Source organism: Taudactylus pleione, unplaced genomic scaffold (assembly GCF_031769625.1).
Source record: "Taudactylus pleione unplaced genomic scaffold, aTauple2 ptg000617l, whole genome shotgun sequence".
In the NCBI taxonomy this organism is placed as follows: domain Eukaryota; kingdom Metazoa; phylum Chordata; class Amphibia; order Anura; family Myobatrachidae; genus Taudactylus; species Taudactylus pleione.
The window spans coordinates 614684-686772 of record NW_028285019.1 but is presented as its reverse complement, the minus strand read 5'-3'; the positions used below and the strand labels follow the sequence as shown (position 1 = coordinate 686772).

The following is a 72089-nucleotide window of genomic DNA, read 5'->3' as shown; positions in this document are numbered from 1 at the left end:
TATTAGCCCTGTGCTCTGTCAGTAAGGGCATGGCCAGCTATTAGCTCTGTGCTCTGTCAGTAAGGGCATGGCCAGCTATTAGCTCTGTGCTCTGTCAGTAAGGGCATGGCCAACTATTAGCCCTGTGCTCTGTCAGTAAGGGCATGGCCAGCTATTAGCCCTGTGCTCTGTCAGTATGCGCATGGCCAGCTATTAGCCCTGTGCTCTGTCAGTAAGGGCATGGCCAGCTATTAGCCCTGTGCTAAGGGCATGGCCAGCTATTAGCCCTGTGCTCGGTCAGTAAGGGCATGGCCAGCTATTAGCCCTGTGCTCTGTCAGAAAGGGCATCGCCAGCTATTAGCCCTGTGTTCTGTCAGTAAGGGCATGGCCAGCTATTAGCTCTGTGTTCTGTCAGTAAGGGCATGGCCAGCTATTAGCCCTGTGCTCTGTCAGTAAGGGCATGGCCAGCTATTAGCCCTGTGCTCTGTCAGTAAGGGCATGGCCAGCTATTAGCCCTGTGCTCTGTCAGTAAGGGCATGGCCAGCTATTAGCACTGTGCTCTGTCAGTAAGGGCATGGCCAGCTATTAGCACTGTGCTCTGTCAGTAAGGGCATGGCCAGCTATTAGCACTGTGCTCTGTCAGTAAGGGCATGGCCAGCTATTAGCCCTGTGCTCTGTCAGTAAGGGCATGGCCAGCTATTAGGTCTGTGGTCTGTCAGTAAGGGCATGGCCAGCTATTAGGTCTGTGGTCTGTCAGTAAGGGTATGGCCAGCTATTAGCCCTGTGCTCTGTCAGTAAGGGCATGGCCAGCTATTAGCCCTGTGCTCTGTCAGTAAGGGCATGGCCAGCTATTAGCCCTGTGCTCTGTCAGTAAGGGCATGGCCAGCTATTAGCCCTGTGCTCTGTCAGTAAGGGCATGGCCAGCTATTAGCCCTGTGCTCTGTCACTAAGGGCATGTCCAGCTATTAGCCCTGTGCTCTGTCAGTAAGGGCATGTCCAGCTATTAGCCCTGTGCTCTGTCAGTAAGGGCATGGCCAGCTATTAGCTCTGTGCTCTGTCAGTAAGGGCATGGCCAGCTATTAGCTCTGTGCTCTGTCAGTAAGGGCATGGCCAACTATTAGCCCTGTGCTCTGTCAGTAAGGGCAAAGCCAGCTGTTAGCTCTGTGATCTGTCAGTAAGGGCATGCAATGTGCTCTGTCAGTAAGGGCATGCACTGTGCTCTGTCAGTAAGGCTGTGATCTGTCAGTAAGGGCATGTGCTGTGCTGTCAGTAAGTGCATGTGCTGTGCTGTCAGTAAGGGCATGTGCTGTGCTTTGTCAGTAAGGGCTTGTGCTGTGCTCTGTCAGTAAGGGCATGGGCTGTGATCTGTCAGTAAGGCTGTGATCTCTCAGTAAGGACATGTGCTATGCTTTTTCAGTAAGGCTGTGCTCTGTCAGTAAGGGCATGGGCTGTGATCTGTCAGTAAGGCTGTGATCTGTCAGTAAGGACATGTGCTATGCTTTGTCAGTAAGGCTGTGCTCTGTCAGTAAGGCTGTGCTCTGTCAGTAAGGGCATGTGCTGTGCTCTGTCAGTAAGGCTGTGATCTGTCAGTAAGGGGATGTGCTGTCCTCTGTCAGTAAGGCTGTGCTCTGTCAGTAAGGCTATGCACTGTGCTCTGTCAGTAAGGGCATGCGCTATGCGCTGTCAGTAAGGGCATGGCCAGCTATTAGCCCTATGCTCTGTCAGTAAGGGCATGGCCAGCTATTAGCCCTGTGCTCTGTCAGTAAGGGCATGGCCAGCTATTAGCACTGTGCTCTGTCAGTAAGGGCTTGGCCAGCTATTAGCACTGTGCTCTGTCAGTAAGGGCATGGCCAGCTATTAGCCCTGTGCTCTGTCAGTAAGGGCATGGCCAGCTATTAGCCCTGTGCTCTGTCAGTAAGGGCATGGCCAGCTATTAGCTCTGTGGTCTGTCAGTAAGGGCATGGCCAGCTATTAGCCCTGTGCTCTGTCAGTAAGGGCATGGCCAGCTATTAGCCCTGTGCTCTGTCAGTAAGGGCATGGCCAGCTATTAGCCCTGTGCTCTGTCAGTAAGGGCATGGCCAGCTATTAGCCCTGTGCTCTGTCAGTAAGGGCATGGCCAGCTATTAGCCCTGTGCTCTGTCAGTAAGGGCATGGCCAGCTATTAGCCCTTTGCTCTGTCAGTAAGGGCATGGCCAGCTATTAGCCCTGTGCTCTGTCAGTATGGGCATGGCCAGCTATTAGCCCTGTGCTCTGTCAGTAAGGGCATGTCCAGCTATTAGCCCGGTGCTCTGTCAGTAAGGGCATGTCCAGCTATTAGCCCTGTGCTCTGTCAGTAAGGACATGGCCAGCTATTAGCTCTGTGCTCTGTCAGTAAGGGTATGGCCAGCTATTAGCTCTGTGCTCTGTCAGTAAGGGCATGGCCAACTATTAGCCATGTGCTCTGTCAGTAAGGGCAAAGCCAGCTATTAGCTCTGTGATCTGTCAGTAAGGGCATGCAATGTGCTCTGTCAGTAAGGGCATGCACTGTGCTCTGTCAGTAAGGCTGTGATCTGTCAGTAAGGGCATGTGCTGTGCTGTCAGTAAGGGCATGTGCTGTGCTCTGTCAGTAAGGCTGTGCTTTGTCAGTAAGGGCTTGTGCTGTGCTCTGTCAGTAAGGGCATGGGCTGTGATCTGTCAGTAAGGCTGTGATCTGTCAGTAAGGACATGTGCTATGCTTTGTCAGTAAGGCTGTGCTCTGTCAGTAAGGGGATGTGCTGTCCTCTGTCAGTAGAGAAACCGAAAGATTGTATAAGAAAAGAGGTGTTTTAAACCTCTAGGATGGGGGCAGGCATGTATGCAAATTACTTGTGGGAGTTAGCCTATGGCAAGCAGGGGCGGGTGTGTAACAGGAACATTATATAAAGGGCTAGCAGTGTGGCCAAAGCCTCTTTGTTCCAGATTCCTCCAGGACAGGGAAGTGCATTTTGTCAGTTGTCATTTTCCTTAATAAAACTCTCTTAGTGCTTCTCCTCCTTCTTCTCCTCTTCTCTCCTCCTTTTCCTTATTGTATTTAGTCTCATTTCATTTACTTCATATCATTGCTTTTACTTTTCCTTTCTGTCCTCAATCAGTGTCTTTTCTGATTTCTTGTTCTGCTGGGGGTGGGTGTAGCTATGTCCTGCCTAGTAATGAGCCTCCCCAGACCCTGGTCCCTGGCTCCACAGTGCCCCATGTTATTAGGAGCTGCAGGTGTGGTTCCCCTATTGATAGTTCTATCCCCCCTCAGGCTGCAGCAGCTTTGTGGAAGGTGTGCCAGTGTGGGGGAGGGGTGCTTCCCTTTAGTCCTTAATGCCCCTGGTCAATATTATCTTTGTGGCTGCAATGGCCAGCACCATAGGCAAATGCAGGAGGGGTTTATGAGTGCCTTACCTGAACCCCCCCCTCAGCCCACACCATGATGACTACAATAGAAATAGCATATAATACTAAAGTTGCATGTTTTTTAGGATCCCCTCAGTGTCACAAATGAAATAACTAGCACTACAGTCCCTGTTGATCTTTTAAATGTGTCAGCCAGTAGAAAAAGTTAAAAAGCCAGTAATGAATATTGTTGTGCACCAACTAGATCTGGAAAACATGCACTGTACGGGGTGCACTGATATGGATCACCTATTGGATCAATTATTAATACTGGATAATACACCATCCGGTACATAAGGGGACCAATCTGTGCATCTGTGTCCAGGACAGAGCATGGTTTCTTTTTCTGCCCTCTCCCAGATTCCCCAACTTGCTCATATGATCTGTAAAGGAGCCGGCACATGAAATAAAAAGATTCAGCTCAGACAGGATGGCTCTACTTCTACATATAATTACTTACTGTGTCTGCTGGTCCTGTATATGCCAGAATTATATCATTCAGTACATTCGTATGATGTATTTTATAGCTGGTCTGTGCTGATTATGCCTCTTAATGGTAGAAAACAGTTGCAGCAAACAGTGTCAGTATTATGCTGGGCATTGAGGTATCATTGGGGGAATAGAATGCTTTAGTGATGCGTTATATGACAGTAAGGGGTAATGGCTTTGACACTGCTTTATTTATCTATAGCACCTTAGATCTAGCTTTTATCTCCTTTGAATCATATTATCAGTCAATAGAGGAGATTGTATTATATACTGTATTCTGAGCATTTAACTTACAAAATAGACAGAATACATGTGCTACAGTGAATTTCCACAGGGTGCACAGCTTATTATTGCAATCACTGCCCCAAGCAGCTATCACCGGGAAGCTCCATTCTCAGCTATGCTCCTACTTCCACAAATATACATTGCTGGAGGTCACGCAGCCTTCGCGTCCTGCCTATGAGGGGTACAACGCGAGCAAAGCAGCTAGTTCAGTTCGTCAGGACTAACAGCAGGCGTCTGGGGAAAATGCTTCGCCTTTAATAATTCCACCTGTACGCAGGGACGAAAATGTCGTTTTCGTCACCTCTGCTTGCGATGTGGTGGCAACCACCCAGTTGCCAAGTGTTTCAAGGGGGGTGCCCAGCAGCAGCCTGCACAGCCAGCAAAAGGCACAAGTGCTAAGTAAAGCTCCATCCCCTGTCCGTGTCACAGCGATAGCAAAATGGTTGAGTTGGTACCCGGTTCTGCAGGACACAGAATTTTCGTTAAAAGGCTTCAGTTTTTGGTTTTCGTTTACCTATTTGCAGGGATGTCGACACATATTCGCCTAGAAATTTGAAGTCTGCCTTTGAATTGCCTCACATTCTTAGGGAAAAAGTGGCTGGCGAGGTTAGCGTCAGGCGCATTGCAGGGCCTTTTGCAGAACCCCCATTAGGGATCTTGTGAATTCCCCGGTGGGAGTGGTTCCCAAGAAAATTCCAGGAAAATACAGGCTCATGCAACATCTGTCTTATCCGCCAGGCTCGTCAGTAAATTATGCCATACCAGTTGAGGTTTCCTCGGTGGTGTACCAGTCTTTTGACGATGCTTTGGACGTCATTAGGTGTTATGGTCCGGGCGCACTGATGGCTAAGATAGATGTTGAGTCAGCTTTTCGTCTACTTCCTTTGCACCCAGAGTCATTCCAGTTTATGGGTTTTTAGCTTGGACAACGGATATTGCATAGACAAATGCTTGCCTATGGGGTGTTCTGTGTCCTGTGCGTTTTTCGAGCATTTTAGCACCTTCCTACACTGGTGCGCGGAATTTATTTATTTAATTTTTGCGGTAGTCATGGAATAGCCCACTATCTCGATGACTTTCTGTGTGTCGGCCCTTCTGGTTCAGGCAGATGCAGTTATCTTTTGTTTTCTTTACGAGCGCTGTTTTTTCATTTGGAGTTCCCGTTGCTGCGGACAAAATGGAGGGCCCTTCCCCTTGTCATTCCTGGGTATCGAGATCTGTACCTCGGCGGGTTCTTGTCGTATTCCTCTCGATAAGCCTGTCAAGTTGCGTAATGCCATAGCGGAATGCGCGGCTTCCAGTAGAATTACCCTGCGGCAGGCGCAATCCCTCCTGGGCCTGTAAAGTAATTCCAATGGGCAGAGCTTTTTCACGTAAATTGGAAAGGGCCACGGCTGGTGTCACTAACCGAGACATTTGCTACGTTTATCCTCAGAGATTAAGCAGGACCTCTCTGTCTGGGTCTCGTTTCTTCGGGATTTTAATGGCGTTCGGTTGTGGATGTCTCCAGCCGCTGACAATTTGCAGCTGCAGCTGTTCACCGACGCAGCAGGCACCACAGGGTTCGGATGTTACCTTGATGGCTCCTGGTGCGTTGGCCGTTGGCTGGAAGAATGGGTGGGAAAGGGTTTGACTAAGGACTTACTCCTTCTCAAACTCTTTCCCATAATGGTTTCCTTGGAAATCTGGGGGGAATGGTTACGCAATCGCAGCATCATTATCAGGTGTGACAACCTGGGCGTGGTCCATGCGATACAATCAGCAACATGCGGCTTCCCTGCTGGTTTTGCGCTTGCTAGCGCAGCTGTGCTCACATGTTTGCGCTGTAACATCATGTTTAAGGCAAGACACGTTCCTGGGGTGGAGAATGAGATAGACGATGCGTTATCACGTTTCCAGTGGGCTAGGTCCCGATCTGTGGCGCCTGGTGCTGATGTTGTGCTTTGCCCCTCTTATGTTTGGCAGGTGATCGAGCCGGCATGGAGGGCTTAGCAGAACAGTCTTTAGCCCCCTCCACGTTGCGAGCATATCGGCAGGCATGGAATGAATGGGAAGATTATTCCCGTAGCAGCAAACAGGCAGGTAAGAGTCTGCATCGTTCGATGCTTTCTTTTATTTGGAGTCTCCATTTGGCTGGCAGATCCAGGGCTTCTGTTGCGCGCTCTTTGGGGGGCATTGCATTTTATTGTAAATTGAAAGGCCAACCTGACTTTACTAAAAGTTTTCTGATTGTGAAGGCTTTAAAGGGTTGGGCACGGGTCTCCCGGCCAGTAGCTGACCGTAGGAGACCTGTGGACGCTCATCTTCTTCCGGCAGTATTAGGGGCGGTTCTCGGAGTGGCTCTTACTGCGTATGAGGCGGTCCTGATTCAAGTGGTGTTTTCAGAGGCTTTTCACGGCACCTTGAGGGTAACGGAGCTGGTGGCATCATCCAAATGGGTTGATGCCGCCATGCTCCTCTCGGATATCCTGGTCGGTGAGAGGTCTGTTCTCTGTAGGATTCGGCGGTCAAAGACCGACCAGACTGGTAGGGGTAGGTGGATCTCGTTGGGTCCATCTAGGTACGAACAGATCTGCCCCGTGGCACTAGCTATGCGGTATGAGTTATTGCAGCTGGATGTTCCTGGTTCATGACTCATGCATATGGACAGGACTCCGCTTACCAAATACCAGTTTGGTTGGTTTTTGAAGAGGTGTGTATCAGTTTTAGGCCTCCCGCCTCAAGATTTTGGTACACACTCGTTTCTGATCGGAGCCGCAACTTCGGCGGCAGCTGCGGGTTTCTCGGCATCAGAAATTAAGGCCCTAGGACGTTGGAAATCGGATAGTTATAAAGGTTACATTCGACCTAGGCGTGAAGGCCCTTTGTTTTAAAGTCATTTCACAGTCTGTTCCGGTTACGTTTATATTTTATGCTTGCCTGGTTTTGGTCTTGTCTCATGTACTGTCCTGTCTTGTCTGTTACCCCTGTCCGTCCTACTCGGGATTAGCTACTCGCCATTGCTGGCAATGGGAGTCTTGAGGGATTTTACAATTTTTACCTGAACTGACGGATTCAATTCGGCTATTCTCAATCATTTAATTAGGCCATAGTCCATCCCTCAGCAGGTTTTTATTTTACCTCTTGCCGAGTTCACCTGTTTTTTCCCAATTCCCCCCCTCCCATTCTTCCCCTTTGTGTCTTCTGTTTGTTTCAGCCACTTCAAATAGTAAAGTCGGCGACCAATAGAAAATTTTTATTTTTGGCAGATACTCACTTATGTTCTATCAGATCCCACTAATACACCATAAAATTTTATTGTTTTATGACAATTACAAATTTTTTATTTACTGCTTTCCTCCACCTTTAGGATTGCTCTTTGACACGCAGGACATTTGGGTTATAGGCCACTCATAAATTTTCTGGGCTGCTAGGTTTGAGTTCAGATCAAGCTCCAATTTTTGAATATTCAGCTAGGGTCCGTTGCATAGGTTCCAGAGGTATGAGATGGCATTCCTTTTGTCCTAAACTGTTAGAGTATGCAAGGCTTTTTGGTAGGCCACGTATTTTGGTGGCTTATTTAGGAGGCAACGACTTAGGGCAGAGGTCCACTGTAGAATTACGAGTTGATATTGTCAACGATTTGGCGAGGGTGCTATCGGCCTGGCCCTTGTGTAAATTAATTTGGTCTTGCATTGTACCTCGACAGGACTGGCGTGGGGTTAGGAGTTTTCCTGCTAATGACGAAGCTAGGAAGAAACTTAATTTCGCAGTTGCCAAATTTGTGATGGCCAATTATGGCCGTTTCATTTACCATAAGAACATTCAATTTCGATTTAGTTATATGTATAGACCTGATGGAGTTCATTTAACAGAGGAGGGTTTGTCATTGTTTATTGGGGATCTTTTTGAGGAGTTGGCGTTATTGGGGTAGTACTTGGTATGGTGGCGGTGCGGCGGTTCTATAAGCAGAACCTTGCTGTGGCGGGAAAGAACGGCAGGTCGCCAGTCCGGGTGCAATTATGATTTAAGGGCGCTCCCTTCGTTGACTGGTAGTTGGCTGTACCAACCTAACGGGGGGCAGTATCACCACCTAAACAGGTGGGAAGTCAAGATGGGGGTGAGCGTTACCTTTTGTTGATGATATGAGTTACATGGTTATGTGTATGCACTCTGGGCGATCTACGCCTGCTATGCCTTTTGTTGTTTGTGTGTGGGCATAGCAGATCTGGCTGATTTCTGGCCGTCCTTTGTTTGCCACCATACATCCTTAAATAAATAATAATTATTATTGCTCCAATAAATCGCCATCAAGTTATCTGCCAAATCCACGTCTCAGTGTCTTTATTTTATGTTAGTATGATAAGTGGTTTGCACACATGACAACACCTCATCCGATAGAAGGTTTAGAGAAACCGAAAGATTGCATAAGAAAAGAGGTGTTTTAAACCTCTAGGATGGGGGCCGGCATGTATGCAAATTACTTGTGGGAGTTAGCCTATGGCAAGCAGGGGCGGGTTTGTAACAGGAACATTATATAGTGGGATAAAAGTGTGGGCCAAAGCCTCTTTGTTCCAGATTCCCCACCCTCCCTCCCCTATAAATTTTGGTATGTTGTGGGTTTGGTTTTGGGTGGCGGGAAAGAACGGCAGGTCGCCAGTCCGGGTGCAATTATGATTTAAGGGCGCTCCCTTCGTTGACTGGTAGTTGGCTGTACCAACCTAACGGGGGGCAGTATCACCACCTAAACGGGTGGGAAGTCAAGATGGGGGTGAGCGTTACCTTTTGTTGATGATATGAGTTACATGGTTATCTGTATGCACTCTGGGCGATCTACGCCTGCTATGCCTTTTGTTGTTTGTGTGTGGGCATAGCAGATCTGGCTGATTTCTGGCCGTCCTTTCTTTGCCACCATACATCCTTAAATAAATAATAATTATTATTGCTCCAATAAATCGCCATCAAGTTATCTGCCAAATCCACGTCTCAGTGTCTTTATTTTATGTTAGTATGATAAGTGGTTTGCACACATGACAACACCTCATCCGATAGAAGGTTTAAGGCTGTGCTCTGTCAGTAAGGCTATGCACTGTGCTCTGTCAGTAAGGGCATGCGCTATGAGCTGTCAGTAAGGGCTTGGCCAGCTATTAGCCCTATGCTCTGTCAGTAAGGGCATGGCCAGCTATTAGCCCTGTGCTCTGTCAGTAAGGCCATGGCCAGCTATTAGCTCTGTGCTCTGTCAGCAGGGCCGAAACTAGGATTTTTGTCACCAGGGGCAAGACAGTAATTTGGCGCCCCCCATGTAATTCCCCCTGCAGTAGTGCCCATATTGTAATGCCCCCATAGTAATGCCCATATGTTAATGCACCCATAGTAATGCCCCTGTAGTGCCCACCATACAGTAATGCCCCTGTAGTGCCCATGCTCCCATATTAATGCCCCTGTAGTGCCCATGCTTTCATAGTAATGCCCCTGTAGTGCAGATGCTCTCATAGTAATGCCCCTGTATTGCCCATGCCCCCATAGTCATATCCCTGTAGTGCCCTTACAGTAATGCCCCTGTAGTGCTCATGCCCCCACAGTAATGCCCCTGTGGTAATGCCCGTGTAGTGCCCATGCCCCAATAGTAATACCCCTGTAGTGCTCATGCCCCATTACTAATGCCCCTTATTGCCTATGCCCCCATAGTAATGCCCCTGTGGTAATGCCCCTGCCCCCATAATAATGCCCCTGTAGTGCAGCTTATTAAAAAAAAATACTTACCTTGAACCCCGCTCCTGCATCCAGCGTCGCGTCCGGTCCGCCGGCTGCTCCTTGGAACTATGGGGGAGATGTCATGACGTCTCCCCCATAGTGCCCGTGGGGAGAGCCGGAAGCTGGAGTTCGGGAGAGAACTCCAGCCTCCGGCTCCGGCTACACCGCGTCGCTGCAGAGAAGGAGCCGGGCGCCCGCTGGTAATAAATATTACCAGCGGACGTCCGGCTTGGAGCCTCTCTGCAGCGCCGGGCTGGAGGTCACTGGCACCAGGTACAGCGGCTCACCCGGTGCACGTGCACATCCAGCCCCCCCCTAGTTGCGGCCCTGCTGTCAGTAAGGGCATGGCCAGCTATTAGCTCTGTGCTCTGTCAGTAAGGGCATGGCCAGCTATTAGCTCTGTGTTCTGTCAGTAAGGACATGGCCAGCTATTAGCCCTGTGCTCTGTCAGTAAGGGCCTGGCCAGTTATTAGCCCTGTGCTCTGTCAGTAAGGGCATGGCCAGCTATTAGCTCTGTGTTCTGTCAGTAAGGGCATGGCCAGCTATTAGCCCTGTGCTCTGTCAGTAAGGCTGTGCTCTGTCATTAAGGCTGTGCTCTGTCAGTAAGGGCATGCGCTGTGCTCTGTCAGTAAGGGCATGCGCTGTGCTCTGTCAGTAAGGTTGTTCTCTGTCAGTAAGGGCATGCGCTGTGCTCTGTCAGTAATACTGTGATCTGTCAGTAAGGCTGTGATCTGTCAGTAAGGACATGTGCTGTGCTCTGTCAGTAAGGCTATGATCTGTCAGTAAGAGCATGTGCTGTGCTCTGTCAGTAAGGGCATGCGCTGTGCTCTGTCAGTAAGGGCATGGGCTGTGATCTGTCAGTAAGGGCAAGTGCTGTGCTCTGTCAGTAAGGCTGTGCTCTGTCAGTAAGGTTGTTCTCTGTCAGTAAGGGCATGTGCTGTGCTCTGTCAGTAAGGGCATGTGCTGTGATCTGTCAGTAAGGCTGTGATCTGTCAGAAAGGACATGTGCTATGCTTTGTCAGTAAGGTTGTGCTCTGTCAGTAAGGGCATGCGCTGTGCTCTGTCAGTAAGGCTGTGCTCTGTCAGTAAGGCTATGCACTGCTCTGTCAGTAAGGGCATGCGCTATGCGCTGTCAGTAAGGGCATGCGCTATGCGCTGTGATCTGTAAGTAAGGGCATGGCCAGCTATTAGCTCTGTGTTCTTTCAGTAATTGCATGTTCTGTGCTCTGTCAGTAAGGCTGTGATCTGTCAGTAAGGGCATGTGCTGTGCTCTGTCAGTAAGGGCATTGGCTGTGCTCTGTCAGTAAGGCTGTGCTCTGTCAGTAATTGCATGTTCTGTGCTCTGTCAGTAAGGCTGTGATCTGTCAGTAAGGGCATGGCCAGCTATTAGCGCTGTGCTCTGTCAGTAAGGCTGTGCTCTGTCAGTAATTGCATGTTCTGTGCTCTGTCAGTAAGGCTGTGATCTGTCAGTAAGGGCATGTGCTGTGCTCTGTCAGTAAGGGCATGGGCTGTGCTCTGTCAGTAAGGCTGTGATCTGTCAGTAAGGGCATGTGCTGTCCTCTATTATTAAGGATGTGATCTGTCAGTAAGGCTGTGCTTTGTCAGTAAGGGCATGTGCTGTGCTCTGTCAGTAAGGCTGTGCTCTGTCAGTAAGGGCATGCGCTGTGCTCTGTTAGTAAGGACATTCGCTATGCTCTGTCAGTAAGGCTATGCGCTGTGCTCTGTCAGTAAGGCTATGCGCTGTGCTCTGTCAGTAAGGCTATGCACTGTGCTATGTCAGTAAGGGTGTGCGCTGTGCTCTGTCAGTAAGGTTATGCGTTGTGCTCTGTCAGTAAGGGTATGCGCTATGCTCTGTCAGTAAGGCTATGCGCTGTGATCTGTCAGTAAGGCTGTGCTCTGTGATCTGTCAGTAAGGGCATGGCCAGCTATTAGCCCTGTGCTCTGTCAGTAATTGCATGTGCTGTGCTCTGTCAGTAAGGCTGTGCTCTGTCAGTAAGGGCATGTGCTGTGCTCTGTCAGTAAGGCTGTGCTCTGTCAGTAAGGGCATGTGCTGTGCTCTGTCAGTAAGGGCATGGGCTGTGCTCTGTCAGTAAGGCTGTGCTCTGTCAGTAAGGGCATGTGCTGTCCTCTATTATTAAGAATGTGATCTGTCAGTAAGGCTGTGCTCTGTCAGTAAGGGCATGCGCTGTGCTCTGTAAGTAAGGCTGTGCTCTGTCAGTAAGGGCATGTGCTGTGCTCTGTCAGTAAGGGCATGGGCTGTGCTCTGTCAGTAAGGCTGTGCTCTGTCAGTAAGGGCGTGTGCTGTGCTCTGTCAGTAAGGCTGTGCTCTGTCAGTAAGGGCATGTGCTGTGCTCTGTCAGTAAGGGCATGGGCTGTGCTCTGTCAGTAAGGCTGTGCTCTGTCAGTAAGGGCATGTGCTGTCCTCTATTATTAAGAATGTGATCTGTCAGTAAGGCTGTGCTCTGTCAGTAAGGGCATGTGCTGTGCTCTGTCAGTAAGGCTGTGCTCTGTCAGTAAGGGCATGTGCTGTGCTCTGTCAGTAAGGCTGTGCTCTGTCAGTAAGGGCATGTGCTGTCCTCTATTATTAAGAATGTGATCTGTCAGTAAGGCTGTGCTCTGTCAGTAAGGCTGTGATCTGTCAGTAAGGCTGTGCTCTGTCAGTAAGGACATGGGCTGTGATCTGTCAGTAAGGCTGTGCTCTGTCAGCAAGGGCATGCGCTGTGATCTGTCAGTAAGGCTGTGATCTGTCAGTAAGGGCATGTGCTGTGCTGTCAGTAAGGCTGTGATCTGTCAGTAAGGACATGGGCTGTGATCTGTCAGTAAGGCTGTGTTCTGTCAGTAAGGGCATGCGCTGTGCACTTTCAGTAAGGTTGTGATCTGTCAGTAAGGCTGTGATCTGTCAGTAAGGGCATGTGCTGTCCTCTGTCAGTAAGGCTGTGGTCTGTCAGTAAGGGCATGTGCTGTCCTCTGTCAGTAAGGCTGTGCTCTGTCAGTAAGGCTATGCACTATGCTCTGTCAGTAAGGCTATGCGCTGTGCTCTGTCAGTAAGGCTATGCGCTGTGCTCTGTCAGTAATTGCATGTTCTGTGCTCTGTCAGTAAGGCTGTGATCTGTCAGTAAGGGCATGTGCTGTGCTCTGTCAGTAAGGCTGTGATCTGTCAGTAAGGGCATGTGCTGTGCTCTGTCAGTAAGGCTGTGCTCTGTCAGTAAGGCTGTGCTCTGTCAGTAAGGCTGTGATCTGTCAGTAAGGCTGTGCTCTGTCAGTAAGGCTGTTATCTGTCAGTAAGACTGTGCTCTGTCAGTAAGGCTGTGATCTGTCAGTAAGGGCATGCGCTGTGCTCTGTCAGTAAGGGCATGTGCTGTGCTCTGTCTGTAAGGTTGTGATCTGTCAGTAAGGGCATGCGCTGTGCTCTGTCAGTAAGGGCATGTGCTGTGATCTGTCTGTAAGGCTGTGATCTGTCAGTAAGGACATGTGCTGTGATCTGTCAGTAAGGCTGTGATTTGTCAGTAAGGACATGTTCTATGCTTTGTCAGTAAGGCTGTGCTCTGTCAGTAAGGCTATGCTCTGTCAGTAAGGGCATGGGCTGTGATCTGTCAGTAAGGCTATGCTCTGTCAGTAAGGGCATGGGCTGTGATCTGTCAGTAAGGCTGTGATCTGTCAGTAAGGGCATGGTCTGTGCTCTATCAGTAAGGCTGTGCTCTGTCAGTAAGGGCATGCGCTGTGCTCTGTCAGTAAGGGCTTGCGCTGTGTCTGTCAGTAAGGGCATGTGCTGTGCTCTGTCAGTAAGGCTGTGCTCTGTCAGTAAGGGCATGGGCTGTGCTCTGTCAGTAAGGCTATGCGCTGTCAGTAAGGGCATGGGCTGTGATCTGTCAGTAAGGCTGTGCTCTGTCAGTAAGGCTGTGCTCTGTCAGTAAGGCTGTGCTCTGTCAGTAAGGGCATGTGCTGTGCTCTGTCAGTAAGGGCATGCACTGTGCTCTGTCAGTAAGGGCATGTGCTGTGCTCTGTCAGTAAGGCTGTGCTCTGTCAGTAAGGGCATGTGCTGTGCTCTGTCAGTAAGGGCATGTGCTGTGATCTGTCAGTGAGGGCATGCGCTGTGCTCTGTCAGTAAGGGCAGGGTGTGAGAGGGTTAATGTATGTAGCACGCTGAATGTGATCTGTGTCATGTTGCAGGTGGGCGGATGCCAGTTGTCATTGTGTTTGCTGTAGATGTGATGATAAGTGACAGGCCCTGAGAGTATTCGTGCTGCGGTTACAGAACCCTGAATGAATGGAAGCGCCATCTACTTTCCTTACTTTGATTTTCTACACATATCAGTGTATTCTGTATGTAACATAGCAGCAGATTGCTTCTGTTAGTTTGTTACTTGTAAGACTCTCATATTTATATATCAAAACACAAAACAATCTTACTAACCAGTGTAACATGGGGTATAGAAATGAGGACCCCAGACAGGCATTTGGTAAAGCAGTGTCTTGTTAGTGGTAGCAGACACTGCACCTTAGCATATGTGAGGTGAGACCTGGTCACACACAGGCACATAACAGAAAATAAGTAAATAACATAAAAGTAAATGTCTCAGCACTCCTTGTGCTAATGTCTGTGGACCCTCCAGGTCCTGGCACCCTAATGCTAACCACCACCCCGAGCCTGTCGCCTGGCCAGCTTATCCAGCAGCAGGAGCAATGAGCAGCAGGTGTGTGAGAGTATTAAACCCTTTCTGTGCTGCTGATTTCCTGCTGGCTCTGGGCGACCTGAAAACAAGGAATTCCATATCTCCACTTTGATCTGTGCAGCCCAGAAAACCTGGAATTCCAAACTTCTATTGTAACTGCAGAATGTACCGGTCTTGTTTTCCTCTCTCTTGGAGGGAGCTTATCACACCAGAATGTGTGCAATTCAGGTGAGAGACAATCCCTCTCACCACACATCCCCCCCTTTCTCTTTTCCAAGCTTGGGGAAGCGCACTTTTCCTTTTGTGACAGCCGAGACCATTCAGCCTTCCGATCTACCTTTCCAGGCATGTCTTCTCCATACCCCCTGAACGTGGTGCGTTCTGCCAGAGGACCAACCATCCTTCTTTTCTTGTGGACACCAGGTTTTCCACTGCCCCGCAATTTATCTCTCAAAGAGCCAGTGCGACATCCGAGCGGTCCAGCGAGAAGGGGCACCGGACTTTCTTCTTGATGGAAAGTTTGTTGCTGTGCCTCAGGAATGCTTTACTCCCACTCCTTCAGGTGTATTTATCCTGTGCTCTATTAAGGTAGTGCGCCCTGGCAGGGAAGAAAACACATCGTGAATTTTGCGAACTAAGGCTTTTGCTTCTTTTCACTGTTTAGCTACTGGGGTAAACACTGTTATACCACTTTTATACCAAAGTTCCGGGTCTGACCCGGGGGTTGGAACAGGGTTCCAATCCAGATCAGTCCCAGAAGTTATCCCTTTCATAATGCAGCGCCGACCCGATATTCCCAAGTGGGTACCGTTCACACCAGGGGCCAGGTCTGCAGTGACGCGGCTCTTCCAGCGTTGCAGTGGACACTTGTAGATGATGTCATCTACAAGCACCACTGAAGCCGGCCAATCGGGCGGCATGTGGCACGATCCGGGTCATGCGCATCAACCTGAGATTTTTAGGTCGGTGTAAAAGTGGTATTAGACATGTGTTAAGGGTTCTACTTACGTCTAATACCCCTATTACTCCGACCTGCTCATCCCTCAGCCAATAAGTAGATAACTAACCACATCAAAGTGCAGCATCCATTAACACATATGCTAATTACCCCAACCAATGAGAGTCTCAATAGCTCCCTGGGATTAACCTGGGTGTATGTATAACTGCATTGTGGCCCTCATTCAGAGCCGCTCGTAAGCGGCCGTTCGCTCATTCCGAGCGATGTTCGCACATCTGCGCATGCGTACGGATTGTAATACGCATGCGCGAACCAGTCAGTGCGGCCGAAAATCGTTTGTTCGCTAAATAGCGAATGCCTGCTATTTTGAGTGACAGGAGGAGGCGTATGTGGGTGGTAACAGGGGAAGGTGCTTGAAAACGGGGAGTGGAGATCCGAACGCAGGCGTGCTTAAAGGTCAAAACGGGCGTTTTAAGGGTGTGCATAATTAATACAGCAGCGTCATTGACCACGTCACTTGGTTATTTTATAGTCAGAACTGCTCGCAAAATAGCGGTAGGAAAAACCAACCACAAGAATAGCGAGCAGTTCATACGCTGTTCGATGTACTCGATTAATCTAATAAATAGCGGACATGACGTATGATGCTAGCGGCCAAGGGGCGTTTTTCTTCAAATTACGACCGCAAGGTTTGTTCTCTCGTTCAGACTTAGAGGCCTGAACAGACCGCAAAGAGCGAATGGTTCATTTGAATAGCCACCCCTTTTTCGCAAATAGCGTCCGGCTCTGAATCAAGGCCAGTGTCAGGCTAAACATTCAGGACAAGGATCGGGGAGAATAAGGGCCAATAGAGAAAAACACAAAAGTTAGAAGTCAGCTTTACTACTAATCCTCCCATCTTTTACTTATCATTTCAAGGAAACAAAGGAATGAATCACACTGCTGCCGAAGAGAAAATAACTCCTTAGTAATCTGTTCTGAGTTTTCCCAGCTCTCAGTGTTCCAGCATCTACAATTGAGGTTGTACACGGACAGTAAAAGTGAATATAACAATGTAACCCATGCACCGTTTGCAAACACTGATTAGAAATCAGACAGTCTTTTACATGTCGAGATAACTGAAAACGATATATTTTTGTCTTTTTATTGTGCACAAACAAAACGGGGAGAGATTGTTTATTTTCCATTGCTGATTTATTTGGTTGTATCGCTGTTGGCATATATGTATTAATCCCTTTTTCAATAGCCTGATGGAGGGTCAAGTCTGATCCGAGAATCCTGAGTTCCAGTTTAATAAAATTTGAAAGATCTGAGGGCTCAATTCAGACCCGCTCGCTAAATGTGTTCGCACGCTCCCAGTGTATGCAAATCTGGAAAAGACAGGCGATCGCCCATCAAGGCATTAGCACGCCTGCTATGTCTTGGTGTGTGATCGCTCTATGTATGCAGATGCCCACCAGCCTGTCTTAAAACGCCCACTTCTGCACGTCATCTCCAGGAAGTGTATGCAACCATCGGAACATCGGGTACCATCGGATGTGATTGCAGCACTTGAGGCTGACCATACCCTGCTGCAAGCACTGTGAGCACTTCAGTATAAATACCAGCCATGTGATGCACACCTCTGAAACGGCGTTAAGACGCTCAGGCACGCCTGCATTCGCACCTCCAATCCCCCATTTCTAGTGGCCAGCCCCTGTCACCACCCACAAACGGCTTCTCCTGTCACTCACTCTGCTGGGCTGTCTATGCGCAATGAGTGAATGCTTCCCGATCTCTCGCAGTGGTTCGCGCATGCGCACAATACAAAAATCGAGTGAACGCAGCCTAGCGAGCCCTGAGTGTCATTTGCTTGTTGAAATTGTATCTTTAATTGCAGAATTGTATAAATTGCTGTGACAACTTGATATTTTGTCAGATCTGCAAATAAATTGCTGCATTGTGTTTAAATTCCATTGGTAAAACACTTTTGTTGCCTATATTAACGCCCAACTTACTGGGACTACTGACAAGAACCGAGAGATATATCAGACCGGTAAGGAAACTTCTGCATTACACCACCCTTGAGGTCTTAAAAAAAAGAGTGGTACATAATACATACTGTATGTACTATTTTTTCTTATCCCTGAGAGCTGTTTTTATTATAATGCTTACTAAGATTCTAGTTATGATATACTATAGTGTAAGTCAGTATAGCTCATACAGAAGTCTCCACAGCAGCATGTTCTGAAATTGCGCAAATAGTGCTGCTTGGCGTGCCACAGATTATGAGACTAAGGACCTGATTCAGAGCCAGACGCTCTGACCAGAGCGCTCGCTCTGAATCAGGGCCCTCCTACCTAACATTGGAGCAGCCTCTTGGATGCTCGCATAGCTGTGGGTTACCACCCACAGCTTATGCGAGCGTCCATGATGATGGTCGCGATGGTCAAGACCATCGCGACCATCGGGCTTGCGACGAGACCCTGCGGTAGGGTCTCGGTGACCGCAAGCCCTGGAGTGATTTTGGCTCTATCAGAGCCAAAAGCACTCCCACTGACATCACTAGTGATGTCAGTGGGGCCGGACCCAGACGGTAGGCGTTCCCATGGAAACGCCTCCGTCTGGCAGCCACGCCCCCGGCACGCCTACCAAAGGGGGCGTGCTGTCACTCACCATCGACAGCACACCTCCTTTGGTGCGAGACCCATAACGACGGCTACCCCGTCGTTATTTGGGTCTCGCGCATGCGCACGACGGAGTTCCCTCCGTCATGTGCATGCGCACTAGGGCACCATCGACCCGCTTGCGAGCGCTCAGCGCTCACGAGCGGGTCAGAATCAGGCCCTAAGGACCTTATTCAGACCCGCTCGCAAGTGCTATGTGCTCGCAAGCGGGTCGATGGTGAGGGCCTGCGCACGCGCAAGCCCCGGAGCGAGTGACAAATGCACTCACTCTGGGGATCGCAACAAAAGGGGCGGCTGTCGATGTTGATCGACAGCTCGCCCCGTTTTGTGGGCGGGGTGGGGGGGTGACTGACCAAACGGAGGCGTTCCTCAGGAACGCCTGCCGTTTGTAGGCGGCCCTACTGACATCACCAGTGATGTCAGTAGGATGCTTCCTGCTCTGTTAGAGCAGGAAGCTGCCTGGGGCTTGTGGTCGACCATCGCGACCATCACCTAGTCACTCGCTAAAGCTGTGGGTGGTAACCCACAGCTTAGTGAGCGGACAGGAGGCCGCCTTTCAAAAGAAAAGTGGCCGCCCTCATTCAGAGAGAGCGCTCGCATTTTGCGAGCGGCTCTGAATGAGGTCCTAAGCCATGACATATGTCTCACCGCACAGTTTTACCTCTTAGTCGCATCACTAATGGGACACAAGTAGAATGCACGAGCACCCTGGACACTGAAGCTGAAATTGCATGTAGCCAGGCACGGCCACAGGGGGGGTCTAAGGGTGCACCCGTACTGGGCCCTGAGGTCCAGAGGGGCCCCGAGGCCTAGACGGGCACAAAGCGGGACCGCGGAGGGGAGCAGCAGCAGAGTGCTCTACACACAGGACGGGCTGGGAGGCAGCAGGTGGCATGTGGTGTACGATGAGACACTGAGCCGCTGCTCCTCCGTCACTGTCCCACTAACCAGCTCTTCTCTCCGCTCACTGTCCCACTAACCAGTTTTTCTCTCCGCTCACTGTCCCACTAACCAGCTCTTCTCTCCGCTCACTGTCCCACTAACCAGCTCTTCTCTCTGCTCACTGTCCCACTAACCAGCTCTTCTCTCCCCTCACTGTCCCACTAACCAGCTCTTCTCTCCGCTCACTGTCCCACTAACCAGCTCTTCTCTCCGCTCACTGTCCCACTAACCAGCTTTTCTCTCCCCTCACTGTCCCACTAACCAGCTCTTCTCTCCCCTCACTGTCCCACTAACCAGCTCTTCTCTCCGCTCACTGTCCCACTAACCAGCTCTTCTCTCCGCTCACTGTCCACTAACCAGCTCTTCTCTCCTCTCACTGTCCCAGTAACCAGCTGTTCTCTCCTCTCACTGTCCCACTAACCAGCTCTTCTCTCCGCTCACTGTCCCAGTAACCAGCTGTTCTCTCCTCTCACTGTCCCACTAATCAGCTCTTCTCTCCCCTCACTGTCCCACTAACCAGCTCTTCTAACCGCTCACTGTCCCACTAACCAGCTCTTCTCTCCGCTCACTGTCCCACTAACCAGCTCTTCTCTCCGTCATTGTCCCACTAACCAGCTCTTCTCTCCGCTCACTCTCCCACTAACCAGCTCTTCTCTCCGCTCACTGTCCCACTAACCAACTCTTCTCTCCGCTCACTGTCCCACTAACCAGCTCTTCTCTCCGCTCACTGTCCCACTAACCAGCTCTTCTCTCCGCTCACTCTCCCGCTGACCAGCTCTTCTCTCCGCTCACTGTCCCACTAACCAGCTCTTCTCTCCTTTCACTGTCCCACTAACCAGCTCTTCTCTCCGCTGACTGTCTCACTAACCAGCTCTTCTCTCCTTTCACTGTCCCACTAACCAGCTCTTTTCTCCGCTCACTGTCCCACTAACCAGCTCTTCTCTCCACTCACTGTCCCACTAACCAGCTCATCTCTCCGCTCACTGTCCCACTAACCGGCTCTTCTCTCCGCTCACTGTCCCACTAACCGGCTCTTCTCTCCGCTCACTCTCCCACTGACCGGCTCTTCTCTCCGCTCACTGTCCCACTAACCAGCTCTTCTCTACGCTCACTGTCCCACTAACCAGCTCTTCTCTCCGCTCACTGTCCCACTAACCAGCTCTTCTCTCCGCTCACTTTCCCACTAACCAGCTCTTCTCTCCGATCACTGTCCCACTAACCAGCTCTTCTCTCCACTCACTGTCCCACTAACCAGCTCTTCTCTCAGCTCACTGTCCCACTAACCAGCTCTTCTCTCCGCTCACTGTCCCACTAACCAGCTCTTCTCTCCGCTCACTGTCCCACTAACCAGCTCTTCTCTCCGCTCACTGTCCCACTAACCAGCTCTTCTCTCCGCTCACTGTCCCACTATCCAGCTCTTCTCTCCGCTCACTGTCCCACTAACCAGCTCTTCTCTCCGCTCACTGTCCCACTAACCAGCTCTTCTCTCCGCTCACTGTCCCACTAACCAGCTCTTCTCTCCGCTCACTGTCCCACTAACCAGCTCTTCTCTCCGCTCACTGTCCCAATAACCAGCTCTTCTCTCCGCTCACTGTCCCACTAACCAGCTCTTCTCTCAGCTCACTGTCCCACTAACCAGCTCTTCTCTCCGCTCACTGTCCCACTAACCAGCTCTTCTCTCCGCTCACTGTCCCACTAACCAGCTCTTCTCTCCACTCACTGTCCACTAACCAGCTCTTCTCTCCGCTCACTGTCCCACTAACCAGCTCTTCTCTCCGCTCACTGTCCCACTAACTAGCTCTTCTCTCCGCTCACTGTCCCACTAACCAGTTCTTCTCTCTGTTCACAAGGTGATGGTGGTCTGAGCAAGGTGATGAGGGGCTTTTGGGCTGAAGATAGTGATGAGAGGATGAATTTGAGGAAGGTGATGAGGGGCTGGGGACTGAGGATGGCTGGCTACAGACACCATCACTCCTACCCCTGAAGCATCCACTAAGGCCTTGGAAGAGATGGCAGACAAGAAATACAGCCTGTATCATCAGTGACAGTGTGTTAAGTCAGTGTATTTTTACTGTGTTTAAAGTCTGACATAACTTTCATTTAAAATATCATGCTTTACATGCAGGGGAGGTATATGTGGGTGCGGGGTTGGGGCTGCTGGTGAGTAGGTGGGGCCCCCAGAAATATCAGTGTACCGGGCCCTGATAATTCTGTTGCTGGCCCTGCATGTAGCTGCAGTATTTGGACGCTCACCTGGGAAAAAAGTAAAATATTAAAGGACCTATACGATTAAGCCACGCCATGCATTCCACCGCGCAGCATTGGGCTTAATCTGTGAATTCACTCCAACTTCATTATGACAAAATGACTCATTATAAGCACCCAGGACACTATAAGCGACTTTGGACGCAGCTGTGGTGCGACACAGACATTAAGAGATAGGTACTAAAGTCTGGAAATATTTACCTGTGGTGGAGCATAAATGGCACGCCATGTATCTCGCACCATATGGCACAAACAGGACTGGATCGGCACGAAATATCGTTGCGATCCGCAGAACAGGGCTGGATTAAAGTCCACATGGTTCTGCGGCTGAAACTGTTCAAGAGCCTATACTGAGAAGTGAAGGAGGTGTGGCCAGTATTGTGTGGGTGTGGCCAGTGCTATGTGGGTGTGGCCAGAGCCCTACACATCAGCTCCAATGTCTCTCTAAATACATAAAAAGTGCAGAATTTTGTGAGAAAACTAGAAATACAATTTTAATACTTAGGATTTATTGCTGAGTATTTGTCCAGTCATGGTCATGCTGCTATGACAATGGGCCTATTTATATGTGGAGGCCTGGAGCTGTAGCTTCATCTGCCCCATGGGTAATCTGCTGCTGAAGAATACAAGTGATTTTGGCCCTCATTCAGAGCCGTACGCTATTTGTGGTCGCTCGTTTAAAAACAAGGGGTGGCTATTCAAATGATCCGTACGCACATTGCAGTCTGTTCACACCTCTAAGTCTGAACGAGCGAGCAAAACATACGCTCGTTTATTTGTTAAAAACGCCCCCTGGCCGCTCGCATCCTACGTCATGTCCGCTATTTATTAGATTAATCGAGTACATCGACCAGCGTATGAACTGCTCGCTATTCTTGTGGTTGGTGTTTGCTACCACAAATTTGCGAGCAGTTCTGGCTATAAAATAACCCAGTGACGTGGTCACTGACGCTGCTGTTTTAAATATGCACACCCATAAAACGCCCGTTTTGACCTTTAAGCACGCCTGCGTTCGGATCTCCACTCCCCATTTTCAAGCACCTTCCCCTGTTACCACCCACATACGCCTCATTCTGTCACTCAAAATAGCAGGCACTCGCTATATTGCGTACCAACGATTTTCGGCCGCACTGACTGGTTCGCGCATGCGTACTAAAAACCGTACGCATGCGCAGATGTGCAAACATCGCTCGGAACGAGCGTACTGCCGCTAACGAGCGGCTCTGAATGAGGGCCTTTGTTTTTTCCTGTATAGAAAACTCTATTTGTTGTGGATAGAAAGATAGAAAAAGCAATGAAAATACTGATGCGATGTCTCACAAAGTGCTGGTTTTCTTAATGCTGAGTTGAAAACATGAACTCATCAGTCTGGCTTCCTGCCTCGGACGGGGAAGAGCACAACGAACACCTATAGCAACAGCTTTGGTGAAGAGAGAGGCGGAGGCAGGTATAGGAAAGAATGAGGGTGCCATGTATTAAAGTCACATTGGGGTCTGAAAGTGAGGGTGAGACATGCTTCCTGCCTCAGCCTGTTGTGTCTCCTGCATAGATGACGAGTAAATGAAGACTTGAGTCAATTTGAACCAAGTAGATTTGGACCCTTTTCCATAATTTTCACAATAGTTTTGAGGCGTTACCTTCTGTTTAATGCAGCCATGGTTCCGTGGATGATCTTGTCTGTAGGTCTCATCATGCTCTTTCCATGCATAGGTAAGTCCAGTAGTACTTGAAGTTTCTTTTATAATTACAACTGTAAAGCAAAAATATAAAAAATGTGATTACAAGACAAAGGTACACATTGTATACAGAGTTATTTTATACTTCAGTGGATAGATTCATAGATATCAAACATGAGCTGGATTATTTTATTCTGTAATGTATCTGTAGCTTCATCTAGTAATGTAATGACTCTGAGTTCTGGTATTTGCTACCTAGTTGGTGCCTTTGTGGTGTCTCCCTATGAAATGTTGGCACATAAAAGCTGGTGCCTTTGAGGTGCCACCCTACCTAGCTGATGGCTTTGGGTGCCTTCCTACCTAGACGGTGACTTTGTGGTGCCTAACTGATGGCTTTGTTGTGCCACCCTATCTAGCTTGTGCCTTTGTGGTGCCTCTCTACCTAGCTGACAGGTTTATGGTGCCACCTTACCTAGCTAGGGGCTTTGTAGTGCCTCCCTTCCTAGCTGGTGCCTTTCTGGTGCCACTCTAGCTAGCTGGTGGCTTTGTGGTGCCTCCCTACCTAGAGGGTGGCTTTGATGTGCCTCCCTACCTAGCTGATGACTTTGTAGTGCCATCGTATCTAGCATGTACCTTTATGGTGCTTTCCTACCTAGCTGACAGCTTTGTGGTGCCTCCCTAACTAGCTGCTGCATTTGTGGTGTCTTCCTACATAACTGTGGTGCCACTCTACCAAGTTTGTAACTTGATGGTGCCTCTTAAATCTAGCTGGTGCTTTTGTGGTGCCACACTACCCAGCTTGTAGCTTTGTGGTGCCTCCCTACCTAGGTAGTGGCTTTGTGGTGCCTCCCTACCTAGCTGGTGGCTTTGTGGTGCTTCTCTACCTAGCTGGTACCTTTGTGGTGCCACACCACCTAGCTTGTAACTTTGTGGTGCCTCTTGAACCTAGCTGGTGCCTTTGTAGTGCCACACTACCCAACTTGTAGCTTTGTGGTGCTGTCATACCTTGCTGGTGGCTTTGTGGTGCCACCCTATCTAGTTTGTACCTTTTTGGTGCCTCCCAAATTAGCTGGTGGCTTTGTGGTGCCTCCCTACCTAGTTGACAGCTTTGTGGTTCCACCCTACGTAGCTGATGGCTTTGTGGTGGCTCGCTCTTGGTCAACACATCTAGAAATTTGATTTAAAAAATGGACTTGATGGTATTAGGGCATTTTTAGCCTGTATAAATTCTGTAGGAAACTATGTTATTTTTAAAAGAGGATGTCTATTATTTTCCTTATTATATCCATTTTAAAATAAGGGAAAAATAACGTTTCTATTTTCCTGCTGCATCAGGTGTGACATGCAGCATTTATTCTGCCATTCTTCTACGTAGAATTAAGGGAAAACTAAAATTTAGATCTTCACAAATGTTGCAAAATAGTGAAAGGAGCAACATGGCCGCCCCCTGAGCTGTGTTGCTTGCAGGCTGGCGGGGAGAGCTCAGGGCTCTGGTATATGAGCGCTGGCAGGGAGAGCTCAGGGCTCTGGTATCTGAGCGCTGGCGGGGAGAGCTCAGGGCTCTGGTATCTGAGCGCTGGCAGGGAGAGCTCAGGGCTCTGGTATCTGAGCGCTGGCGGGGAGAGCTCAGGGCTCTGGTATCTGAGCGCTGGCGGGGAGAGCTCAGGGCTCTGGTATCTGAGCGCTGGCGGGAAGAGCTCAGGGCTCTGGTATCTGAGCGCTGGTGGGGAGAGCTCAGGGCTCTGGTATCTGAGCGCTGGCGGGGAGAGCTCAGGGCTCTGGTATCTGGGCGCTGGCGGGGAGCGCTCAGGGCTCTGGTATCTGAGCGCTGGCAGGGAGAGCTCAGGGCTCTGGTATCTGAGCGCTGGTAGGGAGAGCTCAGGGCTCTGGTATCTGAGCGCTGGCAGGGAGAGCTCAGGGCTCTGGTATCTGAGCGCTAGCAGGGAGAGCTCAGGGCTCTGGTATCTGAGCGCTGGCGGGGAGCGCTCAGGGCTCTGGTATCTGAGCGCTGGCGGGGAGAGCTCAGGGCTCTGGTATCTGAGCGCTGGTGGGGAGAGCTCAGGGCTCTGGTATCTGAGCGCTGGCAGGGAGAGCTCAGGGCTCTGGTATCTGAGCGCTAGCAGGGAGAGCTCGGGGCTCTGGTATCTGAGCGCTGGCGGGGAGAGCTCAGGGCTCTGGTATCTGGGCGCTGGTGGGGAGCGCTCAGGGCTCTGGTATCTGAGCGCTGGCGGGGAGAGCTCAGGGCTCTGGTATCTGCTGTCTCTCCAGCCTGAACTGATGGATGTGAGCTGCAGATTTCAGGTGACAAGTAGAAGCTATGGGGGTCATTCAGACTCACTTGCGAGCGGCAGTATGCTCGCAAGTGGGTCGATGTTCCCCACTGCGCATGCGCACGACAGAGGGAGCTCCGTCGTGCGCATGCGCGATTCCCAGCGAGCGACGGGCTTTCCATCGCTCGGGGTCTCGCACAAAAGGGGGCGTGCTGTCGATGTTGATTGACAGCACGCCCCCTTTGGTGGGCGTGCTGGGGGCGTGCCTGCCAGACGGAGGCGTTCCCATGGGAACGCCTACCGTCTGAAGCCGGCTCCACTGACATCACTTGTGATGTCAGTGGGAGGGATTTTGGCTCTGATAGAGCCAAAATCACTCCTGGCCTTGCGGCTGGGAAACCCGACCGCAGGGTTTCCCTCGCAAATCCGATGGTCGCGATGGTCAAGAACCTCGCGACCATCTTTTTGCACGCTCGTATATGCTCTGGGTGGTGACCCACAGCTATACGAGCGTCCAGGAGGACGCTCCATTTTAATGGAGGAGGGCCCTGATTCAGAGCGAGCGCTCTGGTCAGAGCGTCCGGCTCTGAATCAGGGCCCATATGTATATTACCAAGACACTGCAGATCATTGGAGTGTCACTGTCCATCTAGTGCAGTGTTTCTCAAACTCGGTCCTCAGGACCCCACACATGTCCCATTTTCCAGGTCCTCAGCAGGAGCACAGGTGTAGTCATTACTCACTGACACATTTAAAAAATCTACAGGTGGAGCTAGTTATTCCACTTGTGATTCTGTGAGGAGACCTGGAAAACATGCACTGTTTGGGGTCCTGAGGACTGAGGGCCTGATTCAGACTCGGACGCTATGCTGCGCTCGCTCGCATTGAGCAATTTTTCGCAATCTGCGCATGTGTATGAGTCGCGAACCAGTCATTGCGATGGGAATGTGCTTGCCTGTAGCCCGCAGTTGGGCCGCTATTTTGAGTGACAGATAGTGCCATTTGTGGGTGGTAACAGGGGAAGGTGCTTGAAAACGTGGGTGTGGATGTGCAAACGCATGCGTGTCCGACCGTCAGAACGGCGTTTAATGGGTGTGCATAATTAGCAAAGTAGCGCCATTACACACGTGACTGGGTTGTATTTTAGCCTGAACTGCTCGCAATGTTGTGGTGGGAAAAGGCTACCACAATTGCTGCGAGCAGCTCCGATGTTCCCAATTAATCCTACAACTGCCGGAGATGACGTGTGTTGCGAGTGGCAAAGGGGCGTCTTTATACAGGTGCGAGAGCATAGTGCGGCCGCTCGCTATTACTTAGTGGGCGGCTTTACGCGACACAGTGCGAGCGCATGATTTAAATAGCCGGCCCCTTTTAGCCAACGAGCGGACGCAAATAGCGTCCGGCTCTGAATCAGGCCCTGAGTTTGAGAACCTGTGGTCTAGTGGACATATCTTCTATGCTGTGGGAGCCATAGACATCTGATCACACGTCTAAGGGCCTGATTAGCTATATGAGTAGGATTTCTTCACACAATACCTGTACTTTATATGACTATGTCTATGCAAATATTCATTTTGCAGCGATTTATACAAATGTGCATTGTTATTACGCTATATTTCTTCCTTTACCACTGTGGATCTCAGAGCCTGATTCAGTAAAGATCGCTATTGCGATCGCAGTTCCGTTATCGCACGCAGGTACAGTATGCTGCGGAAATATGGTGAGGATTGCAATCGCAATGCCGTTGCAGCCTAACATAAGGACGCCCACTTACCTTACACACATCCATAATACTCAGCAAGTCTGCAAAACCATCGGTAACAACGCAGCCTCACGCACACTTACACAAGCCCTGACCTTACTCAGGAATTGCTAACCTCAGCGCACGCAGTGAGAGCTCTGGCTGCATAGGACATCGCAGTGGCTAATTTATGCACGCCCCTGCATCAGCGCTCCAACGCACAAGCCTGCATATCACTGACAACCCCCCGTCACCTCCCCCAAACAGTACCTCCTGGAAATCACTCTGCGATAGATCTGCGTAGTCACTATGATCGCAGTCCTGATCGCAGTGAAGTCTTCGCACACGCGCGCTGCAATGCATGCACAGAACGCAACAATCGGCCGATTGTGTGCTTAATCGCAGTTGCAATCGGTAGAGAGTCATGTCCTCAGTTTGCCTGTTAGCTGATACTTTGGCAACAAAATAATCACGTACTTTAATATCTTATATTTGACAAAAACGTACAGGTATATACTGTATATATTTAATGAATACAAAACCTTAGCACTACATGACTTTACTGATCTACCCAACCTTCAGCCCCTCCCCCTCTCACTCGCTGTATGTAGAAATATTGGCCCTGATTCAGAGCCGCTCGTAAGCGGCCGCTCGTTCGTTCTGACCGATGTCCGCACATCTGCGCATGCATACGGATTTTAATACGCATGCACGAACCAGTCAGTGCGGCCGAAAATCGTTTGTTCGCTATATAGCGAATGCCTGCTATTTTCAGTGACAGAAGGAGGCGTATGTGGGTGGTAACAGGGGAAGGTGCTTGAAAACGGGGGTGTGGAATTAGGTCGCAGGCGTGCTTAAAGGTCAAAACGGGCGTTTTAAGGGAGTGCATAATTAATACAGCAGCGTCATTGACCACGTCACTTGTTTTTTTTTACTCCGAACTGCTCGCAAAATAGCGGTTGAAAAAACCAGCCACAAGAATAGCGAGCAGTTCATACGCTGTTCGATGTACTCGATTAATCTAATAAATAGCGGACATGACGTATGGTGCGAGCGGCAAGGGGGCGTATTTTTCAAAATTACAACCGCAAGTTTGGCTCGCTCGTTCAGACTTAGAGGCGTGAACAGACCGCAATTAGCGAACGGTTCATTTGAATAGCCACCCCTTGTTTTAGAACGAACGACCGCAAATAGTGAGCGGCTCTGAATGAGGGCCTTTGCCCACAGACATATTTACACACATACACAGTGATTACAGAAATGTGCGGTTATCTCTGCCCCCTGTATATCTGAGATTACACCTCTGAGGTTTTGGGTTATAATTACTGTGTGTCGGGTCGCACTTGGTCTCTCTGAGTGTCACTGATTTGGGACCACTCGCTGATCGCTCGCACACGGGACAAAATGACTATGAAAATATTTTTGTTTAGCTGGATGAAAGCACAATATTGGAATTCAGTCTGTGACACTGGTGACAACACCTAAGAATAGTAAAAACAATTAAAACGCATAATACTAAGCAGAGCCGTAACTAGACTTTTTGGTGCCCCCTTCATTTTTCAAAGGGACATAATGAACCCAAAAAGGGCCAGGGAAGAGATAGGGGAGGCCAGGAGATGCTGGGGATAAATAGGGACATAATATAGTGCACCTGAGAGAGGGCCATGGCCTCATGGGGAAGGGCCAGGGAAGAGATAGGGGAGGCCAGGAGATGCTGGGGATAAATAGGGACATAATATAGTGCACCTGAGAGAGGGCCATGGCCTCATGGGGAAGGGCCAGGGAAGAGATAGGGGAGGCCAGGAGATGCTGGGGATAAATAGGGACATAATATAGTGCACCTGAGAGAGGGCCATGGCCTCATGGGGAGGGGCCAGGGAAGAGATAGGGGAGGCCAGGAGATGCTGGGGATAAATAGGGACATAATATAGTGCACCTGAGAGAGGGCCATGGCCTCATGGGGAAGGGCCAGGGAAGAGATAGGAGAGGCCAGGAGATGCTGGGGATAAATAGGGACATAATATAGTGCACCTGAGAGAGGGCCATGGCCTCATGGGGAAGGGCCAGGGAAGAGATAGGAGAGGCCAGGAGATGCTGGGGATAAATAGGGACATAATATAGTGCACCTGAGAGAGGGCCATGGCCTCATGGGGAAGGGCCAGGGAAGAGATAAGGGAGGCCAGGAGATGCTGGGGATAAATAGGGACATAATATAGTGCACCTGAGAGAGGGCCATGGCCTCATGGGGAAGGGCCAGGGAAGAGATAGGGGAGGCCAGGAGATGCTGGGGATAAATTGGGACATAATATAGTGCACCTGAGAGAGGGCCATGGCCTCATGGGGAAGGGCCAGGGAAGAGATAGGAGAGGCCAGGAGATGCTGGGGATAAATAGGGACATAATATAGTGCACCTGAGAGAGGGCCATGGCCTCATGGGGAAGGGCCAGGGAAGAGATAAGGGAGGCCAGGAGATGCTGGGGATAAATAGGGACATAATATAGCGCACCTGAGAGAGGGCCATGGTCTCATGGGGAAGGGCCAGGGAAGAGATAGGGGAGGCCAGGAGATGCTGGGGATAAATAGGGACATAATATAGCGCACCTGAGAGAGGGCCATGGCCTCATGGGGAAGGGCCAGGGAAGAGATAGGGGAGGCCAGGAGATGCTGGGGATAAATAGGGACATAATATAGTGCACCTGAGAGAGGGCCATGGCCTCATCGGGAAGGGCCAGGGAAGAGATAGGAGAGGCCAGGAGATGCTGGGGATAAATAGGGACATAATATAGCGCACCTGAGAGAGGGCCATGGCCTCATGGGGAAGGGCCAGGGAAGAGATAGGAGAGGCCAGGAGATTGCTTGGGATAAATAGGGACATAATATAGCACACCTGAGAGAGGGCCATGGCCTCATGGGGAAGGGCCAGGGAAGAGATAGGGGAGGCCAGGAGATGCTGGGGATAAATAGGGACATAATATAGCGCACCTGAGAGAGGACCATGGTCTCATGGGGAAGGGCAAGGGAAGAGATAGGGAAGGCCAGGAGATGCTGGGGATAAATAGGGACATAATATAGCGCACCTGAGAGAGGGCCATGGCCTCATGGGGAAGGGCCAGGGAAGAGATAGGGGAGGCCAGGAGATGCTGGGGATAAATAGGGACATAATATAGCGCACCTGAGAGAGGGCCATGGCCTCATGGGGAAGGGCCAGGGAAGAGATAGGGGAGGCCAGGAGATGCTGGGGATAAATAGGGACATAATATAGTGCACCTGAGAGAGGGCCATGGCCTCATGGGGAAGGGTCAGGGAAGAGATAGGGGAGGCCAGGAGATGCTGGGGATAAATAGGGACATAATATAGTGCACCTGAGAGAGGGCCATGGCCTCATGGGGAAGGGCCAGGGAAGAGATAGGGGAGGCCAGGAGATGCTGGGGATAAATAGGGACATAATATAGTGCACCTGAGAGAGGGCCATGGCCTCATGGGGAAGGGTCAGGGAAGAGATAGGGGAGGCCAGGAGATGCTGGGGATAAATAGGGACATAATATAGTACACCTGAGAGAGGGCCATGGCCTCATGGGGAAGGGCCAGGGAAGAGATAGGGGAGGCCAGGAGATGCTGGGGATAAATAGGGACATAATATAGTGCACCTGAGAGAGGGCCATAGCCTCATGGGGAAGGGCCAGGGAAGATATAGGGGAGGCCAGGAGATGCTGGGGATAAATAGGGACATAATATAGCGCACCTGAGAGAGGGCCATGGCCTCATGGGGAAGGGCAAGGGAAGAGATAGGGGAGGCCAGGAGATGCTGGGGATAAATAGGGACATAATATAGCGCACCTGAGAGAGGGCCATGGCCTCATGGGGAAGGGTCAGGGAAGAGATAGGGGAGGCCAGGAGATGCTGGGGATAAATAGGGACATAATATAGTGCACCTGAGAGAGGGCCATGGCCTCATGGGGAAGGGCCAGGGAAGAGATAGGGGAGGCCAGGAGATGCTGGGGATAAATAGGGACATAATATAGCGCACCTGAGAGAGGGCCATGGTCTCATGGGGAAGGGCAAGGGAAGAGATAGGGAAGGCCAGGAGATGCTGGGGATAAATAGGGACATAATATAGCGCACCTGAGAGAGGGCCATGGCCTCATGGGGAAGGGCCAGGGAAGAGATAGGGGAGGCCAGGAGATGCTGGGGATAAATAGGGACATAATATAGTGCACCTGAGAGAGGGCCATGGTCTCATGGGGAAGGGCCAGGGAAGAGATAGGGGAGGCCAGGAGATGCTGGGGATAAATAGGGACATAATATAGTGCACCTGAGAGAGGGCCATGGCCTCATGGGGAAGGGCCAGGGAAGAGATAGGAGAGGCCAGGAGATGCTGGGGATAAATAGGGACATAATATAGCGCACCTGAGAGAGGGCCATGGCCTCATGGGGAAGGGCCAGGGAAGAGATAGGAGAGGCCAGGAGATTGCTTGGGATAAATAGGGACATAATATAGCGCACCTGAGAGAGGGCCATGGCCTCATGGGGAAGGGCCAGGGAAGAGATAGGGGAGGCCAGGAGATGCTGGGGATAAATAGGGACATAATATAGCGCACCTGAGAGAGGGCCATGGCCTCATGGGGAAGGGTCAGGGAAGAGATAGGGGAGGCCAGGAGATGCTGGGGATAAATAGGGACATAATATAGTGCACCTGAGAGAGGGCCATGGCCTCATGGGGAAGGGTCAGGGAAGAGATAGGGGAGGCCAGGAGATGCTGGGGATAAATAGGGACATAATATAGTACACCTGAGAGAGGGCCATGGCCTCATGGGGAAGGGCCAGGGAAGAGATAGGGGAGGCCAGGAGATGCTGGGGATCAATAGGGACATAATATAGTGCACCTGAGAGAGGGCCATGGCCTCATGGGGAAGGGTCAGGGAAGAGATAGGGGAGGCCAGGAGATCCTGGGGATAAATAGGGACATATTATAGTGCACCTGAGAGAGGGCCATGGCCTCATGGGGAAGGGCCAGGGAAGAGATAGGAGAGGCCAGGAGATGCTGGGGATAAATAGGGACATAATATAGCGCACCTGAGAGAGGGCCATGGCCTCATGGGGAAGGGCCAGGGAAGAGATGGGAGAGGCCAGGAGATTGCTTGGGATAAATAGGGACATAATATAGCGCACCTGAGAGAGGGCCATGGCCTCATGGGGAAGGGCCAGGGAAGAGATAGGGGAGGCCAGGAGATGCTGGGGATAAATATGGACATAATATAGCGCACCTGAGAGAGGGCCATGGTCTCATGGGGAAGGGCCAGGGAAGAGATAGGAGAGGCCAGGAGATGCTGGGGATAAATATGGACATAATATAGTGCACCTGAGAGAGGGCCATGGTCTCATGGGGAAGGGCCAGGGAAGAGATAGGAGAGGCCGGGAGATGCTGGGGATAAATAGGGACATAATATAGTGCACCTGAGAGAGGGCCTTGGTCTCATGGGGAAGGGCCAGGGAAGAGATAGGGGAGGCCGGGAGATGCTGGGGATAAATAGGGACATAATATAGTGCACCTGAGAGAGGGCCATGGCCTCATGATGGGGAAGGGCCAGGGAAGAGATAGCGGAGGCCAGGAGATGTTGGGGATAAATAGGGACATAATATAGTGCACCTGAGAGAGGGCCATGGTCTCATGGGGAAGGGCCAGGGAAGAGATAGGGGAGGCCAGGAGATGCTGGGGATAAATAGGGACATAATATAGTGCACCTGAGAGAGGGCCATGGTCTCATGGGGAAGGGCCAGGGAAGAGATAGGAGAGGCCGGGAGATGCTGGGGATAAATAGGGACATAATATAGTGCACCTGAGAGAGGGCCATGGTCTCATGGGGAAGGGCCAGGGAAGAGATAGGGGAGGCCAGGAGATGCTGGGGATAAATAGGGACATAATATAGTGCACCTGAGAGAGGGCCATGGCCTCATGGGGAAGGGCCAGGGAAGAGATAGGGGAGGCCGGGAGATGCTGGGGATATATAGGGACATAATATAGTGCACCTGAGAGAGGGCCATGGCCTCATGATGGGGAAGGGCCAGGGAAGAGATAGGGGAGGCCAGGAGATGCTGGGGATAAATAGGGACATAATATAGTGCACCTGAGAGAGGGCCATGGCCTCATGGGGAAGGGCCAGGGAAGAGATAGGGGAAGCCAGGAGATGCTGGGGATAAATAGGGACATAATATAGTGCACCTGAGAGAGGGCCATGGCCTCATGAGGAAGGGCCAGGGAAGAGATAGGGGAGGCCAGGAGATGCTGGGGATAAATAAGGACATAATATAGTGCACCTGAGAGAGGGCCATGGCCTCATGGGGAAGGGCCAGGGAAGAGATAGGGGAGGCCAGGAGATGCTGGGGATAAATAGGGACATAATATAGTGCTCCTGAGAGAGGGCCATGGCCTCATGGGGAAGGGCCAGGGAAGAGATAGGGGAAGCCAGGAGATGCTGGGGATAAATAGGGACATAATATAGTGCACCTGAGAGAGGGCCATGGCCTCATGGGGAAGGGCCAGGGAAGAGATAGGGGAGGCCAGGAGATGCTGGGGATAAATAAGGACATAATATAGTGCACCTGAGAGAGGGCCATGGCCTCATGGGGAATGGCCAGGGAAGAGATAGGGGAGGCCGGGAGATGCTGGGGATATATAGGGACATAATATAGTGCACCTGAGAGAGGGCCATGGCCTCATGATGGGGAAGGGCCAGGGAAGAGATAGGGGAGGCCAGGAGATGCTGGGGATAAATAGGGACATAATATAGTGCACCTGAGAGAGGGCCATGGCCTCATGGGGAAGGGCCAGGGAAGAGATAGGGGAAGCCAGGAGATGCTGGGGATAAATAGGGACATAATATAGTGCACCTGAGAGAGGGCCATGGCCTCATGGGGAAGGGCCAGGGAAGATATAGGGGAGGCCAGGAGATGCTGGGGATGAAATAAGAGGAAGCTACAAGCAAGAATGATAATAAACTGAAATTTGACAGGCCCAAACAGCGCCCCCTGACCTGTGGTGCCCTGTGCGATGGCACCGGTCGCACTACCCTAGCTACGACCCTGATACTTATGGTGCATACACACGGTCAGATTTTTCTTCAGATCTGAACGATAACGATTTGAAAAATCGTTCAATCGTTCATATCTGAAAGAAAAATCTGACATGTGTGCAGCAATGAACGATGTGCGTTCCCATTTGTCAGATAACGATATCTGACATCTGATTTGTTTGCAGTCAGTTTTGTACGATTTCCATTAATTTTAATACAGGTTGAGATCGTTCAATCGTCCAATCGTCCAATCGTTCATCTGACATATCTGACCGTGTGTCTGCACCTTTAGCTACGTAACAGTTATTCTCTCTATAGGCCAGAGGTGGGCGCTAATGCATGTGCGACAGCGATTTCTTTCGGATTCACATCTGCGATAATATGCAAATGCTAGTATCAGCCGTGGACTGACGTAGATTTCCTGGCCTCTTTTTCTGAACTGCGACGGCCGGCCAGCATGACCCCATGGTCACTCAGCCGACTGAGGATCACACAGATGATCGATGCTGCGTAATTCCGTCCTGCGCTGAATCAGGCGCTCAGGTCTTTGCGTACACTCAGTGGAACACATGCGCCGTAGAGGCTTCCAGGACATTTTGCATGTGCGCAGTAGCAAATATCAACACTGTGTCCACCTCTAATCAGGACCTACAGTATGTTACTTTGTTTCATCATCAATTAAAAAAAATTAATAGTATCAGACTGTGACAAGAAGGAGCCAAATGTTCAAGTTGTAGGTTGGAAATCCATTAATTACATATAGATTGTGATATGTGTATGTATGTGTGTGTGTACAGTATGTGTGTATATATGTAGATGTGTGTGTGTATGTATGTGGGTATATGTGTGTGTACAGTATGTGTGTATATGTGTATGTGTGTATATGTGTGTATGTGTGTGTGTACAGTATGTGTGTATATATGTAGGTGTGTGTGTGTACAGTATGTGTGTATGTGTATGTGTGTATGTGTGTATGTGTGTGTGTATGTGTGTGTATGTGGGTATATGTACGTATGTGTGTATATGTGTGTCTGTGTGTGTGTGTGTTTTATATACATTATATATTTTTCAGGGGGTGTCAGTAGTTTTTATACATAAGGTTAATAGCAGCTTATTACAATATTTGTATTGTGCCCAGCACGTCAGTCTTAATTAAAATATAATAGAAGGGATCATATACTGCAATAAAACTTGAGAACCTACTACAAAATATTTTTATGGTGTTAATTTAACAAGATTCTCACAATATACTAGACAGTAAAGTCGCATGGTAGGCAGCCCAGGGTCTAACACATTGGGATGGAGGAGGTGGCTCCAAAAACTGGATAGCGGTGTTTATGGCTCAGAGCAGAGGTCCAAATACAGTGGCAGAAATGGCAAAAGGGCAGTCTATGGTACTAGCATGGGGGTTATGGTATGGAGTCTATGGTACTAGCATGGAGGTTATGGTATGGAGTCTATGGCACTAGCATGGAGGTTATGGTATGGAGTCTATGGCACTAGCATGGAGGTTATGTTGTGGAGTCTATGGCACTAGCATGGGGGTTATGGTATGGAGTCTATGGTACTAGCATGGAGGTTATGGTATGGAGTCTATGGTACTAGCATGGAGGTTATGGTATGGAGTCTATGGTACTAGCATGGAGGTTATGGTATGGAGTCTATGGTACTAGCATGGAGGTTATGGTATGGAGTCTATGGTACTAGCATGGAGGTTATGGTGTGGAGTCTATGGTACTAGCATGGGGGTTATGGTGTGGAGTCTATGGTACTAGCATGGAGGTTATGGTGTGGAGTCTATGGTACTAGCATGGGGGTTATGGTGTGGAGTCTATGGTACTAGCATGGGGGTTATGGTATGGAGTCTATGGTACTAGCATGGGGGTTATGGTATGGAGTCTATGGTACTAGCATGGAGGTTATGGTGTGGAGTCTAGGGTACTAGCATGGAGGTTATGTTGTGGAGTCTATGGTACTAGCATGGGGGTTATGGTATGGAGTCTATGGTACTAGCATGGACGTTATGGTATGGAGTCTATGGGACTAGCATGGAGGTTATGGTGTGGAGTCTATGGTACTAGCATGGACGTTATGGTATGGAGTCTATGGTACTAGCATGGAGGTTATGGTGTGGAGTCTATGGTACTAGCATGGAGGTTATGTTGTGGAGTCTATGGTACTAGCATGGGGGTTATGGTATGGAGTCTATGGTACTAGCATGGAGGTTATGGTATGGAGTCTATGGTACTAGCATGGAGGTTATGGTATGGAGTCTATGGCACTAGCATGGAGGTTATGTTGTGGAGTCTATGGTACTAGCATGGAGGTTATGGTATGGAGTCTATGGTACTAGCATGGACGTTATGGTATGGAGTCTATGGTACTAGCATGGAGGTTATGGTGTGGAGTCTATGGTACTAGCATGGAGGTTATGTTGTGGAGTCTATGGTACTAGCATGGAGGTTATGGTATGGAGTCTATGGTACTAGCATGAAGGTTATGGTATGGAGTCTATGGTACTAGCATGGAGGTTATGGTATGGAGTCTATGGCACTAGCATGGAGGTTATGTTGTGGAGTCTATGGTACTAGCATGGAGGTTATGGTATGGAGTCTATGGTACTAGCATGGACGTTATGGTATGGAGTCTATGGTACTAGCATGGAGGTTATGGTGTGGAGTCTATGGTACTAGCATGGAGGTTATGTTGTGGAGTCTATGGTACTAGCATGGAGGTTATGGTATGGAGTCTATGGTACTAGCATGGACGTTATGGTATGGAGTCTATGGTACTAGCATGGAGGTTATGGTGTGGAGTCTATGGTACTAGCATGGAGGTTATGTTGTGGAGTCTATGGTACTAGCATGGGGGTTATGGTATGGAGTCTATGGTACTAGCATGGAGGTTATGGTATGGAGTCTATGGTACTAGCATGGAGGTTATGGTATGGAGTCTATGGCACTAGCATGGAGGTTATGTTGTGGAGTCTATGGTACTAGCATGGAGGTTATGGTATGGAGTCTATGGTACTAGCATGGACGTTATGGTATGGAGTCTATGGTACTAGCATGGAGGTTATGGTGTGGAGTCTATGGTACTAGCATGGAGGTTATGTTGTGGAGTCTATGGTACTAGCATGGAGGTTATGGTATGGAGTCTATGGTACTAGCATGAAGGTTATGGTATGGAGTCTATGGTACTAGCATGGAGGTTATGGTATGGAGTCTATGGTACTAGCATGGAGGTTATGGTATGGAGTCTATGGTACTAGCATGGAGGTTATGGTGTGGAGTCTATGGTACTAGCATGGAGGTTATGTTGTGGAGTCTATGGTACTAGCATGGAGGTTATGGTATGGAGTCTATGGCACTAGCATGGAGGTTATGTTGTGGAGTCTATGGTACTAGCATGGAGGTTATGGTATGGAGTCTATGGTACTAGCATGGAGGTTATGGTATGGAGTCTATGGCAATCTATGGTACTAGCATGGAGGTAATGGTATGGAGTCTATGGTACTAGCATGGAGGTAATGGTATGGAGTCTATGGTACTAGCATGGAGGTTATGTTGTGGAGTCTATGGTACTAGCATGGGGGTTATGGTATGGAGTCTATGGTACTAGCATGGAGGTTATGGTATGGAGTCTATGGTACTAGCATGGAGGTTATGGTATGGAGTCTATGGCACTAGCATGGAGGTTATGTTGTGGAGTCTATGGTACTAGCATGGAGGTTATGGTATGGAGTCTATGGTACTAGCATGGACGTTATGGTATGGAGTCTATGGTACTAGCATGGAGGTTATGGTGTGGAGTCTATGGTACTAGCATGGAGGTTATGTTGTGGAGTCTATGGTACTAGCATGGAGGTTATGGTATGGAGTCTATGGTACTAGCATGGAGGTTATGGTATGGAGTCTATGGTACTAGCATGGAGGTTATGGTATGGAGTCTATGGTACTAGCATGGAGGTTATGGTGTGGAGTCTATGGTACTAGCATGGGGGTTATGGTATGGAGTCTATGGTACTAGCATGGAGGTTATGGTATGGAGTCTATGGTACTAGCATGGAGGTTATGGTGTGGAGTCTATGGTACTAGCATGGGGGTTATGGTATGGAGTCTATGGTACTAGCATGGGGGTTATGGTATGGAGTCTATGGTACTAGCATGGAGGTTATGGTATGGAGTCTATGGCACTAGCATGGAGGTTATGTTGTGGAGTCTATGGTACTAGCATGGAGGTTATGGTATGGAGTCTATGGTACTAGCATGGACGTTATGGTATGGAGTCTATGGTACTAGCATGGAGGTTATGGTGTGGAGTCTATGGTACTAGCATGGAGGTTATGTTGTGGAGTCTATGGTACTAGCATGGGGGTTATGGTATGGAGTCTATGGTACTAGCATGGAGGTTATGGTATGGAGTCTATGGTACTAGCATGGAGGTAATGGTATGGAGTCTATGGTACTAGCATGGAGGTTATGGTATGGAGTCTATGGCAGTAGCATGGAGGTTATGTTGTGGAGTCTATGGTACTAGCATGGGGGTTATGGTATGGAGTCTATGGTACTAGCATGGACGTTATGGTATGGAGTCTATGTTACTAGCATGGAGGTTATGGTATGGAGTCTATGGCAGTCTATGGTACTAGCATGGAGGTAATGGTATGGAGTCTATGGTACTAGCATGGGGGTTATGGCATGGAGTCTATGGCAGTCTATGGTACTAGTGGGGCCCATTTTTTGTAGAGGGTGGGGGTGGGGGGTGACATGCCACAAGAGGGACAGGTCACCATTGATTTTTAAAAGACAAATACTGATTAACTGGATTCTTAAAGGCTAAAATGAATAATAAAGTGTATACACATGTCATGTACAATGTTGTAACTATGTAATAAAATTATATTATTGCAGTAAAGGGAGTAATAGAAAGTACAAATGGAAAGAGGGAAGACACCTACAGCTGCTTGGCCTGGTTCCCATACACAGAGCAGTGATAGGATACATTACTGTAAGGGTGATATAGGATTACAGCTATTGGAATGACAGATAGACCCAGCAACTAGTGCGTCTATCTATGGCATGCATGTCTTGTTGTTGGATGGAATATGTGCCATACCTGCGTCATGCTTAGTTTGCTAATGACACTTCCTGCGTAGCTGTCAGGCTGTCGTGATAAATAAAACAAGGTCAGCAGCTGATTTTTCCCTTTTAACTCTTATAAAAATATTTTCTAACTATTCAGTCAATCGTTGTAACTGTGTAATACTGATTCATTCTCTGCTTTCCTTATTTATTGCAAAAATCTGCCATGTAGTATAATAAAATAGTATTTTTAGACATAAAATAAATTGTGGTAACACTTGGACGAGAAGCAACTGATATTTCAGATAGTAATGTTAATTTGTTGGGGTGAGTGTTACTTGTGTGTGGGATGTAGTTTAAATACCGGTACGTGGGAAGCCGGTGCCAGAATCCCGACCGCCAGCATCCCAAAGGTAAGTAGTGGGGTTAGGGGGAGGGTGAGGGTTAGACACTATGTGTGGGATAGGGTCAGGCACTATGTGAGAGTTAGGGTTAGGCACTATATGAGGGTTAGGATTAGGCACTATGTGAGGGCTAGGGTTAGGGGGAGGGTTAGGGTTAGGCACTACGTGAGGGTTAGGGTTAGGCACTATGTGAGGGTTAGGCACTATGTGTGGGATAGGGTTAGGCACTACGTGAGGGTTAGGGTTAGGCACTACGTGAGGGTTAGGGTTAGGCACTATGTGAGGGTTAGGATTAGGCACTATGTGAGGGCTAGGGTTAGGCACTATGTGAGGGTTAGGGTTAGGCACTATGTGAGGGTTAGGGTTAGGCACTATGTGAGGGTTAGGGTTAGGCACTATGTGAGGGTTAGGGTTAGGCACTATGTGAGGGTTAGGGTTAGGCAGTATGTGAGGGTTAGGGTTAGGCACTATGTGTGGGTTAGGCACTATATGAGGGTTAGGATTAGGCACTATGTGAGGGCTAGGGTTAGGCACTATGTGAGGGTTAGGGTTAGGCAGTATGTGAGGGTTAGGGTTAGGCACTATGTGTGGGTTAGGCACTATGTGAGGGATAGGGTTAGGCACTATGTGAGGGTGAGGGTTAGGCACTATGTGAGGGTCAGAGTTAGGCACTGAGTGAGGGTCAGGGTTAGGCACTATGTGTGGGTTAGGGTTTGGCACTATGTGAGGGTTAGGGTTAGGCAGTATGTGAGGGTTAGGGTTAGGCACTATGGGTGGGTTAGGCACTATATGAGGGTTAGGATTAGGCACTATGTGAGGGCTAGGGTTAGGCACTATGTGAGGGTTAGGGTTAGGCAGTATGTGAGGGTTAGGGTTAGGCACTATGTGTGGGTTAGGCACTATGTGAGGGATAGGGTTAGGCACTATGTGAGGGTTAGGGTTAGACACTATGTGAGGGTTAGGGTTAGGCACTATGTGAGGGTTAGGGTTAGGCACTATGTGAGTGTTAGGGTTAGGCAGTATGTGAGGGTTAGGGTTAGGGTTAGGCACTATGTGTGGGTTAGGCACTATGTGAGGGTTAGGCAGTATGTGAGGGTTAGGGTTAGACACTATGTGAGGGTTAGGGTTAGGCACTATGTGAGGGTTAGGGTTAGGCAGTATGTGAGGGTGAGGGTTAGACACTACGTGTGGGTGAGGGTTTGGCACTACGTGAGGGTTAGGGTTAGGCATGTGAGGGTTAGGCACTATGTGAGGGTTAGGGTTAGGCACTATGTGAGGGTTAGGGTTAGGCACTATGTGTGGTTTAGGGTTAGGCACTATGTGAGGGTTAGGGTTAGGCACTATGGGAGGGCTAGGGTTAGGCACTATGTGAGGGTTAGGGTTAGGCACTATGTGAGGGTCAGGGTTAATCACTTTGTGAGGGTCAGGGTTAGGCACTATGTGAGGGTTAGAGTTAGGCATGTGAGGGTTAGGATTAGGCACTATGGACCTCATTCAGAGTCGGTCGAAGCGGCCACACGGTCGTATGCCACCGATGTTCGCTATACTGCGCATGCGTAATGTTCGCAATGTGCGTGCTCAAACTAGCCTCTACGATCAGAAATTTCTCTCTCCTTGAACACAGCCAGGTCGGTAGTTTGAGTGACAGATGGAGGCGTTTGTGGGTGGTAACAGGGGAAGGTGCTTGAAAACGGGGGAGTGGAGATCCGGACGCAGGCATGCCTAATTATGCGAACAGCGTTTTATGGGAGTGCATACTGTTTATGGGAGTGCATTATTAACAAAGTAGCGTCATGGCATATGTGACATGGGAGGTTTTTACACTGACATGATCGCAGAGCTTAAGAGAGGGTATGGTCAACCTTAAGCTCTACGACCAGTTCCGATGGTTCCCGATGGTCTCGATTAATCCTTATATGGCCGGAGATGACGTGCAATGCGTACTAGAAGGGGACGTATATTTTTGAATTCCGGCCGCTTCCTCCCCTTGGTCGGCTAGCTACCGATCCGAACTTAGGGACACAACTTGCGAGGGAATAATTTGCATATCCGGCCCCTTTTCCCGTACGACTGTGCGGCCGCTTCAACCGACTATGAATGAGGCCCTATGTGTAGGTTAAGGTTAGGCACTATGTCAGGAATAAGGTTAGGCACTATGTGTGGGTTAGGGCTAGGCACTATGTGTGGGTTAGGGCTAGGCACTATGTGAGGGTCAGGGTTAGGCACTATGTGAGGGTTAGGCACTACATGAGGGTTAGGGTTAGGCACTATGTGAGGGTTAAGCACTACGTGAGGGTTAGAGTTAGGCACTACGTGACGGTCAGGATTAGACGCTACGTGAGGGTTGGAGTTAGGCGCTATGTGAGGGTTAGGGTTAGGCGCTATGTGAGGGTTAAGGTTAGGCACTATGTGAGGTTTAGGGTTAGGCACTATGTGATGGTTAGTGTTAGGCACTACGTGAGGATTAGTGTTAGGCACTACATGAGGGTTAGGGTTAGGCACTATATGAGGGTTAGGGTTATGCACTATAAGGGATAGGGTTAGGCACTACATTTTATTTATTTATTTATTTATTACCAATTATTTATATAGCGCACACATATTCCGCAGCGCTTTACAGAGACTATTTGGCCATTCACATCTGTCCCTGCCCCAGTGGGGCTTACAATCTATATTCCCTATCACATGCGCACACACATACACACTAGGGTTAATTTGTGTTGGGAGCCAATTAACCTACCAGTATATTTTTTGGAGTGTGGGAGGAAACCGGAGTACCCGGAGGAAACCCACGCAAGCACAGGGAGAATATACAAACTCCGCACAGGTAGGGCCGTGGTGGGAATCGAACCCATGACCTCAGTGCTGTGAGGCAGTAACGCTAACCACTACATGAGGATTAGGGTTAGGCACAAATGTAATAGGGTGAGAGTTTAGAAAAATGAGAGTTTCTGACACTTTTTAAACTTTGCCAAAAACAAAGTAACAGAGCGACCTTGCATGTTTTTTTAGACTTAGAAAACTCTCACGATTTAAAATCTCATCCAGATGTTTTCCCATTTTGAAGATAAAACTCAACAAATGTGAGAGTTTACTGCTAAACTCTCACATTTTCTAAACTCTCACCCTATTACATTTTGCCCTATGTGAGGGTTAGGCACTAAGTGAGGGTCAGGATTAGGCACTACGTGAGGTTTAAGGTTAGGCACTATGTGAGGGTTAGGGTTAGGCACTATGTGAGGGTTAGGGTTAGGCACTAGGAGGGAGGGATTATTTTAGGCTGCTGGTGGGGGTGTTTAAATTTAGGCACTAGTGGGGGAAGGTCAGGTTTAGGTTGTGGAGACTCAGTGAGGGTTAGGGTTAGGATACCAACCTAGAGGTTTCTGTATCCTAATTCTGTTGGGATGCCAGTGTACAGATTGTGATCGCCGAGTTCCCGAGTGCTGGCATCCCATACCAAACCCATCGTGTGTGTGTGTGTATATATATATATATAAATATATATACTGATTCACCAATAGTCTCAGAAATAGTAAGCTCTCTGGAACCAGTGAGGATTCTCAGTGACCATCCAGTACAAGAGCAAAAGCCTCCTATGATATTTACTTATGAAAAGTTAGGATTACCTGCAGAAGTACCAAGGGTAATACAGCCACATTTTGTAAATTCATGGCCCTATTTTGGAAGTGTTTACTAGAGTTTGGATAATTTGGAATACTGGTGATTTTATGAAAAAAATAAATAAATTGGTGCTCTGGATCTGAAAATGCATAGTACATCTGTTTCAGTACCTGAGCACCAGGGGGAGAATGTAACACCTTGCAATATTAAAATAGGCACCGATAAGCATGTAAATAGTATATTTATAGTTGGGTATAATTTATAATTATGTTTAGTGTGCCACTGTAGTGTAATGTAATGTATATGCAGTGGTAACAGTGGGATCATTTATTGGGAGGATTGTGGAGTATTGCAGTATCCCTGGCACTGAAGGGATGCCGTTGACAGTTTGCAGAGGGACAGTTGGAGCTGGCGGTTGAGTTCTCCCAGGGCTTGGTGATGGCTTTTTACCTAAGTAGAGGAGGCTGTGCCTGGTGCTGGAGAGCTGGAAACCAGGAATTGATTGAAGGAGGGACGCTGAGGTGACCGCAGCTAGATATTAGAGGGAGCATATGGAGAGTGAGTGCTGTCTATAACTCAGGTTGGAGAAGGAGAAATGTGAGAGTCAGCCCAGCCCATAGGAGGAGTGGTCTAGTCAGCGCTACTGTGTCTGTGGAAGAGAAAGAAGGAGACAGAGATAAGTCTAAAGTCAGTCCAATAGTGCATTAGATTAAGGACTACATGCAATGTAAAGTTCTACTACATTCTTTTAGGCCACCAATACCTAAGAAGATTATAGTAAGAGCTATTGGATAACACAACAGATACGTATATATAGAGGAATTAGTTATACTAACATCCAGCACCAGCTCAGCATGATAATTCTGGCCCTCAGACACCATAGACTCCTGCCTATTGTATTTATATTCATGCACAATTGTGAACAATGCAAGAAAGACAGCAACGTGGCTGTGGAGAAGGCATGGATGCAGGGCGGTGTGGCTGGGGAAAAACAGATTGGTGCTGTTGAGAGAACACAGACTATCACAGTTGGGAGACCACACAGCAGTATGGATTGGGGAATATATAGCAGCATGAAGGCATATAGGGGAAAAAAGTGTACATGCATAGACAAAGTATGATAGTTTTAAAAATAAGGGAGCTGAACGTGTATTCTAAATGAGATAACTGTATGGAGTGAGAAGGATGTTGGAAGCCAATGAGATTGTTGTAGTGATCGAATGGGAAGATTGTGGGCACTGAGTGGGTTGTAGAAGCCACATAACTGCTCAAACCTCAGTTGCATAGACTGCATGTGTGTATTCCAATGAGCACACAATTCTGTGAATTAGCAGCTCCACCATTTTGTGAGTGACAGCAATCTCATTCTGTGAGAGTGCTGAATCTGCAGTTAACCACAGGGTGTGATGGCATACCATATCTGTATTGCGAAATGAACACGTCCATTAAGGCATCAGCCTTAATGATCGTAATTTCATTGCTTTTTCTAGTTTGAGTGGCACAAATTCAGTAGGTTTTGTGAAATTTCAGATCATGTCTAAGAAGCCTTCATGGGACATATAAAACCGTAAGGTTTTTTGTCTATGGAATTTCATTGCTTTTTTATAATTTATGAACCATCAGGGTTTTGACGAGCAAACCAGGCCACCTGCAGGGCAGAACAACAACAAATAGTACACTGACATGGGTGGAGGAGCAGACAGCACACAGGAGGTGTTTTAAGGGTGCAAACTGAGAGACGGCTGCGAGAGCAGGCTGTAGGTGTGTGGTGCAGTGGCAGCAGTGGAGGTGCGGAACAGTGGTAGCAACAGGCGTGCACAGAAGCATCAGCGGGCGACAAATGGACTCACTGGTGCTGGGCATGCACCTGAGAAAATCAAATCAATAAGACACAGATGCATGGACGTATGAGTGAGATCCATCCATGTATTGTTTTAAAAAATGAATGTGTAATATAAAAAAAAATTACGTGCCTCCACAGCACAACCAGCATCGGACTTTGGAGCCCCAGTGCTGGTTGTGCTAAACACAGGGGACAAATGACATAGGGGTTCCCTATATTAAGCACAACCAGCACCAGGCTAATCAGAGTGATGTAGGGGTTGTCAAAATACAGGGGACGAGCGACGTAGGGGTCCTCTCGAAAAAAACTCGAAATCCCGAGGGGGCATGGTGTTTAAGGTGCTACACATAAAAAGCTATTGGAGGTACGGTGCTGAAATTTGTCATGGGCTGGTAAAACTGTTGCTCAGTGCTGCATGCCAAATTTCAGGGAAAAAATATAAAAAATTAGGACTTGGGAGTAATTTAATTCTCCAACTGTCAGTATTTTCTGATACTCAATTAGGACCACTTTTCTACTGCTCTCTATGGAGGATTTTTTGGAAGGCATAACTCAGGGTAGGGCAGGCGGCAGGACCTGGGGGAGGTAGCAGAAGATTGATGCAGGCTCAGATCTGAACGATCCGTGATACCTATATTTAAATAAACACAGAAGCTGGGACAGGTCAGTGAGACCAGTCTGTGCTTCTGTGTAATTAAAAAAAAAACCTGTGTAAAATAGAAAAAATGGCGTGGCCCCTCCACAAAAACAACAACCAGCACCGGGCTTTGGAAAGCCAGTACTGGTTGTACTAAATACAGGGGACAAATGACGTAGGGGTCTCCCGTATGAAGCACAACCAGCACCAGGCTTTTGAGAACCAGTCCTGGTTGCCAAAATACGGGGGGACAAATGACATAGGCTCGCCTCTCTCAGCTAATGAGCGCTCCGCATCGGGATTTCTGAACTGAAATCCCAGGCAGAGCTGTAATTCGGGTATTAGTGTCCTTAGAGGACACTACTAATGTACGAGGGTCTGCGTATTTGAGTTTTTTTATTTTGCCAAGACCCTGGTTTGCCTACTTTGGAACGACGAGGACCGATCCACGCATAGGAGGAAGTGAGTATGGAATTTTTATTACAGGTACTCCATTGGAGTGTCTACTGGCGAAGAGGACAGATTGGCTTCAGGGATACTAGGTGAGTATGTGAGATAGTGTGTATGTATGTGTGAATACATGTGTGTGTTTGGTTTAATAAAATTTTACTTTTCTACGGTGTGTGTGTTCTGTGTTTTTAATATTGCTTTTGCTGTGGAACTACAGGTACCAGCAGGCCCGTAAAGCCCCGCATGCTGATACTTGTGGTTCTCCAAGTACCAGCATGTGGGGGAGGCTTGCTGGGAACTGTAGTTCCACAGCAAAAGACAATATTTTAACTCTTTACTTGCACCACACTTTACACTATCAACCCGGCATCCACCGCTCCTAGGGTGCCGGGGACAGCTCCGGGCTATCAGCCTGAGCCTGGGGTGCCCTGGAGAGGGGGACCCCTTTATTGGGGGGTCCCCAGCTCCCCAGGGATCCCTTGCCTGGGCTGACTAGTGGTCAGGTGTGATGCTTTCGCTGGGGGGCCCGGAGTAAGGGCTCCCCTGGCTCTGGCATCACCCCCTCGCTAGAAAGAGTCTGGTGCTGGTTCTGGTAAATACAGGGGGACCCTACGCATTTTTTCCCCCTGTATTTCCAGAACCAGGGCCGGCTCAGGGCCCAGTGCTGGTTGTGCTGAATACAGGGGACCCCTACATCATTTGTCCCCTGTATTTTGGCAACCAGGGCTGGTTCTCAAAAGCCCGGTGCTGGTTGTTGTTTTGGGGAAGGGGCCACGCCATATTTTTTTTTTTTTTACACAGGTTTTTTCATAATTAAACACAGAAGCAAAGATGGGTCTCACTGACCCATTCCTGCTTCTGTGTTTGTTTGTTTTTAAACACAGATGCAGGTATTATGGATATTTCAGATCCGAGCCTGCATCCGTGTGCTGCTACCTCCCCCGGGTCCTAATGCCTGCACCACCGCTGCCCGCATTGCCACCGCACCACCGCTGCTAACGCCTGCTACCGTGCCCGGTTCCCGGCCACAGCTAACGCCCGCTACCATCCCCGCATCCCAGCCGCAGCAAATGCCGGCTTCCTCCACCCCGGACTCGACCCCCGCTACCACCCGCAAAAGGCAGCCATCTTGCTGCACCCAAGTGAAGCCACAGGAATACATCTGCTGAAGGCTCCTACTGTGGCTGCGCAAGAAATTGAAACTTCCTATCTCTATAATGGTGGATTTGTGAGGTAATAGTTTCAAAACTGTAACTTTCTCAATTACCTGAACCCCAAAAGCCCTATTCTGGAACAATAGCTACCTAATAAAACAAACCCCAAGTCTAAATTCGCCCCCTACCCTGAGTTATGCCTTCCCAAAAATCTCCCATAGAGAACAGCAGAAAGAGTGTCCTAATTGAGAATGTCAGAAAAAAGTGACAGTTGGAGCTTCGGATTACTCCCAAATCCAAATTTTTTATGATTTTGCCCTGAAATTTTGCACACAGTACTGAGGACCAGTTCTACCTGTCTGTACCAAATTTCAGCCCAGTATCTCTAATCGCTTTTGAGGTTTATCCCCTTAAACACCTTGCCCCCCCTTTGGAATACTCTATGGAGATTTCCATTTTTTTCTATTCAACCTTAATATAAGGGCACGATATATATACTAGTGACTCGCCCTGACTTCACACGGGAGCAATTTCATCTTACCACAGCTCCCTGCATCTCATAACAATCTACATCAATCTAGGCCATGTCATCACAGCCCCCTGCATCTCATAACAATCTACACCAATCTACGCCATGTCATCACAGCCCCCTGCATCTCACAACAATCTACACCAATCTACGCCATGTCATCACAGCCCCCTGCATCTCATAACAATCTACACCAATCTACGCCATGTCATCACAGCCCCCTGCATCTCATAACAATCTACACCAATCTACGCCATGTCATCACAGCCCCCTGCATCTCACAACAATCTACACCAATCTACGCCATGTCATCACAGCTCCCTGCATCTCACAACAATCTACACCAATCTACGCCATGTCATCACAGCCCCCTGCATCTCATAACAATCTACACCAATCTACGCCATGTCATCACAGCCCCCTGCATCTCATAACAATCTACACCAATCTACGCCATGTCATCACAGCCCCCTGCATCTCATAACAATCTACACCAATCTACGCCATGTCATCACAGCCCCCTGCATCTCACAACAATCTACACCAATCTACGCCATGTCATCACAGCTCCCTGCATCTCACAACAATCTACACCAATCTACGCCATGTCATCACAACCCCCTGCATCTCACAACAATCTACACCAATCTACGCCATGTCATCACAGCCCCCTGCATCTCACAACAGCCTCATACAGATTTGTAGTGCAGGCACCATAAGCCTGATCAGATTATCTGCAGCATGTCCCCAGGGCTGGGGCAGCCTCCATGCGCACCCCTCCCCAGCTGCTGAACATGATGATGAGAAATGTCCTCTTTGCACAATGTACCCTGTATTTACTAGTCTTCCTGTTGAGCTTCTTCGCTTTGGTGCCCCTGTCCGAGAACAACGCTGACTTCCATGTGAGGTGCCTCCTGTTCATCGAGGGCATGTGGCTTAGCACGAACAGCCCTGGAAAGGGAGTACTTCATGGTGAAGGAGTGGTTGCCAGAGTCTGCCTGCAGGTTCGGTGTAGGGATGGACATCAGAATCCGATGATTACTAACCATCGATGTTTGTGTTCTGATGGTAGTGTTTTTACCATTTGATGGTGGTGGTCCGATGTTTGCCACTATCAAATGGAAATCATTCGATGGTGCTCCAATGGTTGTTTGTTTGTTTTTAACTTCCTGATAGCTATGACTCCTCTGGCTCCTGTGTCTGTATGAGGGCATCATCATGGGTTCATTAGAGGCTGTCTCTCACTCTCTGTCTGCCTAAGACGTGACCCTGGCCAGTCCCTGACTCTTTCCCCTCTCTAGGCTGTAACAGGGCACATTGCTATATCTGATTGACTCTCACTGTCTCTTGCTGTTTTTTTCACCCTGACCATCTCCTTTACAGCAGCTTGGTGCAAGATTTTTCGGTCACTTGCTTTACTAAAATTGTCACTGCTCGCCTCCCTTTTGTCACAGATTAATAGTTCATACACCTAAACCTTCCTTGACCAATGCTGTATAGAATAGTAAAAACCCCATCAAAATCCGACAAGTGGTTGAAGAGATTAGTCCGAACAAATAGGCAGACCCCTAAACCAGGGACTTTATATATAGAGAGATTTAGTAAATAAAAAGGTTCAGCACTCACTGTTCAGTTGATATAATGTTGCACTTTATTGAAACATCTTAGCAAGTTAACAATATGTCCTGTCCGATGTCCATTCCAATTCCAATAATAATCTTCTTCAGGGGTATGCTGGGCTTAAAACAGTTTTTTTTAATTGTTTATGGAACATGCACAGTGTAAATTCTAATAGATTAGATTGCAATCTCTCTCTACCCAAACTTTATATATAACAATATATGTTTTTCGTCACCCAACCTGAAAGTTGCCAGCCAGCCCTTTATTCTGGTGAAATGTATTACCAAAATGTAACAAAGAACCATTTTACAATGTTACTTACATTTAGAAGCCTTTATACAAGTTAATCTACTTTCCTTCAAGGCTGCATTTGATACTTTTTCTTCTATATACTGCTCGTGGTTCTTCTATGTGCCACATCCAACAGTAGTTTCCCATTTTCCCAGGTATCGTTGTTCATCTTCTTTGTGTCTTGGTGGAAAATTTGTCTTTACTCCTCACTATCAGCTCCAAGATTTTCAGGTGAAGTATTCCAGTGATCGTTCAGAAAGTGCACTTTTATGCTCATTGAACAACCTAATCCCTTGTATGTTTCTAGCATGTTTTACGCTATTTGCTTGTAGTTGGGGTCTTTGAAGTTTTTCAAGGATTTCTCAACAACTTCCCTAAGAGCATTCCAAGCCTCTCTTTCAGCAGTTTCCATTTCTTTTTCAAACTTTTTTCTGTTAAGAGTTTTTGAATGTTTGGTCCAACAAAAATGCCTTCTTTCAATTTTGCATCTAACAGTCAATGATACATTGTACACAGATACTTAGAACACTCTCTTTCTTTTGGCAAAGTTATTACAAACTGCTTCACAAGAACTATATGATGTGAAGATGGGGTAGGAGGACTTTTTTGGGATCAACCAAACTTTGCTGGATAACATTTTCATTTTCAGGACTTAAATCAGCCCTGCTTGGTTGTTGTTTGATCCAGTGTTGGTCTTTTACTTGGCTGGTCATGCAAGATGCATGGAGGGGGAGGCTATAGGGATAATTGGAGAGGAGATGGGAAGACAGGGATGTGACCTTCAATCCGGCAGTCCTCAATTACTGTGTTGGTCCTGTGAACCTGGGGTTGGCATAGATCTTTGGGTTGCATTATCAATTTTGTAAATGGTGAAGGGGGTTGCCAGATTCATGATTTAATTTACCGAGAGTGAGGTTCAGTATCGGCCAAATCAATGTGCCCATATGTACTAGGCACCACAACAGACACTGTATTGTGCACTAGCCATCGGATTCTTAGGCCTCGCTCTGCATACTGGTCATCAGAATAAAGGGCTCCAAACTTTACTATTAATAAGATTATGGCATTCTGCAAGATGTACTGGTTATCAGATTTCACGGCGTTTCCGGTATACTGGTCATACGTATATGTATATTATAAATTCAAGCGCACAGGTATGGCACAGTTCATATATAAAGTCTCAGTTATGTAGCTCTGAAGCCTTTGTAAACAACCTTTTTTCTTCTTCAATAGTCCACCTTTACTTCATCAAGCAATCTTCTTTTAAAGCCAAGTCTGCTAATTATTTCCACCAATATCCAGCACCTGAAGTCCAATAAATATTCAATCTTGTGTAGATCTCCCTAGTTAAAACATACAAATAAAAATGTGGCAGCGTACCAGAAGCGACCTTGATAAGGACAACTGCAGTGGTTGAAACGCGTTGATGATTCAAATTGTGGGAATCCTGAGGCTGATCCAGAAAGGTATTGCTTACTAGGGGAAGCATCAACACCCCTCAATGCTGTTTGATGTGCCTTTCTAAAAAGGTCGTTTCTGGTACGCTGCCACATTTTTATTTGTATGTTTTAACTATACATTGTCCAATAAATTGAGGATTTTACATCAGATACGGTCCCCCCATATTTTGTCTTGCATGTTAATCGTTACGAGGCTCACAGAGGGAGATCTACACAAGATTGAATATTTATTGGACTTCAGGTGCTGGATATTGGTGGACTATTGAAGAAGAAAAAAGGTTGTTTAAAAAGGCTTCAGAGCTGCATAACTGAGACTTTATAAATGAACTGTGCCATACCTGTGCGCTTGAATTTATATATACATCTTGACTGTACGAATTGCTGTGATTGGTGAATCACATTATATATCTTGAGCAGCCGGTAGAAAAGCAAGGCGCACAAATAATAACCTACTGTTGTGCCATTTTGTATATGTATATTATACTGGTCATATGTATATGTATATTATACTGGTCATACGTATATGTATATTATATTGGTCATACATATATGTATATAATACTGGTTATACATATATGTATATTATACTGGTTATACATACTGTATATGTATATGTATATTATACTGGTCATACGTATATGTATATAATACTGGTCATACATATATGTATATTATACTGGTCATACATACTGTATATGTATATGTATATTATACTGGTCATACGTATATGTATATTATACTGGTCATACATACTGTATATGTATATGTATATTATACTGGTCATACGTATATGTATATTATACTGATCATAAATATATGTATATTATACCGGTCATACGTATATGTATATTATACTGGTCATACGTATATGTATATTATACTGGTTATATGTATCTGTACTGTATATTATACTGGTCATATGTATATGTATATTATACTGGTCATACATATATGTATATTATACTGGTCATATGTATATGTATATTATACTGGTCATACATATATGTATATTATACTAATCATACATATATGTATAATATACTGGTCATACGTATATGTATATTATACTGGTCATATGTATCTGTACTGTATATTATACTGGTCATACGTATGTGTATATTATACTGGTCATACATATATGTATATTATACTCGTCATATGTATATGTATATTATACTGGTCATACATATATGTATATTATACTCGTCATATGTATATGTATATTATACTGGTCATACGTATATATGTACAGTATATTATACTGGTCATACACATATGTATATTATACCGGTCATACGTATATGTATATTATACAAGTCATACATATATGTATATTATACTGGTCATACATATATGTATATTATACTCAGAGCCGTAATTAGATTTTTTGGTGCCCAGTGCCAGAAAGAGCAATGGCGCCCCCCTCATTTTCCAAAGGGACATAATGCACCCAAAAAAGGGCCATGGCTTCATGGGGAAGGGCCAGGGAAGAGATAGGAGAGGCCAGGAGATGCTGGGTATAAATAGGGACATAATATAGTGCACCTGAGAGAGGGTCATGGCCTCATGGGGAAGGGCCAGGGAAGAGATAGGAGAGGCCAGGAGATGCTGGGGATAAATAGGGACATAATATAGTGCACCTGAGAGAGGGCCATGGCCTCATGGGGAAGGGCCAGGGAAGAGATAGGAGAGGCCAGGAGATGCTGGGGATAAATAGGGACATAATATAGTGCACCTGAGAGAGGGCCATGGCCTCATGGGGAAGGGCCAGGGAAGAGATAGGGGAGGCCAGGAGATGCTGGGGATAAATAGGGACATAATATAGTGCACCTGAGAGAGGGTCATGGCCTCATGGGGAAGGGCCAGAGAAGAGATAGGGGAGGCCAGGAGATGCTGGGGATAAATAGGGACATAATATAGTGCACCTGAGAGAGGGCCATGGCCTCATGGGGAAGGGCCAGGGAAGAGATAGGAGAGGCCAGGAGATGCTGGGGATAGATAGGGACATAATATAGTGCACCTGACAGAGGGCCATGGCCTCATGGGGAAGGGCCAGGGAAGAGATAGGAGAGGCCAGGAGATGCTGGGGATAAATAGGGACATAATATAGTGCACCTGAGAGAGGGCCATGGCCTCATGGGGAAGGGCCAGGGAAGAGATAGGGGAGGCCAGGAGATGCTGGGGATAAATAGGGACATAATATAGTGCACCTGAGAGAGGGTCATGGCCTCATGGGGAAGGGCCAGAGAAGAGATAGGGGAGGCCAGGAGATGCTGGGGATAAATAGGGACATAATATAGTGCACCTGAGAGAGGGCCATGGCCTCATGGGGAAGGGCCAGAGAAGAGATAGGGGAGGCCAGGAGATGCTGGGGATAAATAGGGACATAATATAGTGCACCTGACAGAGGGCCATGGCCTCATGGGGAAGGGCCAGGGAAGAGATAGGGGAGGCCAGGAGACGCTGGGGATAAATAGGGACATAATATAGTGCACCTGAGAGAGGACCATGGCCTCATGAGGAGGGGCCAGGGAAGAGATAGGGGAGGCCAGGAGATGCTGGGGATAAATAGGGACATAATATAGTGCACCTGAGAGAGGGCCATGGCCTCATGGGGAAGGGGCAGGGAAGAGATAGGGGAGGCCAGGAGATGCTGGGGATGAAATAAGAGGAAGCTACAAGCAAGAATAATAATAAACAGAAATTTGACAGGCCCAAACAGCGCCCCCTGACCTGTGGTGCCCTGTGCGATGGCACCGACCGCACTACCCTAGCTACGGCCCTGATTATACTGGTCATACATATATGTATATTGGCAATCACGTTTGGATCTCAATGTGGCATATGATAACAGATTATGTAGCCCGTCAGTGTTTTCTGAATGACTGGTGGGTTATAGGATTATATTTAGGGGATTTACCAGTAGGTATGGTGAGTGGAAATTGCTTTTAGCTATGCCAGATATCGTTTGAATTCTGTGCAGAGATTAGAGAACGGTCAGTGTATCCATACGTGTGAGCGTACATTGTACAGGTTATCTGCCTGTGGTGTTCCGGGTAACATATACATCTAAAGCTGATAACTTTATTTACTCCGAGAGAAACAGGAAACCACAAAGGAAGAGCCGTATAGCCAGGTGTCTGCTGCTGGAATAGAGAATACCTGGTTATTGTTACGACCGAATCCAAAAACTTTTGATAAACTTGGTTAAAATAATTATAATCCTGTTCCCATTCTGTGGTAGAGCAGCCAATATGTGGAGATGCTGTAAGGGTCCCTTTCACCTGGGCAACAAGGGGTCAAGCGTAAGCCCCTTTGCTAAGATCCCCCTGGCTGCCAGGACTTACACTTCACAATTCTTTTCTTGGTGCATCGACTTCTGTCTTAACTCTTCTCTTCTGTGCCACTGGTGCAATTTATAATCTATAGGGAAATAGGCATTGATTCACAAGGTGCTACATATTGCATATAGGTCCAGCCAGATTGCAGAGGTTCTTGGTGGCCTGTATGATCCAGTCACACAGGAATGTTGGCCTAGGGTTAGGAGGATGTGAAAGAGAAGAAAAGACAATGTGTGAGGTTATGTGTGGACTGTAGAGGGTTGTGATTAGATAGAGAACCTATGAAGGTTATGTGAGGGCGGATCTGGAATCTGATAAGCTTGTCTGAAGAGTGAGTTTTCAGGGAAAGCTTGAAGGTTTGGAGACCAGTGGAAAATCTTATTGTGCGTGGGAGGCATTCCACAGAGTGGGTGCAGCCTGAAAAACGTCCTGTAACCATGAATGGGAACCAGTTATGTGTGGGGATGAGAGACGTAGATCTTGTTCAGAGCAGAGGTGTTGGATTGGGCGATGTTTTGAGATAAGTGATGCGATGTATGTTGTTGTGGTTTGGTTAATAGCTTTATGCATAAGTAAAAGTATTTTATATTAAATACGGTAGAAAACCGGCAACCAATGGAGGGACTGACAGAGCGAATCAGCAGATGATGTACAATTTTGCATATTTATTTTAGATGTATGTAGCATGATTTTGAGACAGATTGAATGTGGGGAACAAAGGACAGTTCAGAGTCAAGGATGACGCCTAGGCAGCGAGCTTGTGGGGTGATTGTTGTTGATTGTTGAGTTATCAACAGTGATATAGGGATCAGGTTGGTAACTGTTATTGGCCGGTGGAAATATTATTAATTCTGTTTTGGATATGTTAAGTTTGAGGTGGCGAGATGACATCCAAGATGAAATGGCAGAAAAACATTCAGTGACACGGGCCAGCACAGATGGTGACAAATCTGGGGAGGATAGGTAGATTTGAGTATCATCCGCATACAGAAATCCAAAAGAGCTGATTAGTTTGCTATGAGATGTGGTATAGATTGAGAAAAGCAGAGGACCTAAGACAGAGCCTTGCGGTACTCCAACTGATACAGGTAGCGAAGAGGAGGCAGAGCCAGAAAAACGTACAGTGAAAGAGCGATTAGATAGGTAGGATGAGAACCAAGAAAGGGCTGTGTCCTGAAGACCTAGGGATTGTAGTGTTTGTATGAGAAGAGAGTGGTCAACAGTGTCACATGCACCAGTGAGATCTGGCAGTGACCAGATCATTTACTACCTTAGTCAGTGCCGTCTCTGTGAGTGTTGGGAATGAAAGCCTGACTGAAGTGGGTCCAATAAGTTGTGGGTGTTAAGAAAGTGTGTGAGGCGAGTATAGACAAGTCTCTCAAATAGTTTGGAGGGGCATGGGAGCTGGGAGATAGGACGGTAATTTGCAAGAGTGTTAGGGTCAGAATTTAGTTTTGTCAGAATAGTAGTAATCACTGCATGCTTGAACAATAATGTAAATAAACCAGTAGAGATAGAGATATTAAAGATTTTAGATAAGTGTGGGATGAGCACAGGAGCCAGAGCTTTACTGATTTGTGAGGGTATAGGATGAAGAGGAGAGGTAATAGAGTAGGAGGATGAGAAGAGTGTAGATACGTTGTCTTCATTTGTGGGGTCAAATGAAGAGAATGTGCCAGGTAGGGAATTTAGTAGGTCACTGGCTGAGGAAGAGCGTACAATTTCATTCCAGATATTATCAATCTTAGTCTTAATTTCTAAATCAAACTTTATATTTGTTTATGTACTATTCTATAAATTTGACCTTTTATTCAAAATCACCATGTACCATTTTTTTTTTCTCATAGTACTCCATTGTATCTTCTCTAAGGTTATTACATCCTTCACTCTCCCTGCAGCTCACCCCTCTATACACATTGCCGCCTCAATAACTATATTTATATGTCTCTCCTTCTTCTTCTATTAGCTGGTGACATATCACCAAATCCAGGCCCCACCCACATACCCCACCAACAATGGAATATAAATCCAGCAAACCTCAGACACAACACATGCCTCCTATTATCCCTCCAAAACACTACAATGTGCCTTATGGAATGCATCCATGACCTCTTTATCTCAGATAACCTCAACCTTCTGGCAATAACAGAAACATGGCTCACACAATCAGACACTGCCTCCAATGCAGTGCTCTCACATGGTGACCAGAACGTCACACACACCTCCAGACCTGGTCATTGTAAAGAAGGTGGAGTTGGAATATTGCTGTTCTAATTTTTCACATACATATTTCTCTCACAGGTACCATCACTCACATTTACATCATTTGGAGTACTGTCAGGATCCAACCTGTTTGATCCAAGGTTTTTGACTGTGGGCAGAGGGACTGGGAACACTGGGCTGTAGATGAAGCTGAGATGAGTTTTAGCAACATTTTTATTGATTTTTCTTGCTGGAGCAGACTCTGGGATAAGGAGCTGACTGGAAGTGGTAACAGGAGTCACCCACTGGCACAGGCAGGATACTTAAAGCCCAATTCTGGGGCAGAACACTTGGAGCCCCCGACTGGGGCAGGACACTTGGAGCCCCCAACTGGGGCACCTGGGCTAGCACTGATGACTGAAAGCATATCAGACTTGCACCGAAGACTGGAGGAATATGGAATATCGGACTTGCACCAAAGACTGGAGGAATATCAGACTTGCACTGAAGACTGAAGGAACATTGGACTTGCACCGACGGTTGAAGAATATCGGAATTGCACCGATGGTTGAAGAATATCGGACTTTCACCGATAGTTGAGGAATATCGGACTGGCTCCGATGATTGAGGAATATCGGACTGGCACCGATGGTTGAGAAATATCGGACTTGCACCGATGGTTGAGAAATATCGGACTTGCACCGATGGCCGACGAATATGGGACTTGCACCGATGGCTGGCTAAGGAGCCAAGACAGAGGGCAAGATTCAGCAAGGAATGCAGTTGCTTATACGCACGCAATCAGTCGATTAATTAACACTGCGCATGCATCGCAGTGCGCGAGCTAGGCGCTGCGTTAGAAATTGATAATGCAGTGACTGCACAGACCCATGGCAGAGTGATTGACAGGAAGTGCCATTTGTGGGGGGTGATGGGAGGTGGTCGGGCGAACGCAGGTGTACCAGTGCATTATAACACCGTTGCATGGGCGTGCATAAATTAGCTACTGCGATACCAGAGGCCGCCTGAGGCCTCATAGCGTGCGCAGAAGTAAGCAAATCCTGAGTAAGGTCTGGGCTTCATTAACTGTCCGATGTTACTCAGTGTTACCGATTGTTTCTCTATGTTGGCCAAGTATACGGATGTGAGTAACGGGAAGTGGGCGTCCTTATGTCGGGCTGCGATCGATTCATAGGAATTGCAGGCCTCTGATTGGTTGCCAGTGTCAGCTGAGGCAAGGATCACTCTCAGGTCTATTCATAAAGCAGAGGAACGCCCTGGACAATTCTCTGCTTTCGGCTATTCATAGAGAGGGTAACGCTTGGAGACACACCTTGTTTCTCCAGCGCTGCCCCTGCTTCATTCATGTATCGCATCACCATGTCGTAGTAAAGGGTCACAGATGCGGTAATGATTCGCCGTTTCAGAACAGCGTAATTATTTCCCTAAGTTGTGAAGAAGCAGAAAAAGCGCTGTTAGTAATCCCGAGTGATGGCTCCGCCCCCTGCTCCTGGTGCTGTGCGTGTCGGTGACTGGGACACTCTAATGAATGGTTCCCAGAGAATGTATCTGCCCGGTCCGCCGCCGGCTCACTCATCCCCCACCCCAGCTCTGTGAATGTACTAATACTACTTACTCCCCGCTACTCCCCGCTGCACCGGCTTCCGATGTCGCCTCTCTGCCCTTTGTAAGATTCATGAAATGACCCGGCAAATGCATATGCCGGGTCATCTCCCATGCTGAATGCTTGCTGCCCCCGAATCTCCAATACAGACTGTCCACTGCCTCCCCCCCCCCAAATCCTACCCCTGCCACAGTTAATATGACCCGCCATATGCCAGGTCACCAACTCCACTCTTGCCAGCGCCCCTTTGCTTTGCCTGCCCCCCTCCCTCACGCTGCCGCCGAGATGACCACCTTCCAAACACCGGCACCCTGAAGATCCACAGCACAGGAGCCGCCAGATGATGATAGCGCAGAGAGAAGTACGGATCACTGAACCTGCAGTTACCGCATCGCATCACACATCAGGTAAGTGCACATGAACTTCTACTTATCTAAACTAAAGATCGCATCAAACTGATGCCATCTATAGTGATAAGTAACAATGCTTTAACACAGATTTACATGAATAGGCCCCTCTGACTGGAGGAATACAAGCAGGTGACATGCTTCAACTTGTTTACATTTCAACTTGAGAAGTCTCCGCAAAACCGCATAGAAAGAACTTTAACTTCCCTTTAGATTGTGACTTTTGCTTACTGCACACAAGTTCCTGAGCTCACATCTGTCTGAGCATCTCTGCAAGTCAGCTAATCCGGGTGATAGAGGAGGATACGGCTGCAGGGAGCAGATTGTGTACACGGACACAGGGGTCTAACTTCTGATGCAATCATTAAACAGTCAGCGACTAGCTCAGCCACTTCCGCATCTGGCAAAACAAAAACAAACAAACAAAAAAAAAGTGTTCCACTGCTATGCTGTACTGTATTTTGGGCCTGATTCAGACCCGCTCGCGAGCACATAGCGCTCGCAGGCAGGTCGATGTTTGGCCCCTGCGCATGCACCGCCTCCAGCATACGCATGCGCTCGCCCCAGCGAGCGATGGCAGCTTCGTCGCTCTGGGCTCATACAAGACGGGGCGGGTGTCGATGTTGATCGACAGCTCACCCCGTTTTGTAGGCGGGGAGTGGGGGTGGCTGCACAAATGGAGGCGTTCCCGAAGGAACGCCTGCCATTTGTGGACGGCCCTACTGACATCACTCGTGATGTCATTAGTGGACTTCCTGCTCTATTAGAGCAGGAAGTCCACTCGGCATTGCGAGTGCTGAGACCTTACTTTGGGGTCTCCTCGCAATGCCGATGGTCGCGATAATCACGACCATCGCCAGGCCACTCGCACTAGCTGTGGATGGTCACCCACAGCTTTGCAAGAGGCCTGGAGGCCGAAACTAAAAAAAACCCGGCCCGCCCTGATTCAGAGCAAGCGCTCACAAATAGTGAGCGCCTCTGAATCAGGGCCTTTACCTCATGGTCTACTGTACTGTACATGAGTTTTAGCAGTCCCTAATAATACTAAGGGGCCTATTTATCAATTATTATTTGTGGGATATCTCATGAAAACACCTGCTTTCTGGGGGTTACCACAAATAATAAGTAAATCCCAAATAGGATATAGTCATGTGTGGCCGCCGGTCACAATCCCGACAGCGGAATGCCAGCTAGAGAGTTATGATAGGCATCGAAATACCGATGCCTATCATAATCCCGATGCTGGAATGCTGAGGACAACATCCCGCAGGAAAGGTAAGTCCGGGGTGCCCGTAGCGTTAGCCGTGAGGGTGAGGGTTAGGATTAGGGAGTCTAGTGGGTTTAGGGTTAGGTTTTTTTTTGGGGGGAGATTAGGGTTAGGCACCCCTAGTGGGGAGGGTTAGGGCAAGGCACCCCCCCCGGGAGGGTTAGGTTTATGGAGCGGTAAGGGAGGGGTTAGGGTTAGGCACCCCCCTGGGAGGGTTAGGTTTAGGGAGCGGTCAGGGAGGGGTTAGGCCCCCCATGGAGGGGTTAGGGTTAGGCACCACAAAGGGAGGGTTAGGCGGAGGTTAGGGTACTTACCTGCCTCTGTCGGGATCTTGACACTGTCTACAGAGGACCGCAGCAGATATCGGAGATAACAGCTGAAGTCTCCCATTTCCAACTGCAAAAGCAGCTGGGAGCTGCATTCTGGACGAATTGCCCAAGCTCCAGAATGCATGCGCAGCTTGGCCCCGGTAGCTAAGGGCATATGGAGATGTAATGAGCCAGTGTAGCCCATAGGCTACAATTAGCAATAGACACGGAAGATGGATCCCTCCCTGACACTCACCCCTTGTGCATCCGTGGTCAGCAGACCCCACATGTGCAGCAGTACAGCAGCTTCCTGCAACTCAAAGTAAAGTGGAGTCTTCCCGCAGCTCTAGTCCGGAGAGGAGGAGACAGTCATGGGCCACCTGGGTCCCAGCACCTGCGCATGTATCTAGCAGGCGTTGGGACCTATGCGCACAAGTGGCTGTGGGCCTGCACATGCACAAAACAATGACGTCTAGAGACTGCACCCACTGCAGCCCCTAGAAGCCATGTATGGCTGCCTATAGAGGAACAGCTTCCCGCTGGGAGCACGCTCTCTGCTAATCGCAGCCCGGACTGGCAGTCCCAGGGGGAGAAAACACATCCCCCTAGGACTGCCTGTCCTGTGTATGATCGGCAGGTAGTGCTGCCAGTCACAGTGCAGCCGGCGCAGTCACAGTGCAGCCGGTGCAGTCACAGTGCAGCCGATACAGTCACAGTGCAGCCGGTGCAGTCACAGTGCAGCCGGTGCAGTCACAGTGCAGCCGGTGCAGTCACAGTGCAGCCGGTGCAGTCACAGTGGAGCCGGTGCAGTCACAGTGCAGCCGGTGCAGTCACAGTGCAGCCGGTACAGTCACAGTGTAGCCGGTGCAGTTACAGTGCAGCCGGTGCAGTCACAGTGCAGCCGGTGCAGTCACAGTGGAGCCGGTGCAGTCACAGTGCAGGCGGTGCAGTTACAGTGTAGCCGGTGCAGTCACAGTGCAGCCGGTGCAGTCACAGTGTAGCCGGTGCAGTCACAGTGCAGCCGGTGCAGTCACAGATGTTACTGGAACTGTTGTCCCTCCTAAGATACAAACCACCGCTGCTCCAAACTCAGAATCAGCCACATAGGGGCCCATGTATTCATTATTAGGGTTTTGACCAGATAATTAGAAATTATTTTCACTGCTGTTCACGGCGGATGTTTTTTTGGGAATATCACACAAAATATGAATTGATAAATAGTCCCCATAGTGTGATACAGCTGACTGACTATACGTCTGTAAGTACATGTACAACTTGGCGTCGGCTGTATTGGGTGAATGTAAATTTTGTACGGTAGCTGTGATCTCCTATCTGACAGAGGGAGATATAGGAAGATTACCAATAGACTGGTGAGTATAATCGTTTGTACAAATATGTATAATATGTACTATCATATAGAAACATATAATGTGATGTTAGATAAGAGGCGCTTGGCCCATGTACGCACATATCATTATCATTACTGCATTGTGCACATGAGAAAACAGAAAAACTTTCACTAAAAAAACAAAGAAACGCGTGAGACTAAACTTGTTCTCTTTCCTGTTCCAGATGCTTCATCAGGGAAGACCCGACTCCTAGGCTTTACGCACAACAGCATCATCTTAACCTTTTACCGCAACTTCAACTACACAAACAAGGAATTCAAGGTGTCCTTGCTGAGAGGGATTAATAAAACAGGGATCGTCTGTATGGGATCCTTCAATGAAACCCGGATTCCCTTTGAGGACAATAACTGCACAGTGATCCCTGCAGCCAGCAAAGTGACTTTCCACCTCTGGGGCCTTAATGAGAGCAGTACAGACATTTACTTCTTCCGCAAAGAGGACATGTATCCCCCTCCTTACACCCATGAAGATGACGGAGGAACGATCATTCAAAAAGGTAACACAAGCAGCTTCTAAAAGCTCTCACTTTAGTAAATTTATCCCCAGGAATTCACATTGTATCTGTCCACCACATAGACAGGCTACCTACTGTACATCCCATTGCCTACTGTACATCCCATTGCCTACTGTACATCCCATTACCTACTGTACATTCCATTGCCTACTGTACATTCCATCACCTACTGTACATCCCATTGCCTCCTGTACATTCCATCACCTACTGTACATCCCATTACCTACTGTACATTCCATTGCCTACTGTACATTCCATCACCTACTGTACATTCCATTACTTACTGTACATCCCATTACCTACTGTACATTCCATTGCCTACTGTACATCCATCACCTACTGTATATTCCATTACCTACTGTACATCCCATTACCTACTGTACATTCCATCACCTACTGTACAATCTATTGCCCCGGAAGCCATTATGGCTGCTGTGCGGGATATGCCTCAGAGATGTTCTTCAAACAAAAGTGCGAGTAGAACCCAGTGAGAGTAATGGGCCGATTAGCTAATGTCTAATTGAATCTCGCCCTTAGTCTATCTTTCCCCTTTCTGGCTGAAATTTGGTACCTGGGCCCCAGGAGATGTACCGGGCCTGTATTAGTGGCTGGCAAAGCGTGCAGAGGCGTAGGAATACAAGGGCGCTCTTTACGTTCTTTGCTGCATGCTGAAAGGGGCATGGTCACGCCATCTTCAGAGAATATCCGCCCGGACCCTACAGACAGGATTAGGCCCTTTGTACCTGCCCCACGTTCCCTTGCTGTCACTGTTTGTTATCTCTTGCCAGCTGAGTCAGTTTGCTAGGTTGAGGGATATAGATTAAGCAAGTATCCGTATTCATACAGCTGCATGCTCCAAGCCAAGGGGCATTCCTCCTCCTTGGCGGGTCCGGGCCTTCATGACAAGCGCGGGTCAGTGTAATTAGTTACCGTCCCACCCTCCTCTCACTGCCGATGAATAGCCAAAAACCATTGCTCAAAGGGCAACGACATTCAACACGGTGGATGTATCATTTACAGGTGTGTGACATGTGTCTCTATATACAGTGAGTGGGGGGCTTTTGCTGGACTCCCCTCGGCTCAATAAATGGAGTCCTGATCATCACACCAACGCCGAGACACATGAAGAGGTGTATACGCCATTACCATCCAGCTGTACATACACTTTCCATGCACTCAGGATGTCCCCAATAAATTGATCGGATAAGAGAATAATGTAGAATAAAGCCACCAGCCACCATGGGCTCTATTCAGCAACAGTACTGATCTTCTCCTGAATGTTTTTGGATAATATCAAAACAATATTTTGTTTTCACTGCTTTTCCGCACTATAAAGGAAAAACTTCTCAGGAACACCTTTGTGTTAACTGCTATGTCTGCAGGCAGTCTTATCACTTGTCCAAAAAGGCTACCCGCTCTGTGCATGCCCCTTCTCTACATATCTATCTATCTATCTATCTATCTATCTATCTATCTATCTATCTATCTATCTATCTCATATCTATCTATCTATCTATCTATCTATCTCATATCTATCTATCTATCTATCTATCTATCTATCTATCTAATATCTATCTATCTATCTATCTAATATCTATCTCATATCTATCTATCTATCTATCTATCTATCTATCTATCTATCTCATATCTATCTATCTATCTATCTATCTCATATCTATCTATCTATCTATCTATCTATCTATCTCATATCTATCTATCTATCTATCTCATATCTATCTATCTCTCATATCTATCTATCTATCTATCTCATATCTATCTATCTATCTATCTATCTATCTATCTATCTATCTCATATCTATCTATCTATCTATCTATCTATCTATCTCATATCTATCTATCTCATATCTATCTATCTCTTATCTATCTCATATCTATCTATCTATTTATCTCATATCTATCTATCTATCTATCTATCTATCTATCTATCTATCTATCTATCTATCTCATATCTATCTATTTATCTAATATCTATCTATCTCATATCTATCTATCTATCTATCTATCTCATATCTATCTATCTATCTATCTATCTATCTATCTATCTCATATCTATCTATCTATCTATCTATCTCATATCTATCTATCTATCTATCTATCTATCTCATATCTATCTATCTATCTATCTATCTATCTCATATCTATCTATCTATCTATCTCATATCTATCTATCTATCTATCTATCTATCTATCTATCTCATATCTATCTATCTATCTATCTATCTCATATCTATCTAGCTATCTATCTCATATCTATCTATCTATCTATCTATCTATCTATCTCATATCTATCTATCTATCTAATATCTATCTATCTATCTATCTATTTATCTCATATCTATCTATCTATCTATCTATCTATCTCATATCTATCTATCTCATATCTATCTATCTATCTATCTATCTATCTATCTATCTATCTATCTATCTATCTCATATCTATCTATCTATCTATCTCATATCTATCTATCTATCTATCTATCTCATATCTATCTATCTCTTATCTATCTCATATCTATCTATCTATCTATCTATCTCATATCTATCTATCTATCTCATATCTATCTATCTATCTATCTATCTATCTCATATCTATCTATCTATCTATCTATCTCATATCTATCTATCTATCTATCTATCTCATATCTATCTATCTATCTATCTCATATCTATCTATCTATCTATCTATCTCATATCTATCTATCTCATATCTATCTATCTCTTATCTATCTCATATCTATCTATCTATCTATCTATCTATCTATCTATCTATCTATCTATCTCATATCTATCTATCTATCTCATATCTATCTATCTATCTATCTCATATCTATCTATCTATCTATCTAGCTATCTATCTCATATCTATCTATCTATCTATCTATCTATCTATCTCATATCTATCTATCTATCTATCTATCTAATATCTATCTATCTATCTAATATCTATCTATCTCCTATCTATCTATCTATCTATCTATCTATCTATCTATCTATCTCATATCTATCTATCTATCTATCTATCTATCTCATATCTATCTCATATCTATCTATCTATCTATCTATCTATCTCATATCTATCTATCTATCTCATATCTATCTATCTATCTATCTATCTATCTCATATCTATCTATCTATCTATCTATCTCATATCTACATATCTCATATATATCTACAGTATCTATGCTTGCTGAATATCAAAAAATGTTAGAGAGCTGTAGAGAGCAATGGCCTGCTCTCTACAGTGCGATACTCTGCGAGCTCGGTAATAACAGAAGATAATTGTGATATCTTCTCCGTTAACTCCTCTATTTATAAAAGTAGATGACAGATAAGCAAAAATACGCATAGCAAAAAGAATGATTTAACATCAAACTGTACAGAGCCGTATATAGACAAAGTACTTAACAGTATTATAATAATAATAATAATAATAATAATAATAATAATCATAATCATAATAATCATAATAGCAGAACGTATAACAATAAAGTTACGATATGTGATATAATACCAAAAAATTAATCTGAGGAAAACACCTAACACAACAAAAAGATAAAACATCAAACTACCACATTTTCAAATTTTCATTTTTTGTTGAATCAAAGTCTGTAAAACCTTCAACCTTTAATAAATACAAGAATGGATGGGGGAAAAAAAGATGGATTTTGTGGGTGGGAATGAGGGGTAGCACCAGGCAGCAGAGTCACAAGGGCATAAGGTATAAAACCAAACCTAGTAGAATATAAAGAAGTGATGAGCAATTCTAACACTCTAGGAGGTGAGGTTCAGATCAGGCCTAGAAAAGTTCTATGAAAATGAAAAAACCAAGGGGTCCAAACTTCATGGAAAGTAGTAATTTTATTATGGAGGAGAGCAGTAATATACTCCATGGAGATGGTATTCCAAAGTCTGTTAATTAGTGCTGTAATAGAAGGTGCATTAGATTGTTTCCAATAAGTGGCTATCAAAAGTTTAGCTGCATTAAACACATGATTACATAGTTTGTTATATGGTTTAGAAGAGTCGGGAAATGGTTTACATAATAAAACATGTAAAGGATCCTTACTAAGTACAGTGCTAAATATTCCACCTATCAATTATAAAACCTCATCTCATTATGTAAAGGTCAGTGGACAGTGCCCCCATATATGAAAGTAAGTGCTCTTCTGTTCACACCGATGCCAGCAAAGGTCCGGTGATAGTGGGTATATAGAGTGAAGTCATTCAGGGAACATATACCATCTAGTATAAGTTTTAAAATAATGTTCCTTAAGGTCGGTGTTAATGGAGGTCTTAGAAATTAGTTGTTGAATATCTAACCAGTCTGCATCATCCAGAGGGCCTGATTCAGAGCCGGACGCTCTGAACGAGTGCCCGCTCTGAATCAGGGCGTGTTTTTTTTAACGAAGCGGCCTTTTGGACGCTCGCATAGCTGTGGGTTACCACCCACAGCTTATGCGAGCGTCCATGATGATGGTCGTGATGGTCAAGACCATCGCGACCATCGGGCTTGCGACGAGACCCTGCGGTAGGGTCTCGCTGCTGCAAGCCCAGGAGTGCTTTTGGCTCTATCAGAGCCAAAAGCACTCCCACTGACATCACTAGTGATGTCAGTGGGGCCGGACCCAGATGGTAGGCGTTCCCATGGGAACGCCTCCGTCTGGGCAGCCACGCCCTGGCATGCCCACCAAAGGGGGCGTGCTGTCACTCACCATTGACAGCACGCCCCCTTTGGTGCAAAACCTGGTGCGATGGCTTCCCCGTCGCTCCACGGGTCTCGCGCATGCGCACGACGGAGCTCCCTCCGTCGTGCGCATGCGCTCTAGGGCATCATCGACCCACTTGCGAGCGCTCAGCGCTCGCGAGCGGGTCTCAATCAGGCCCAGAGTCCTTCCCAGATCAGTCTTTTAGCTCAGAAGGGGACCCTACCAATAGGGAGTACAGGATAGAAATCGTACCCTACCGGGGTCGTAAGTGCCATTTACTATTATTCTTATTGTTAGTGGAAAGATCTGGCTTTCATATCCACTGCGCAGACACAATTGAGCTAGCCAGGTCACGCACGCAACCATCACCTGAGTGATACCTTACTATGCCGCACCAGTACCACTGAGACAGCTGAGTATCGGTCATGTGCCCCTGCAACAGTTTATCAATAGGTGGCAGAGATAACAGACCACCGATATTGCTGTTTTATTTAAAAAACAGTTAATGAAAAACAAAGGGCTCTATTTATTAAAGGGAAGGAAAGCCAAACAGTATATTAGGCTTCACTCCATACATACAACGGTCACTGGAGTTAGAGCCCGTCTGTTCTCGGTGGAACCAGGTACTTTTTGGATACACAGAGTTAATCAAACAACACAAACAAATATCCCAGCTAAATAATGTTTATTACATAGAAAAACTAAGTATCAAAGAATATAAAAACACTGCACTTAGCTGTGGATGGCGACATTTTGGGTTAAATGTTCAATCTGTTGTTCCAGGAGCCTCGTCTCCATCTGGAGCTGGAATCTGTAAGTAACGGGCACTTCTGCAGTTAGGTCCTGGGGCGAGGCTGCTGTTATTTGCAATAAACTATCTTATGTACCCTGCTCTCTGGAATAAATTTTGAATAAGCATTTTAAAAAGGTACAAAGTGCAACTAGAACATATACACGAGTACTAATAGACAGTAGGGGTCAGTGTTGCCTCAATTCTAAGCATAAGCAATAATTTAATTTACAATTATTTACCTGGATTAGATTACAAGGTTCATGAATTATTTTACAGGGTTTTCCAATATTGACTATACTTGAAATGTAAACACTTATCTACCTGGTCACATACAAACCGGACAGCGATGTCTGTCCTTTCTTGTGAAACACACTTTTGAATCACCTTGTTATATTAAAACATCTCAATGTACTATAAAAGACACCCTTTGTATCTATATGCCGATGGCGAGATTTGGTGGGTCTCACCAGCGAAAGCTTCCTTACGCCTCTTTAACAGGGATCTTGGTAGTACAAATACCTCCACAATCCTTCTTCTGTTATTGCCAACTCAAGACTGTAATATCTGAATAAAATGAATAACAAAATTTGCTTTAGTCTTAGAATAAATATTTTATTCAATGGCTAATAGTGTTTTATATTTTATGTTTTTCTTTTTTGTTATATTTATATTTTTTAACAATTTCATTTGTTTTGTTTGTTAAGTGAAAGTAAAAGCCAATGTTCCTCCACGTGTGCGTCCCCTGAGCCTGGTCTGCTCTGGGCCAATATTGTGAGACAGATGAGTATTTATCTGCTTCATCTGTGATATTTTATTGATAAATTATAGGTAGATTTGTATTGCTGCAATAAGGGGCAGTCGGAGGCCTCCCATGTAGTCATATATTAATAAATAGCTGGATATGCAACATAAATGTCCAGGCAAACAGTGGGGCAATCGGATGCTCACTGTCTGTATTGTTGGGTTATATATCAGCATAATTGACTATATTTTACCATTAGGTTTGTGGTATTACATAATCTATAACAGTGAGAACTTTTATAATCACTTGGCCTCTAATTGAGTCTAATTTACTTTCCTTTCTCGTTGTCAGAGTATCCTATATTCAAAACCGCCCAGAGAGAAGACGTTCCGGAGATATTGCCCCTGAGCCTGTGGGTTGTGCTGGGAGGATTAGTACTGTACAGCATCATAATCACTACAGCATTACTATATGTATTGGTAAGAAAAATATCTCTCTTCAGGGGCAATTCACTAATTAGCGATTTAGGCAATGTGCTATCGGAACACGCAGGAATGCTTGTAGTCTATCCAAATAATGCGAGCGCCCCAATATTTCACCCTAATCCCGGCCCTACTCCCTCCTTCTCCTAAGATAAAAATGTGTGTTCATTAGTACTGTATGTTATACCAGAAGGGAAATAATGGGGAACCACAATATACAACAGGAACATATAAAAGGGGGGATAATGTGCTACAATAAATAGTGATACAGTTTAATCGGTTTATAAATATATAAATCCATAAATATTGTATCGGAGTAATATGTGTGACGTCAGATGGAATCACAAAGTGATTATAGACATATGTCATACAGAAATGTCACAATTAATAGTAGAACTTGAATAATAATAATAATATAATTATTAATGCATGAATATGAATAAAATCAATAATATATGAGCTAAAAAAGTCACTACAGAAGAAATGATGTAATACATACAAAAGAATGCCAGCTAATAATATATCACTTCCCATAGTCCTATAGCCCAGTCCTATAAGGGACAAAAAGTCCTGACATAAAGCTGAACATAATAACAAATGAGAAACTTAAGGTGCCTACACACTTAGCGATGTTTTACACGATTTGCCCGATTCGGACGCATCGTGACGACAAATCGTGTAAAATATGCCCAAGTCCCCGCAGGTCGTACATCGCATCTTCAGATCTGACAATCTCAGTCACGATACACTGGAATAGTGAGGAGGCACGATGCACTGGAATAGTTAGGGGGCACGATGCACTGGAATAGTTAGGGGGCACGATGCACTGGAATAGTGAGGAGGCACGATGCACTGGAATAGTTTGGAGGCACGATGCACTGGAATAGTGAGGAGGCACGATGCACTGGAATAGTGAGGAGGCACGATGCACTGGAATAGTTAGGAGGCACGATGCACTGGAATAGTTAGGAGGTATGATTAGATGGTCACACTGGACAGTTCTTAGCACCATATCGTGTGCAGGACTGCCGGGGAGCTGCTGGGGAGAGTTCAATGGGAAATCGGACACAATGTCGGATCGTGAGCACATCGCCAAGTGTGTCAGCACCTTTACTGTAAGAAGGATCATGGAAAAACTTGTTTTTTTCATATTGTAGCTCCTGCTGCCCTGACTAATGCTAATATAATAAAATATAATTACTTTTAGCTATTGATACGACTCCTGCCCAGGGTGGCTGTGATGTGCGAGCCCGGGTCTAATTACTTTCTGTATTAACTAATACGTGAATATTGTTGATATCGTATTGACATATTTATATCTTATGATATATAAGACTTTTGTTAAATATGTCAAACTTGTTTTTGTCCTATTGTGTGTTCATGCTTCAGTCAAGAAAAAATTTGTTTAAAACAAATTATATATATTTACTTTACTTTATATTTACTTTATGTGCTACCGAACAAATGCCCAATATATCAAAAAAGCCAAATAAAATTCACTCACATGTATTGAAAATGGAAAAAGTTATTCCCGGGAACCAACACGTCCAAAATCTTGTCATGTGGGTAGAAATCCCTGCAGTTGTGAAGTGGTCAGCATTGTGCGGCACAGGATAACCCATGGTTGGAAATGGCCTAATACCATCTTTTGGTACTTGTTAAACATACAAAATACTGTTATGTTACTACTTTTCCATGTTCTATAATAATAATAATAATAATAATAATAATAATAATAATAATAAAAAAATGCAATTATTTTACAGAGAAAAGGAAGAAGACAGAGAATACAACAGAGTGAATATATTAATGTTGTCCCACGACGGCCAAAGAACCATAAGTCTTATGTACCTTATGCTACGACTCCCGTTCACACCCGTGCTCGCTGACCGCTGCACATGGAAGCCGCCCATCTGCAGACATTGTAAAGACTGTTACAGCAGCAGTGTAGCTACAGTACTTGGATAATATAATATTTTAATTTCTTCAGTGGTTTCTCATGATTTATAAATTGTATCAGATTGATGAAGATTATTTCTCATGTACAATTTTTTTTTTAGAAAACGCATTGTACAGTAGCATCTAAATGTTTCTTGTACATTAGCATCTAAATGTTTCTTGATTTTATTCTTTATTTTATGGCTCAAATCTAAATAGATCTAATAAATAAATAAACTGAATCATTATATACATTCAGAAGTTTTCTATGGGGACTGTGTTTAACCGCAAACCGAAGCTTCCTAATCAATATTATCGGCTCTTATCGGAATCCGTGTCCTGGCGAATAAAATTGGTACATCCTAGTGAAAGAAGAATCATTATTACCATTATATGCGGCGATAAGGATTCTTAATAGTTGGGGTAGACCACATTTTTTTATAAATATGCCTCTAAATATGTCTAAATCTTACTCTTCTCTGTAACCAAGGCCCTTTGTATGTATCTGCTCATTTCATGTATGTATCTGCTCATTAATTCTGTCCATTGTGTAACTGGCTTGTCTATTATATGTGATAGCCTATTATATGTGATAGTCTATTATAGTCCAGTCAGCCTGCCCCCGAATTTCTGATGGCAGCCCTGCCTGCACTGCTTGCGGATGGCCATGGCTTTAGGGTCCAATCTGTCCTGTAATTGGAATCCCTCTTTGCAAGCATGAAAAAAGGGGCATAGCCACATGCCTTGGGAGCATGGTGATGCCTCAGGGGCTTGTTGCGAGTCTTTGGTCACGGCTACGCAACTCGTTCCCATCTCTTTGCATGATGGCCAAGCAGAATGCTGGGGGGTTGGAACTGCTTGGTCATACCTTTGGGCTGGACACCTTACATGATGTTAACAAATCGTGACATGATGTTATGACCCCTACATGATATTACGGAACCTTACATGAAGTTACGGAGATAACGTTAACTGGGGACTGAAGAAAACATAACTGATAAACTCCACAGATCCATCCCATTGATAGTGTTTAGAAATATGTCACTGTTTATTATTGTGTTCCTCTTTTTCTATATTCATTTTTGTTTTCAATAA

At 46.9% G+C, this 72089-nt stretch overlaps 1 protein-coding gene across 1 annotated transcript; it reads left to right on the top strand.

The window, feature by feature from the left end:
* The first annotated feature begins 22895 nt into the window (after positions 1 to 22895).
* On the top strand, positions 22896 to 70973 carry CD28 (CD28 molecule). The gene is made up of 4 exons (XM_088454456.1): positions 22896 to 23099; positions 61961 to 62293; positions 68926 to 69053; positions 70823 to 70973. Exons 1-4 carry the CDS (start codon positions 23045 to 23047, stop codon positions 70943 to 70945), a joined length of 639 nt encoding a protein of 212 aa, XP_088310582.1. The 5' UTR covers positions 22896 to 23044; the 3' UTR covers positions 70946 to 70973.
* The last annotated feature ends 1116 nt before the right edge of the window (positions 70974 to 72089 follow it).

Coding starts and splice junctions, on each gene's coding strand:
- CD28 (XM_088454456.1), top strand. CDS start 23,045: ATGGTTCCGTGGATGATCTTGTCTGTAGGTCTCATCATGCTCTTTCCA. Junction 62,294..68,925: donor AGGAACGATCATTCAAAAAG/GTAACACAAGCA, acceptor TCTCGTTGTCAG/AGTATCCTATATTCAAAACC. Junction 69,054..70,822: donor CAGCATTACTATATGTATTG/GTAAGAAAAATA, acceptor ATTATTTTACAG/AGAAAAGGAAGAAGACAGAG.